Genomic DNA, 72,089 nt, shown 5'->3' with positions numbered 1-72,089 from the left:
GGAGCCACTACGGGATTGGGCGATGTTCGAGCTACCGAGGAGAGTCACCCACCTCATAGAATTGAGAAGGTTGGCTCTTCAGAGGCCGACTCTAGGGCAAGGCATTCAATCCTAGACCCTATGACAGCCTTGGAGATGAGTAAGGGCGCCATCATTTTGGAAGATGTGGAGCACGCGACATTGAGGCCTGCCTAGGTCGGCGATAAACTACATTGTCACCTGATGGCAGTATGAATCTACTTCTTTCCTTTTCTTCTGATCCTTTTAGGGTTTTCTTTGTAGGCAAACTCTGTTGCACACGTCCTGATGGCCTCTATGAACGGGCCTAACCAAGAACTTGGAGAACGAAGCCCTAACCAAGAACTTGGAGGAGTCCCATGGCCTCTATGAACGGGCCTCCAAGCTTGTTCGGGAAATGAAGGACGACCTAGGGATGGAGAAGGCAAGGGTGGTCGAGCTAGCAAATAAGGTGGATGAGCAAGTTGTTAAGATTGAGCAGAAGGAGATCAAGCTCTCTGAACAAAGGTCCAAATTCACCAAGGAGATCCGTGCTACCAAGGTCAAGTGAGCTGCTAAGTATTAAGGTTCTCGGGAGTTTAAAAAGGAGGGGGATGAGTTCGGTGTTGACACCTTCCGTCAAGGCTTCAAGCTTTTCTGCATGCTTGTGTCATCTCTAAGCATGAAGCACGACCAAGGGAAATTGAAGACCTCGACATGCACTACCAAGATGATGGAACGAGTTGATCAAGAGCCTGTATATATGATGTACCCCAAGCCTCCAAGCTCAGTTTTCCTTTTGTTGTTATTATTTTTTGTTTTCTTGAAGTATTGATGTACTTTTTCTCTTTGTTAAAAACGTTCACCAAGGTGCTTTACGCCAACATGCCTATGAATGGTCGACTTTTGAGTTAACGAGCTGAGGTGCTTAGAGCATGTCAGTATTCATTTCTAATAAGCCAAGGTGCTTTAAGCGAGTCAGTCAAACCTAATCACTTGAGTGGGCGGTCGCATAGAGCATAGCTCGGCATTATTGAGCCAAGTTGTTACCTTCAACACTAAGCAAAACTTGGCAACTTTCCTCCACCTAGGAGCTCGAGACCTCGGGGTAAGTGCAACTCAAAACTTAGACATAGTAGTACTTCAACGAGTTGTTAACTTTCCACGTACAGGGGACCCGCCTCCCTTCAAAGGTTTTGAGCTCGTATGTTCTCGGTCCCAACAATTTGATTACCCTATAAGTGCCTTTGCAATTAGGACCGAGCTTTCCTAGAGCTCGACTCAAGCACCATGACTTTCCTTAGTACGAGGTCACCAGTCCGGAAGTAGCGATTTTTATCCTACGGAAGTACGAGGTCACCAATTATGACCGAGTTCACATGTTCCCGATCTCAACACTTTGACTACCCTATATTAGGACCGAGCTTCCTAGAGCCCGGCTCAGGCACCATGAGTTTCCTTCGTACAAGGTTTCCAACACAAAAGTAATGCCTTTTTACTCGATGTTATGGTATCGGGCTACCCTTTGCTAGTAAGTGGCAGTTCGGATAAAGGCCTGGTTGCAAAATTCTACCAAATACAAGTTGGTTCACAACTTGTTGCCTTGGGTCTCTTCATCATACGCCTTAGCCCACAAGGTTGGCACCTCGATTTCGATTGGGATGATGGCCTTGGTCTTATATGTTAGGATGAACAGAGTCTCGCTAATCATCGTTCTAGTTGTAGTCTAGTATGCCCACAATACGCTAGGTAGCTCATCGACCCACAATCCCTTAGCTCGGCTAAGTTAGACTTTTAGACCTCGTAATATGGTCCTATTCGTCACCTCAGCTTGGCCGTTCACCTGGGGATGTGCTACCAATGTGAAGTTCTATTGGATCCCCATCTTAACACACTAGTCTTCGAACTTTATCTCTTCAAATTACTTGCCATTGTCTGAGATCAGCACGCGAGGTAACTCGAAGCAATAGATAGTATTCCTCCAAAAGAAATTTCGTACATTGCCGACTGTGATGGTCACTAACGGCTCGGCCTTAACCCACTTCATAAAATAATCTACAGTCATGACCAATGACCTTCTTTGCTAGGTTGCCGATAGGAAGGGACCGAGTATATCTATCCCCCATTGCGCAAAAGGCCATGAGCTAGTCAAGTATTGCAATTGGCGGCTGGCTATCGAGGTATGTTGGCATGGCGTTAGCACTTAACATCATTTTATGAGTTGAATGGCATCCGCCTTCATTGTCGACCAATAATAGATGGTGCGCCCTGGATGCATCGTCAAACACCCAAGACACTAGCTTAATAATTTATATTTTTCCAATCCTCAAAACTAAATAAAGAACGTACTTTAGTGGTCAAATCCTCAGGGAAGCAAAGTTAAAAATTATTATTTTATTCCAAACAAATAAAAGGAAAATAGATCTGGGATTTGCAGAAAATAAGAAAATAAAATTTATTAAAGCTGAAATTAAATATTCAGACTTGAAAAAGATAAGAAATTAAATTCAGAAATTAAATAAAACTGAAATTAACAAGAAAATAAATAAAAATATGTTGAAATTCGGATCTAGTGGTGGTAGCTTTCCGGGAAGACAAATTGCAAGTCGTTCCTCCTCCGTTAAGCCCTCAAACCCCTCAAGACACCTTATAGCATTGAACTAGGCGAATTCAGATTTGCAAAAGACAAATAAAAATAGAAATTAAATCAAACCAAAATAAAAAATTGCAGAAATTAAATTTCTACAAAAACTGAATAACAAAAAGACAGAAATTAAAACAAAATAAAAATGGTGGATCAGCTCTAGTGGCGGCAGTTGTAGGTTGAACGAACTGCTTGCAGGAACCCCTCCTGACAAGAACTGGGCATCCTCCTTCTTGTAACCCTTGAACCCCTCAAGAAGCCTTCGCCTTGTGAACTGGGCTACAGAGGGGCGAATAGTGGGATTATGTAGAAAATGGGTGCCCTTAAGGTTTAGGAATGGAGGGTTAGGATTAAACTAGAGGGATCCTATGGCTAGAATGAAAAGGAGAGAGCACCTATAAGTATGGAGGACTGGGATTTAAGCTCCTAGGATTGAATGGTGGAGATTTCGGAGCACCTAGGGCTGAAAGGTGGAGATTAAAAGGAGTGGGTGGCACCCTAGGGTGAGTGGTTGAGATAGAAAGTGAAATAGAGGGCTGAGATCTAGTGGTTAAAGGCTGAATGGTGGGGATTAGGAGTTAGGTGGCACCCTAGGGTTATAATGCTAAAGAGATGGCGCCCTAGAATGGAGGGTGGAGATTGCAAGGTGAAGATCTAAGGGTATGAGAGGTTGCTAAGGCTTGGATGGTTGAGATTAGATGTTAGGGAGGAGTGGAAGGTGAAAATTTAGAAGTTAGGGGCAGCTAGGGTTTGTTAAAGGTGAAAAGAATGAGTGGAGAGGCACCCTAGGGTTTGCTAAGGAGAGGGGAGTATGCTAATACAGTGGGAGGGGCACCTTTCTGGGTTTAGCAGATAGGAGGTGCCCTCCTGTGCTCCATTTTTCACAGAAACACCCCCTCTCTCAATTGGAATTCTCATCAGCTTCCCAAAATCTGCAAAAAGCTCTACAAATTTCCCAACTTTTACCCAGAATTTGCATAGGGACCCTCAATGGTCACAACATTGAATTTAACCGAAAAAAGGGTACACATTAGTCAGTCTAAGGTATAGAATACCCCTAAAATGATTCTCTTAAGGCATCAAAATACAAAGTTATCAATAGACTTGTCGCATGGCTTTTTGGCCTAGTGCCATGCCCCCCCAAGTGCGTAGAGACCTTCGTGAATCTCTCGGAGCATATAGTCCACCTCGGTAGGTCGAAGACAACGCAAGTAGGGGAGTGTAAATGTGGTACAGTTGCTCGCTTATGATAACATAGCGAGCTGACTGCCGCTTGACCCTCCGAATTGTGTTCCAGTCTGTTGGTAAGGTCCTATGGCGCAAGTATTCGACGAGCAAATCCATCCATCTCGGCCCAACTGCCATAATGAGAACAACCCCCTCTCCTACCACCCTATCTAGGTCATAGTAGGTCTTCAATGTATACGGTCCTCCTCATATTGTCCATGGTGCCGGCCAGCTTGGAAAGCATGTTGGCTTTGCTGTTCCTGGGCCTCAGTATCTACTGGATATAGAATGAGCTGAATTGTCAAAGTAGCTCTTGTACCTTCGCCAAGTAAGCTATCATCGTAGGTTCCCGAGCCTCATAGTGTCCATTCACTTGGTTTACCACGAGTTGAGAGTCGTTACATGCAACACGTGTCTTGTGCCAACCTCCTTAGCCAACCACAGTCCGACAATAAGGGTCTCATTCCCAACGTTGTTAGGCCCTGATCTATTATGGTTTTCAAATCTGACTAGATCTTTTTCCGACAGGTATGTCGAGCACGATTCTATTTTAGCTATAGTGAGGAAGGCTCCTAGGAAGAAGAGGAGGGCGGTCAAATCTACACACACTTCAGAGACAGAGCAAGAAGTAGTGGAGAGGAGGCCGCTAGCTAGGGAGCCCAACATGATGGATATCGACGATGATAACGCCAGTCCAACCTCTATCTATCCCACCGACCATGCTAGACCAGTTTGCTCTGCCCGGGACATACATGTACCCTGATGTCATCCCTAAAGGGTCTAATTTGCATGGCCCAATCTACCTCTCGAACTAGAATATCATTGCTACAGGCCGGATACCCTCGCATTGCCTACGAAATGAGTGGTGACATCCTTCTCAGGGATGCGAGAGACTTCGGTCAATAGGGTATCACCGACCTCGGTGCGATGATGATCTAGGACGCGTTGTTGATAAGTGTTGCCACCCTTTGTTAGTCCATTCATATATACATCCTTTACTAACTACTTTCTTGTAGGCAAACTGCATGAGCCGAGCTCTGTATGACCCACATCCTAGTGTTGGGGCGAAGAGTAGCATCACTAGCTTGACCGCCGAGGTGGGGGAACAAGCTCAACAGCTCGAGGAAAGGCGAAACCAAATACGTCGAGGACATCCAACGAGCAAAGCAGGTCGGTGTTGAAGAATTCCAAAGTTCACTAGAGTTTGAGCGCGCAAAGTAAGAAGCCGTTGTACCAGCCCTTTGGAAGGGATTCTGATTGTGTCATTGTTACCTCCGACCCCTATATCCAAATTTCAACTTTGGCCACATTTTGATTACGCCGATTCCAGACGAAGTGAGTGACCAAATGGATGCTGAGCCGAACACTTCAAACATGGTGGAGGACGGTGAGGCCGAGGCCGAGGATGGCATTGGAAAGTGTGGTGTCGAAGACGAGATGTGAACTGCCTCTTTTCTTGGACTCTCCCTTAATATACATTGTGCATCGATCCATTGAGCTTAGTTTTCTGCTATAATCTCTCTTTATTTTTAAGTAGTGAGGTACTTTTTTCTAGATTCAATGAAGTTGTTCTTTTATATTCCAAGGTTATGGTACCTATGCCCTCCTTTGTACCTTTTATTTTCCAATTTAGGAAATGGATTAAGTATAAAATGTGAGTTGAGGTGACGAGGTGCAAAAAGCGAATTGGCCTATTAAGATTTTGGCTAAGTCAAAACGCTGTCGAATTGTTGGCCTTTTATTATCGACATCTCCCAAAGTCAGCTTAGGTACCATAACCTTAGAATAACTTTTCAGTCGAAGTGCTTATAGCGTAGATCGGCTTAACCATGTCACCGTAGTGAGCGATCAGTGCTTTCGTACTTGGTATAATTCCAAACTCTAGCAGACGTAGGTTGAAATTATAAATACTTCATAGGTAATACTTCTTTAGGTTGTCGACGTTCCATGCATGGGGTACTTGCCTCCCTTCCAAGGTTTTGAGCTAATACATTCCTTCATCGATCACTCTAGATATTCTATAGGGGCCCTCCCAATTTGGACTTAGCTTTTTAGAGTCATGCTCAAGCACCATAACCTTCCTGAGTACCAGGTCGCTAACTTGGAATTGACATCTCCTAATTTGGGCATTATAATACTAAGGTACTTGTTGTTGGTATGTTTCAGTCTGCAACTCGTCTTCGTCCGTCTCATCCTCGTACGCCTCAGACCGCAAGATCAGCACTTTGATCTCTGTTAGGATGATGGCCTCGGTCCCATACATAAGTTTGAAGGGAGTCTCGCCCATTGCCATCTTGAATGTGTCGTTCAATAGGTCCATAGGACACTAGGCAACTTGTCCACCCATAAACCCTTAGCCTAGGAGAGTCAAGCTTTGAGATCGCGTAGTATTGCCTTGTTAGGGAGTCCGAACTACTTCATATTGTCTGATAACAACACCTTAGGGAGTCCGAAGCAACACACAATATTCCTCCAGAAGAAGTTTTGGACGTTGTGAGTTGTGATGGATACCAACAACTCAGCTTCTTCCCACCTAGTGAAATAATCCACCGTGACCACTAAGAACCTTCTCTACCTGATTGCAGGGGGGAAGGGACCGAGTATGTTTATCTCGCACTATACATATGGCTATGGGATGGTGGGGTATGTTAGCATATCACCGACACCTACTGAAAGGAGGGAGAGATCCATCGTATGGACGCCAAGAATGCAGCGGAATAGGGTGGGCGAATTTCAAAAATTTCTCTCCTCCCTTCCAATTAGGAATCATATTCCCTGATTTTAGAATACAATATTCAAGGATCTAATCGAACTAAAACCGAACCAGATCTGAACCAAAGAGAAAGGGAAGGGTTATACCTAATACGGAGAGCCGTTATCTCCCAATGTCGATGTTCACGCCCAAGGAATGCTCCCAAGATCTACTCCCACTGAAGATGACGCAGTGATGCTGGAGTAGAACTAGCAATGTTCGTCCTACGAACCAAATTCTTCGCAAGAATTCGATGGAAGCGAAGAGCACCGTACACAATCAGCCTTTCAGCAAAGACTGATATCAAGAACACCTTCTTGATCTTTCCCTCTCAGAGAGATCGAACTAGGCAGTGAATGGCGGCGGCGGCTGGAGGAGAACTCTGAGATCCTATCTCAAATCACAGGAGAATTTTCTACTCTAAAACCCTTGGTTCGAATTCTGGTAATTCAAGACTAGGGTTTCTCCTCCTTCTTAGTGACTAAGAAACCTCCTAATCCTATTAGGAGTGATCCCAATCCAAATCTGTATTTGGATATGGAATTATCTTAATCCTATCTGCAGGTTAGGTCAGCCCACTCCTGATCTTATCAGGAGGTTACCAGATTCAAATCTTTATTTGAATTTGGTCTCCAAGAGTGGATAGGGTCAAGACCCAATCCTTTGGTTTGCCCTAATCTCAGATCCGCCCCTTTAAGTGGGTAACTAAACCAGCCAGTTCGAAATGGGCTTTAGGCCCAATAAGTATTAAGTGCTCAATAGGCTTCTAAACTGTTGCCCAGTTGGGCTTCTTTGTATGGCGTGGGACCCAAGCATTGATCTACACATCAGCCACATGGGTTCGGCCCAGTCTTTGTTACAAGGCCTAACCGAATTCACTAGAGAGCCCAGTGAACCCCTTGAGCCCATCTCATTGACTCTATGAGCCCAACATTTACACTAAGTGGTCCCTGGGCCAAACCATCTTACAAAAACCCAGGGACTGTGGGCAGATGCAAGACTAGCCCATCAGGTGTAACCCTAAATGGCCTTACACTTAACCTCTCAACACATAATGATCAAACACTGCCCGACAAGAGAGGACCTCTCCCTCGGCTACAAGGAACAGTGTTGCACTCTCTACTCACATAGATCTCGGGAATTAAAACCATTTGCAAACATTTTGAAACCATACATATCAATATATCTTATATATAAATTTTGCAAAACAAAATTCCAACGATTGAAATCAACTGTCACTATGATCACCCACTCAGATGAATTCTCAGACTGTCCCAACATACCCAGGTTTTGACCCCTGCTAAGGATCCCACTGATTGGCATATCAAAGACAGCCCAATCCACATAGTGCAGTATCATAATCAAGTCTAGGGGTCAAGTGTAACTTTCCAATTTTGCCCATCAATCTCCAAGGTCCATGGCAATACTGAAAATATGGTCCGGCTCAAAGATTCAAGTAATCCTACACTACATGTGCTTTGGGTCTCTCCCTGGCAGCTGAGACAGGCCACCCCAACACTTGGCAGCACACCAGTGTCAGCCTTGGCAGGATAAATCTCCTCAGACTTATCCAATGGCTATGAACATTTTAAACAAACACGAGTCTCATTAAGTGTCTAGTTTAAGGGTCTTACACAGAAACATACCACACAACATGAATCAAACATGCACTTTATTCATTTACACTAAATGTCTAAAGTACATCAAAACTGATTTGAACAAAGGGCATACAAAATTGTCTAACAACTCCCACTTGCACTTAAGTCCAATCTGGTACAAACCGGAGTCCCATACTTTTCACGTGTTTCTCAAACACTTTTTGTGTGAGTGGCTTATTCAATGGGTCTGCCACATTATCCGCTGATGCTACCTTCTGAATTAGGACGTCCCCTCTACCAACAATCTCCCGTAGTATGTGGTACTTCCTTTCGATGTGCTTTGACTTCAAGTGGGCTCGAGGCTCCTTAACTTGAGCGATCGCTCCATTGTTGTCACATAACAACGGGATGGGTGATGTGCTGGACGGAACCACTCCTAATTCGTGAATGAAGTTTTTCATCCACACCGCTTCCTTGGCAGCTTCACTTGCGGCAATGTAATCGGCCTCGGTCGTGGAATCTGTTGTGGACCCCTGTTTGCTACTTTTCCAGCAAACAACTTACGAACCTTTTGTACAACATACCCAGATGTAGACTTTCTATCATCTAGATCCGACTGGAAATCGACATCAGTATACCCTACAATTTGTAGTGAGCTACCACCGGATACTAGACAAAACTCTTTTGTCCTTCGAAGATATTTGAGTTTGTTCTCCACAGCAGTCCAATGCTCCTGCCCTGGGTTGGCCTGGAACCTGCTTACGACACATCGCCTGAGCAATGTCAAGGCGAGTGCACAGCATGGTATACACGATGCTCCCTACGGCTGAGGTAGAGGGAACGTCTTTCATGCCCTCAATCTCCTCGGAAGTCTTAGGAGACATCTTCTTGGAGAGAGACTCCGTGCCTGAAAGGAACGTTTCCTTTCTTGGAGTTCTCCATGCTGTACCTTTTGACAATTTGGTCAACGTAAGCAGCCTAGGATAATCCAATTATCCGCTTCGATCTATCTCTATAAGGTTGAAGACCCAGTATACAGGAAGCTTCTCCAAGATCCTTCATGGAGAATTGCTGCGAAAGCCACACCTTGACCGAAATCAACATTCCTACATCATTCCCAATGAGTAGGATATCAACCACATACAACACCAAGAAAGTGACCTTATCCCCACTGGATTTCCTGTAAACACAGGGCTTATCCGGATTCTGCTCAAAGTCAAACGATTTGACTGCAGAGTCAAAACGGATGTTCCAACTCCTAGAAACTTGCTTAAGTCCATATATGGATCTATTAAGCTTACATACCATGTGTTCCTGACCAGCAGTAATAAAGCCTTATGGCTGCTGCATGTAGATATCTTCACTAAGATTTTCATTCAAGAATGCGATTTTGACATCCATCTGCCAAATCTCGTAATCATGGTATGTTGCTACAGTTAGCAGGATCCTAATAGATTTAAGCATAGCCATGAGCGAAAAAGTTTCCTCATGGTCGATGCCTTCTTTCTGAGTATACCCTTTCGCCACCAAACGAGCTTTGAAAGTCTCAACCTTGCCATCAGGGCCCTTTTTCCTCTTATAGATCCATTTGCAACCGATTGCTTTTACCCCGGAGGGTGGATCTACTAGAGTCCAGACTCCATTGGCCTCCATTTAGTCCATCTCGACTTTCATGGCCTCCACCCACTTCTGCGAATCTATGTCCAACATATCTTTCGCGTAAGTCACAGGATCCTCCTCACTAGTCAAGGCTTCCACCAGGTAACTATCATAGTCATAACCATAACGGACTGGTGGCCTGGATACCCGGGTGGATCTTCTAGGTTGGTCACTACTTGAAACTTGTGGGACATCTCTCACTGCTCCTGAGCTCTCCTCATCAAAAACTATTTCCTGACGATAGGTGTTCAACTGCAGAACACTTTCTGCTCACTTGGGTCATAGAATAGATAACCCATTGAATCCTTTGGGTAGCCTACAAATAGGCAACAACTGATCTTGGATTTCAACTTGTCCACACTCGTTCTTTTAATGTGCGCAAGACAACCCCAGATCTTCAAGTGTTTGACACTTGGTTTCTTTTCAGTCCAAAGTTCGTATGGAGTTTTCGGAACCAATTTGGTTGGAACCCGATTCAGCACGTAGATTGCAGTCTGTAATGCATACCCCCAAAAGGATGTAGGTAATTCCAAGCGTGTGAGAAGTGACCGGACCATGTCTAACAATGTCCTTTTCCTCCTCTCTGAAACACCGTTAAGCTGTGATGTTGCAGGATGAGCTAACTGTGATATTATCCCGTTGGCCTTCAAGTAGTCTTTTGAATTCGTCAGAGAGATACTCGTCGCCTCGATCTGATCGAAGGGCCTTAATTTCTCTCCCTAATTATTTCTCAACTTCTTGTTTGAACTCCTTGAACTTTTCAAAGGATTCGAAATTTTGTCTCATTAGTTACACGTAACCATATCGTGAGTAATCATCGGTGAAGGTGATAAAATACACATGTTGGTTACGAGTCCTAACACTCAGGGGACCACATACATCAGTATGTCAATGCTCACAATTGGGAAGATCTTCTACGATTAGAAAATCCAAAAGACTATCCTTTACCAGCCTTGTGATTCGGTCAACACCGATATGCCCAAGTCGGTAATGTCACAGGCACGTGGGACTAACTATATCATGAGTCCTTTTCTTGGGGATTTCGACCGACGTAGTTTCGGTTAAGTTAGTTTCTAGAGAATGATGTAGAAAATAGAGACCGTTCTCTAGTTCCCCACATGCAATGAATTTATTGTTCCTTTTAATAGTACTTATACTACTAAAACAGACAGTATATCCATGTTGGACAGTTTTGTATGCCCTTTGCTTCAATCAGAATGATGTACATTATGAGTTTATTGTAAATGAATAAAAGTACATATTTGATTCATGTTCCCTTTGTATGTTTCTGTGTAATACCCTTAAACTGGACACTTAATGAGACTCGTGTTAGTTTAGATTGTTCACAGCCAGTGGGTCGGTCTGGGGAAACCTATCCGGATAAGGCTGACACTGTTGTGCCACCAAGTCGGTTGGGGTGGCCTGTCTCAGCTGTCAGGGTGAGAACCTAGGCACATACAGTGTATGATTAATTGAATCTTTGAACTAGACCATATTTCCAGCATTGCCCTGGACTTTGGAGATTAATGAGCAAAATTGGAAAGTTACACCCGACCCCTAGACTCGATTATGATACTGCACTAGGTGTCGGATTGGGTTGTCTTTGATGTACCAATCAATGAAATCCTTAGCGGGGGTCAAAACCTGGGTATGTTGGGACAGTCTGAGAATTCATCTGAGTGGGTGATCATAGTGACAGGATCAGCCCCTTTGTCGGACAAAGGTAATGATCGGGGATGCACTCTCACTGATGGAAACCAAGACTTCCAGCAGCCGATTTCAATTGTTGAGATTTGTTTTGCAAAGTATTTTTTATATGAGATATAAAAGTATATATATTATGGTTTCTAAAATGTTTGCAAAAGGTTTTAATTCCCCGGATCCATAGAAGCACAGAGTGCAACACTGTTCCTTGTAGCCAAGGGAGAGGTCCTCCCTTGTCGGGCAGTGTTTGATCATTATGGGCTAAGAGGTTGAGTGTAAGACCATTGAGGGCAATACCTGATGGGCTAATCTTGCATCTACCCATAGTCCCTAGGTGTTACAAGGTGGCTTGGCCCAGGGACCACTTAGGGTAAGTGTTGGGCCCATAGAGCCCATTTGATAGGTTTCAGGGGGTGCACTGTCCATAGCAGTATATCCGGCCAGGCCTTGTAACAAAGGCTGAGCCGAACCCATGTGGCTGATGTGTAGATCAATGTTTGGGTCCCACGCCATACAAGGAAGCCTAACTGGGCAGCAGTTTGGAAGGCTAAGTGAGCACACAACCTTAATGAGCTTAAAACCCATTTCAAATTAGGCTGATTTGATCATTTTAAATGAGGGGCGGATCTAGGATTAAATCAGTTGATAGGATTGGGCCTTGACCCTATCCACTCAGAGAGTCTAAGATCTAGAAGCCTCCTAATAGGATTAGGAGAGGACTGATCTAATCTACAAATAAGATAAGGGGGTTCTTCCTTATCACTTAAAGGGACTTCTAATCCAAATATGATTTGGATCAGCAACTCCTAATGGGATTAGAAGCTGATCCCTTTAAGCTTATAAAAGGAGGAGGGGGCAGCAGCCTTTAGACACACAATAGACCACACAAGAGAGAAAAATGTCTCTAGTCTTCTGAGGTGACAGAAGAAAGATTTCTGCAATCTCTGCAAAACTCTTTCTTGCCGCCTCCTTCCTACCGCCGCTAGACCTCCAGTTCGATCTCCAACTTAGTCGGAGATATCAAGATTTGATCTTGATATCAACCCTTTGTGAAAGGACTGATTGGAAGCAGTGCTCACGTGCCATACAACTATTCTTACGAAGGATCAGGTTCTTGGTAAACGTTGTTGATTCTGCTCCATCCTGCACTGCGCCATCTTTAGTGGAAGCAGTCATTGGATCCTTCCTTGGGCGTGAACACCTCCATTGAGAGATAATATTTCTCTGTATCAGGTATAGCTCTCTCCTACTTCTTTTGGTTCAGATCTGGTTCAGTTCATGGTTCAAAATTGGTCCTTGAAAATATGATTTTCTAAATAGGGAATGCGATTCCCAGTTGAAGGGAGAGAAAAATTTTTGAAATTCGCCCCCTTCATTACGCAAATTTTGGGCGTCCATACGATGGATCTCTCATCCCTTCACTTATTGTACGCTCAGAATTACCCACATCCTTTTGGGGTTACGCATTAGAGACTATGATTTACGTGTTGAATCGGGTTCCAACCAAATCGGTTCCAAACACTCCATATGAACGTTGGACCGGAAAGAAACCAAGTGTCAGACACTTGAAGATTTGGGGTTGTCCAGCACATGTTAAAAGAACAAGCGCATACCCAAAAGGCTCTATAGGTTACCTATTCTATGACCCAAGTGAGCAGAAGGTGTTCTGCAGCCGAAATGCACAATTCTTGGAAACCGATTATATCCTGGACACCCATCGTCAGGAAGTAGTTCTTGATGAGGAAAGCTCAGGAGCAGTGGGAGATGTCCCACAAGTTCCGAGTAATGACCAACCTAGAAGATCCATTCGGGTATCCAGGCCACCAGTCCGTTATGGTTATGACCAGGATAGTTACCTGGTGGAAACCTTGACTACTGAGGAGGATCCTGTTACGCGAAAACTATATTGGACATAGATTCCCTTAAGTGGGTGGAGGCCATAAGAGCAGAGATGGACTCAATGGAGACCAATGGAGTCTGGACTCTGGTAGATCCGCCCTCCAGGGTAAAAGCAATCGGTTGCAAATGGATTTACAAGAAGAAAAAGGGCCCTGATGGTAGGGTTGAGACCTTCAAAGCTCGCCTGGTGGCGAAAGGGTACACTCAGAAAGAGGGCATCGATTATGAGGAAACCTTTTCGCCTATGGCCATGCTTAAATCCATTAGGATCCTGCTAGTTGTAACAGCATACCATGATTATGAGATTTGGCAGAAGGATGTCAAAACTGCATTCCTGAATGGAGATCTTACTGAACATATCTATATGCAACAACCGCAAGGCTTCATTGCCGCAGGTCAGGAAAACATGGTATGTAAACTTAATAAATCCATTTATGGACTTGAGCAAGCTTCTAGAAGTTGGAACATCCGTTTTAACTCTACTGTCAAATCATTTGACTTCAAACAGAATCCAAATGAACCCTGTGTCTACAAGAAGTACAGTGGAGATAAGGTTACCTTCTTGGTTCTGTATGTAGATGACATTCTACTCATTGGAAATGATGTAGGAATGTTAGCTACGGTGAAAGTATGGCTTTCACATCAATTCTCCATGAAAGATCATGGAGAAGCCTCCTATATACTAGGTCTTCGACTCTATAGAGATAGATTAAAGCGGATAATAGGATTATCCCAATCTGCTTACATTGACAAAATAGTTAAGAGATACAGCATGGAGAACTCCAAGAAAGGAAATGTTCCTTTTAGGTACGGAGTCACTCTCTCCAAGAAGATGTCTCCTAAGACCTCTAAGGAGATTGAGGGCATGAAAGACGTTGCCTATGCCTCTGCCATAGGGAGCATCATGTATGCCATGCTGTGCACTCGTCCTGACATTGCTCAGGCAGTGAGTGTGGTAAGCAGATTTGATGCCAACCCAATGTAGGAGCACTGGACAGCTGTGAAAAACATACTTAAGTACCTTCGAAGGACAAAAGAGTTTTGTCTACTATTCAATGGTACCACTAAAGATCCAAGGGTATACAGATGCCGATTTCCAGTCGGATCCAGATGATAGAAAATCTACATCTAGATATGTTTTCACGATAGGATCGTGTGTTGTTTGCTGGAAAAACAGCAAATAGGGGTCCACTACAGACTCCACGACCAAGGCCGAGTACATTGCCGCAAGTGAGGCTGCCAAAGAAGCCGTGTGGATGAAAAAGTTTGTTCACGAGTTGGGAGTAATTCCGTCCAGCACATCACCCATCCCGTTGTTGTATGACAACAATAGAGCCATTGCTCAGGCTAAGGAGCCACAAGCCCACTCGAAGTCAAAGCACATCGAGAGGAAGTACCACGTACTGCGGGAGATTGTTGGTAGAGGGGACGTCCTAATTCAGAAGGTAGCGTCAGCGAAAATGTAACAGACCCATTGACGAAGCCACTATCACAGAAATTGTTTGAGAAACACGTGGAAAGCATGAGACTACGACTTGTACCTGATTGGACCTAAGTGCAAGTGGGAGCTGTTGGACAGTTTTGTATGCCCTTAGTTTCAATCAGAATGATGTACATTATGAGTTTATTGTAAATGAATAAAAGTACATATTTGATTCATGTTCCCTTGGTATGTTTCTATGTGATACCCTTAAACTGGACACTTAATGAGACTCGTGTTAGTTTAGATTGTTCACAGCCAATGGGTCGCTCTGGGGAGACCTATCCTGATAAGCCTGACACTGTTGTGCCACCAAGTCGGTTAGGGTGGCCTGTCTCAGCTGCCAGGGTGAGACCCTAGGCACATACAGTGTAAGATTAATTGAATCTTTGAACTGGACCAGATTTTCAGCATTCCCTTGGACCTTAGAGATTAATGGGAAAAACTAAAAAGTTACACCCGACCCCTAGACTCGATTATGATACTGCACTAGGTGTCAGATTGGGTTGTCTTTGATGTACCAATCAGTGAGATCCTTAGCGGGAGTCAAAACCGGGGTATGTTGAGACAGTCTGAGAATTCATCTGAGTGGGTGATTATAGTGACAGGATCAGCCCCATTGTCGGACAAAGGTAATGATCGGGAATGCACTCTCACTGATGGAAACCAAGACTGCCGGCAGCCGATTTCAATCGTTGAGATTTCTTTTGCAAAGTATTTTTTATAAAAGTATATATATTATGGTTTCTAAAATGTTTGCAAAAGGTTTTAATTCCCCGGATCCATAGAAGCACAGAGTGCAACACTGTTCCTTGCAGCCAAGGGAGAGGTCCTCTCTTGTCGGGCAGCGTTTGATCATTATGGGCTGAGAGGTTGAGTGTAAGACCATTAAGGGCAATACCTGATGGGCTAATCTTGCATCTACCCACAGTCCCTAGGTGTTACAAGGTGGCTTGGCCTAGGGACCACTTAGTGTAAGTGTTGGGCCCATAGAGCCCATTTGATGGATTTCAGGGGGTGCACTGTCCATAGCAGTGTATTCGGCCAGGCCTTGTAACAAAGGCTGAGCCAAACCCATGTGGCTGATGTGTAGATCAATGTTTGGGTCCCACGCCATACAATGAAGCCTAACTGGGCAGCAATTTGGAAGGCTAAGTGAGCACACAACCTTAATGGGCTTAAAGCTCATTTCAAATTAGGCTGATTTGATCAGTTTAAATGAGGGGCGGATCTGGGATTAAATCAGTTGATAGGATTGGGCTTTGACCCTATCCACTCAGAGAGTCCAACATCTAGAAGCCTCCTAATAGGATTAGGAGGGGACTGATCTAATCTACAGATAAGATAAGGGTTTTTCCTTATCACTTAAAGGGACTTCTAATCCAAATATGATTTGGATCAGCAACTCCTAATGGGATTAGAAGTTGATCCCTTTAAGCTTATAAAAGGAGGAGGGGGCGGCAACCTTTAGACACACAACAGACAACACAAGAGAGAAAAAGGTCTCTAGTCTTTAGAGCTGACAGAAGAAAGATTTCTGCAATCTCTGCAAAACTCTTTCTTGCCGCCTCCTTCCTGCCGCCGCCAGACCTCCAGTTCGATCTCCAACTTTGTGGGAGAGATCAAGATTTTATCTTGATATCAGCCCTTTGTGAAAGGACTGATTGGAAGCAGTAGTCACGTGCCATCCAGCTATTCTTACGAAGGATCAGGTTCTTGGAGAACGTTGTTGATTCTGCTTCATCCTGCACTGCGCCATTTTCAGTGGGAGTAGTTTTTGGATCCTTCCTTGGGCGTGAACACCTCCATTGAGAGATAATATTTCTCTGTATCAGGTATACCTCTCTCCTACTTCTTTTGGTTCAGATCTGGTTCAGTTCATGGTTCAAGATTGGTCCTTGAAAATATGATTTTCTAAATAGGGAATGCGATTCCCAGTTGAAGGGAGAGAAAAATTTTTGAAATTCACCCCCTTCATTCCGCAAATTTTGGGTGTCCATACAATGGATCTCTCATCCCTTCAATCCATCAGCACACAGTTTAGAAACAAAAATCAGATTTTTTCTCATGTTTTGTACATAAAGACAATCCTTAAATACAAGTATTCTTTCTCTAAAGACTAATTCTACGGTTCCTATCGCCGTAGCTACAACACTTGTAGAAATCCCCAAGTAAAGTATCACTTCTCCTTCACTCAGCCTTCTGCTTACTTTGAACCCCTACAGTGAATTACATGCATGAGTTGAAGATTCGGAGTCAACACACCTGGACACAAGAGCAACTAACAGATTAGTTTCCATGACACAAGTTTCGAAAATACCTTTCTTAGATTCCAGGTAGGCAAGACAATTCATCTTCAAGTGGCCGGCCTGCTTGCAGAAGTGACAGGCATCGGATGCCTTGTCTTTCTTTTGTTTCTTAGATTTAGTGGCCTTTTTCTGGGGTTTCCTCTTTGCCCTCCACTTCTTGCCAGATTTGCTAGCTTCAACAAGCATGGCTATCGGCTCATCCTTCCTAATCAGTTTCTCAGCTCGTTGCAACATATTGTTGAGCTCTTGAACGCTGACATTAAGCTTGTTCATATTATAGTTCATAATGAACAGATTGAAGGACAGAGGCAAGGAGTTAAGATTGACATCTATCTGTGTGACCAGATCTAGCCCGGACCCAAGGGCCTCCAGTTCGTGTATGTAACCCATCATCCGAAGACAATGGTCATGAACTTGCTGCCCCTTGGTCATCTGCACGGTCATGAACTGCTTCAGGACCTTTTGGCAAATAGAACGATTCTGCTCTTCGTACATAGTTTTCAGACTATCCAATATGTCTTTGGCGAGTTCGATTTGATCGAACTGCCTCTGTATCGGATTATCTAAAGAGGCTATGATATAGCAGCGGGTTAGGGAGTGTTTCTCCTCCCATTCTTGGTATTCCCTCTTGCAGGCTTCTGAAACCCTGTCACCCATCATATTCAGGTTATGCCAAGGTACCGTGAGAGAGTTCCCATTTTCTGGTGAAGCCCCTCCCACATCGGTCTATGATGCTCCTATCATCTTATGAAACACTCCGACAGATGCAGCAGCAAATGGATAGCCCAATTTTATGGTGTTTCCTCATTACTGAATGACCCATCATCGTGCTATTGACGGAATGCCTTTGGAGAGTTCATCACATGAATCTCCTTATCACATGCACTCATATTTGTTGGAGGGAACAAAAATTTACGACCTAATTAATTTAGGTCAAACCAAAGTGACTCCCACTGACTTTCATAAAGTTAGATTTTTGGTGGCCCAATTCGGCTAGGGTTTCCGCATGCGACCCCTTTAGGGATGTGGGGCCCACCACAAAGGGAAGGGGTCATCCAATGAACGTAAGAGACACCATGACAACGATGTGCATTCAGCCATGGTGTGCATAAGAGCCACTATCGTATCATCACGGGCCAAATGCTTATAGCCCATGGTCGCAGCACATCAAACATCCACACATCACATGCAATGGAAGAATTGATCCAATCAATTACTTGTTGTAAAGCCCATTAAGCCCATTTATAATCCATATAATATTAACAATTAACATTATCTAGGTATATGGGCTGAATAGCAGTTAACAGCTCGGCCCATATAGCTTTTACACAAAAGTGGGCTTTTATAGTTTTAACTCTTCAAAACTGGGCTTTACAGGTTGGGCCGAATTGATTCTTCCAATTAAAAATTAGTTTTAGACCTGAAAGTGGGAGAAATCAGGAATGAGAACAGCCCCGTTCGAACCCTAGATTCGGTCCAAACAAATTTGGTCCAACCTGGTCCAAAATGGTCCAAAACCAATTTTTAATTCAAGAAACGATTCAAGAATGATTTGAAATTAATATTTCTGATTTTAGACAATCACAAATCAGATATGGACTATTCGTGCCACCTGCAAAACAGAGGTTAGTGATGGAGAGTGATTTGACCCGACCCCTTGGGATGGTGACACGTAGACATGACTCAGCACAAGTAACAGTTCAGCACAACAGCCTCACCACGACTAAGTAACGAGCCCGCATGACAGCTCGCTACGTCACAACTCACCATAGGGTGAACTCGCTACAGTACGAGCTCGAGGACCCCCGATGTACTGAAAGGGAATACTCCAAGACAAGTCTATCCCAGCTCGCGAGCTAGGATAAACTGCCTCAAGGGCCACTTCAAGAGGAATCACCTCGAAGTACCCTCAGGAGCTCGCTGCAAGGTAGCTCGCAATAGGGTAGCTCGCTACAAGGCAACTCGCTAATAAGCGACACGACATTTTCAGGAAGCTTCTATTTGACAAAACCGTACCCGTCAGACTACACCACGTCTCCTGACAAGCGGCACAGTCCCTGCCAGCCCGATAGACTACACCCACGTTTCTCGATAGATGGTGGCGTGTCTGTCCTTCCGGGACGTGTCACTCATCCGATTGGGTAGTACTCTGCAACGGTCACTTGCACAGCCCTGACAGATAACAGTTGCAACAGAGGACCAGTGGCGGTTACGCCCGATTTGGCAAGAACACTCATATTAAGAGCCCAGGGTCGAAGGAGAAAAGGTATCTTGAACATATCTTAACTTTATCTCGAGCTTATCTCGAATATTTAGTGATCTAACGCGACTTGCACTCTTAGCCTTCTTTACAGTCTTTATTGCTTTCTCCAGTGTTCTAACTTAAGCATCGGAGTATTCCCACCGGGCAAATCCCTCGGGAATTCTTCATCGTCTTCTTCTCAAGTACCGTCTGTCGCCAGTTAGGAGCTAGTCAACTACCAGCTAGGAGTGCCCGGATTGCGCAGCATCATTTGGTGTCGTCTGTGGGATACGCTTCGAAAAAGCCTTCCTCTAAGTTTCTACATTTTCCTTTTGAGAACTTAACATTCATGGCCTCCTCCAGCAATGTCGGACGTGATGCCAACCAGAACGCTTCTGGGGAGCAACCCCAGCTTCCCACTGTCTGTATCGGACAGTTCACCGTTCCCCTCTCTGTGGACGGGATCCCCAGCCTGAACGTGCCTCTCACAGTGGCACTTGTGAATTCCACTCCCTTCCACGGTTGGAGCGACCTTTGCTAAACCTTCGATTGTGCCCCCAATGACCAACCAAAACCAGTTGGAAGACCTAGTGCAGTGCATGCAAGCCATACAAGCTCAAATGCAACAGTTCCAGCAGTTCCAATTCTACCAGCACCAAATGCTGCACCAAGTCTCCCAGTACCAGTATCAGAAGTAGTTCCCTTCCTTGCCTCAGGCCCAGCAGTCGCTTCCCCCTAGGCACCCGGCCACGAAGCAAGTCAAGCCCTCCCGTTGGAGCGAACGGCCCCGCTGGGGAGAAGCCTCTCAGGCCCAGAATCCTTCTAGAAGCCAGGCCTCGTCCCATGGCAGAAAGGAGTGGTCGGCCACCCCCGCCTCGCAGCCTGTGGGCAGGTCGGGAGCCTCCCAACCGGTCAAGCCCGCATCGCCCCAGCACTCTCAGTTCGAGCTCCCGCTCGCAGAAAACCCGTTTGAGGTCCTAGCCGTAGATTACGGGCAGGGCCCCTCGGTTCAGAGCTACCACTAGCAGTCCGAGCTCATCGAGCTCGGTAATACCGAAGCAAGTAGCACCAACGCTGAGCCGACCAAGCAGCAACGGAGGCGCCGACGAACTCGCCAAACTGCTACTCGCATTTTGCCCGAGCTCAGAGGTAAGGAAGAGGTCTCATATGAAGTAAAAGCTACTCCTCTCCTTTTAGTTCCTTCCCCTCTATCACCAGAAGTCCTTGTTGTCCCCATGCCCAGGGACTTCAAGCTCCCTCCCCTGAATAAGTATGATGGATCCTTCGATCCGAATGATCATGTGGATGCTTTTCAGTCCCAGATGCACCTGGCAAGAGCCAGTGAATCCTATATATGTGTGGCTTTCTCCACCACCATCAAAGGGGTAGCCTGCACATGGTACCGAAACCTCACGCCCGGATCGATAAGAAGTTGGGCATAGTTCATACAAGTCTTCACCTCCCACTTTGTCACCAGCAAAAGGTGTCCAAGAACTCAAGAAAGCCTCCTCGGCATAGTTCAAAAGGAAGGGGAGTCCATTCGGAATTACATCAAGCGGTTTAATGATGCTTGTTTACAAATACCCGACCTAGACCCTGCAGTTCATCTCACCGCGGTCAAGCAAGGTATTACTCATAAAGAATTCAAGTGGCACGTGGTTGTCAACCAGCCTAAGACCGTGACCGAGTTCCTCAAGCTCGCGGATCAGTTTATAGGGACGGATGAAGAGATCAACCAGAAGGGCGAGTAGGCCCTCGATAAAAGGAAAAGGGAACCAAAGCCCCCAACTCAAGGCGACAGCAAGAAGAAGAAGGACCAAGCTCGGGGAGCAAAGCCAAATCAACTTTTCTGAGCTCCCGCAACAGAAAGGGACTACACGCCCCTCAACACGAAGCGGGCTGAGATCCTCATGGCGATCAAGGACGCCCCGTATGTGAAGTGGCCACCTCGGCTGAAGGCATACCCTAATGTAAGAAATAAAAATTTGTATTGTAGTTTTCATAAAGACCATGGTCACAACACCGATAATTATAAAAACCTCCACGACGAGATAGAGGAGCTCATCCGTCGCGGGTATCTGAGAAATTTTGTACAAAATAATAATAATAATAAAGCAGATCGGCAGGGGGATACTCCCAAATCTAGTAGGCAGGCAGAACAACTGCAGAAGCAACCCCCTGAAGAGAGACCAGTTCAGGGGACCATCCACGTGATTGTTGGAGGTTCGGTTGTGGCGGGCTGCACCTCAACTGCAACTCGGACATCAGCTCGTGATGCTGCCAGGGAAGAACATAACCCCCCAAAGTAGCCAAGGATGGAAGACCCAATCTTCTTCATAGAAGATGACGCACACGGGGTCCACTGCCCCCATGATGACGCGCTCGTCCTAAAGATGAAGATCACTGACTTTGAAGTTAGGCATGTCCTCGTCGACTCAGGCAACTCAGCAGGCATCCCCTTCAAAGCAGCCTTCGACCAACTTCAGCTCTAAGAGAGCGACTTGAAGCCCGCGAACACTCCCCTGGTGGGCTTTAGCGGAGAGGAAGTCAAGCCCTTGGGAAGGATTACAGTACTTGTGGAAGTCGGCTTGGCCTAGCATAGTGAGGCTCAATGACGATTTCTTAGTGGTCGCAAACCCCTCCCCGTATAATGCCATAGTAGGTCGGCCGATCACCCATGCCTTACGATCTGCGGTCTCTACTTACTACTTGGCCATGAAGTTCCCCACAGACTTCGGAATCGGGGTAGTGCGAGGTGACCAGCTTGAGTCTCGAAAATGCTACGTCGCCGCCCTCAAAGGGAAAGCCAAGGTGGCCGACGACCTCGAGCTGGAGCGACCTACGGAGCAATGCGAGGAGCGAGTTGCGCCCATGGAAGAGACCGTCTCCATCCCAACATCGATAGAGGACCCAACCCAGACTATTCAGATCAACGCTTCCATTGAGGAGCCTCTGCGATCTAAACCGGTACGCTTCTTACTTGAAAACTTAGATATTTTTGCATCTTCTGGCTCGTGAGACAGAAGAAACGCAACCTAGCCCTAGAGCGATGGAGGGCAATCAACGAGGAGGTCGGGAAGCTCCTTGCAGTCGATTTTATCAGGGTGGTCCATTACCCGAGCTGGGTGGCCAACCCCGTTCTAGTGAAGAAGGCTAACGGTAAATGGCGCATGTGCATCGACTACACCGACCTGAACCGAGCTTGCCCAAAGGACTGCTTCCCACTTCCCAGGATCAACCATCTGGTGGGCGCGACCTCGGGGCATGAGTTGTTAAGTTTCCTATATGCCTATTCGAGCTACAACCAAATCAGGATGGACCCGGCTGATGAAAAAAAGACTGCCTTCATAACCGAGCTTGGCCTCTACTGTTACAAGGTCATGCCCTTTGAGCTAAAAAATGCCGGTGAGACCTTTCAATAACTTGTAAATAAGTTGTTTGAGCCATTGATTTGCCGAAAAGTAGAATGTTATGTAGACGACATGGTCGTCAAAACCCAATTTTCGCATGAATTAATACAAGACTTGCACTCAGTTTTTGAAATTCTGCGTAGATTTAACATGAAGTTGAACCCAAATAACTGTGCCTTTGGTGTCACCTCGGGTAAGTTCATGGGATACATCGTTAACCGGCACGGCATTGAGGCTAACTCAGATAAAATAAAGGCTATCCTAGACATGAGACCACCACGAATGGTAAAGGAGGTTCAAAGGCTGAATGGCCGAATAGCTACTCTGAGCCGCTTCATGTCCAAATCGGTAGATCGCTGCCTACCTTTCTTTAAAGCAATTAAAAGCAAAGGGTTTGAATGAACCCAAGATTGCCAGCTCGAGTTCGACAAGCTCAAAAAATACCTTGCTAGCATACCGGTCTTAACCCGAGGAGTCCTTGAAGTCCAAGGACTCCTGGGAGTCCAGGAGTCCTTGAAGTCCCACACCGCCTTAGCCCGCTCGGCCTCCACCATGGTGTCGAAGTTCCGAGTTTGGTCCTGAAGCGTGGACTCCAAGTCTCGAACCTGCTGGCAGAGAAGCTCCCTCTCCACTGCCACCCTCGAAGACTCTTCCCGATAGCGAGCACTCTCCTCAGATAATCAAGTGATCTGCGCCTCCTGGTCCCGGACGAGCAGTTCCTGGGCCTCGCTCCCCTTTCGAGCTTGAAGGATGTCACCTCAGGCCCAGTCGAGCTCGCCCAGGAGCTTCTACACGGTTGACCTCTGAGCACGAGCGTCGCCGGAGTGAATGTTGGTCTGGAGGGCCATGGCGTGGATGGCGGAGTTCACCTGCCAACAAGAGAATAAGGTCGGAAAAGAGAAAAGGAGAGAAAAGAATGAGAAGGAAGAGAAAGGACACTTACCACCATGTAGTGAGCAGAGGCTAGCCTGGCGAGCTCTTTGGGGTCCATCTCTCCCCAGCGGGCGACCTCCTCATGGCCGACCGCCCTTCGGCTCTTTCGCGCAGTCACGATGAAATCATTAACACCCTCCCAAACTGTTGCCCAGTTGGGCTTCTTTGTATGGCGTGGGACCCAAGCATTGATCTACACATCAACCACATGGGTTCGGCCCAACCTTTGTTACAAGGCCTAGCCGAATTCACTGGAGATGCAAGATTAGCCCATCACATGGACTATATGGGCCCAACACTTAAACTAAGTGGTCCCTGGGCCAAGCCATCTTATAAAAACCTAGGGACTATGGGCAGATGCAAGATTAGCTCATCAGGTGTAACCCTAAATGGCCTTACACTTAACCTCTCAGCCCATAATGATCAAACACTACCCGACAAGAGAGGACCTCTCCCTCGGCTACAAGAAACAGTGTTGCACTCTCTGCTCACATGGATCCCGGGAATTAAAACCATTTGCAAACATTTTGAAACCATACATATCTATATATCTTATATATAATATTTGCAAAACAAAATTTCAACGATTGAAATCAACTGCCGGAAGTTTGGTTTCCATCAGAGAGTGCATCCCCGATCATTACCTTTGTCTGACAAAGGGGCTGATCCTATCACTATAATCACCCACTCAGATGAATTCTCAGACTATCCCAACATACCCAGGTTTTGACCCCTGCTAAGGATCTCACTAATTGGCATATCAAAGACAGTCCAATCTGACACATAGTGCAGTATCATAATCGAGTCTAGGGGTCAAGTGTAACTTTTTAGTTTTGCTCATCAATCTCTAAGGTCCAGGGCAATACTGAAAATCTGGTCTGGTTCAAAGATTCAAGTAATCCTACACTACATGTGCTTTAGATCTCACCCTAGCAGTTGAGACAGGCTACCCCAACACTTGGCAGCACACCGGTGTCAGCCTTGGTAGGATAAATCTCCTCAGATTTATCCAACGGCTGTGAACATTCTAAACTAACACGAGTCTCATTAAGTGTTCAGTTTAAGGGTCTTAGACAGATACCACACAAAATGAATCAAACATGCACTTTATTCATTTACACTAAATGTCAAAAGTACATCAAAATTGATTGGAGCTAAGGACATACAAAACTGTCTAACACCAACCACACTTCCGAACTAACTCAACTGTGTCTGATTTCATTGTGGGCTAGTAATACCCTTATCATATGGCCTTTTGAGCTAGCGCTCAGCTCCTCAAGTGTCTTCCGTAGAGAACTTTGTGGATCTTACGTAGCACTTGGTCAGCTTCTATTGACGTAAGCAGTACAGGTAGGGGAGCGTGAATGACCTGCGATATAGCCAATCGTCAATGATTACAAATAGCAAGCGGACTTCTGCGTTGCATTATGATCTACAGGTAGGGTCCTATGGCAAAGATAATCAATGAGTTGACCTATCTAGCTCGGTTCTACGACCATAACAGGAGCGACTTCTTCTGCCATTCTTTCTATGCTTGTGGCAAGTCTTCAATGTACACAGTCCTCTTTGTGTTGTTCGTCGCACCGACCAACTTGGAGAGCGCATCGACCTCGTTGTTCTCAGACCTCAGGACTTGCTAGATGTACCAAGAGCGGAAGTACGAAAGGATCTCTTGACCTTGGCTAGGTAAGCCAACATGGTCGGCTCCCGATGCTCATATTGCCCATTCACTTGGTTGACAATCAGCTGCGAGTCATTACAAATGACGAGGTGCTTCGCGTCAACCTCCTTTCCCAATGGTAGCCCAGCTATAAACACCTTGTACTCAACTTTGTTGTTTGATGCCCGAAACATGAATCGGAGGGCATACTCTTACTTGACCTCACTTGGTTCATTAAAGATCAGTTCGGCTTTGCTTCCTCTCTGATTGGATGAGCCATCCACGTGAAGGATCCAGGGCTCTTCATCCTAGGTCGAGATGAGTGCCGCGCTAGTTGAACCCTCCAAAGTGTTGACAAGTTCATCCTCAGGGGTTGGAATGCTAAATTTGCACTTGGCGACAAAGTCAACTAAGACATGGGCCTTTATTATATGACGTGGCTCAATCCAAATATTATATTCGCCAAGTTCGATTGCCCACTTCGTTAGTGTCCCTGACACCTTGGGCTTTTTGCAAGGCTTGCTTCAGAGGCCTATCGGTGAGCACAACATGGGCTTGAATGTAGGGGCACATTCGCGAGTTGCTAACACCAGTGAGAAGGCCAACTTCTCGATGTTGGGGTATCTGGTCTCGAAGGCGTGCATGACCTTGCTTACGTAGTAAACATGTAGTTGCACTCTGTCCACCTCTCGAATTAAGACCGAGCTAACTACCTTGTCACTCATGGAGAGATAGAGTTTTAGCTCATCTTCAAATTTCGGCCTGATTAGCAAAGGTTAGGAACTTAAAGAATGGAAAACATATTGTCCAACTGACTTAGACAAAAATCGTTTCAAGGCGACTATTCGACCAATATTGTATCTAGGTTGGCTTTGATGCCTTATCGACTCACTATATAATCAAAAAACTTGCCCGACGTAACACCGAAGACAAACTTGTTCGGGTTGAGCTTTATGTTGTATTTTCTTAGTACATTAAAAACGTTGTTTAGGTCAACGATTAAAGTTTTTGAAAATTGAGTTTTTACTACCATGTCATCAATATAAATTTCAATTTTATTTCCAATGAGTTCAAAAAAGATTTTGTTTACAAGGTGTTGGTAGGTCACCACAACGTTTTTCAAGTCAACGAGCATAAATTTATAACAGTACAAGCCCGTTTCAGTTACAAAGGCAGTCTTCTCCTGGTCAACTGCATACATTTGAATCCAATTGTAACATAAATAGGCATCCATGAAGCTCAACAGCTCAAACCCTGATGTTGCATCTACCAGGTAATCTATCCTAAGGAGCAGGAATAGGCTCTATTGAGATCGGTGTAGTCAACTCACATGCGCCACTTGCCGTTGGCTTTCTTTACGAGAATTGTATTTGCAATCCAACTCGAATATTGAACCTCTCTCATGAAGTCTACTACGAAGAACTTCTCGACAGCCTCATCTACTATCCTCCACCACTCCTGGATGAGATTGTTTTTCCTCTATCGGATTGGCCTATGAGTTATGACAAAGGGATCTATGTCGGGCATATCGACAACTGACTAAGCAAAAATATCTAGATTACTAATTAAAAAACTTACCAATTTGAAGCACAGTGGTTCCTGGAGAAATGTACCGATTTGCATTGTCTTTAGGGGCACGGTATTTGAGACTGACACTAGGATAATGCCTTCCATTGGGCAAGCTCTTTCCTCGTTGTTCTCTAGGGGTCGCTCCAGGTCAACATCGACGTCACGCTTTCATTTCCCCTTCAGTACCGCTACATAGCAATTTCACGATTCCAACTGGTCGCTGCGCACTACGCCTACTCCATAGTCCATCAAGAACTTCATCGCCAAATAGTAGGTCGATAGCACGGCTCTGAGGGTGTGCAGGATAGGTCATCCCAAAATGGCATTGTACGATGAGGTTGTAGCCACCACTAGGAAGTCGTGATTGAAGCGGACTTTGTTTGGTGCAGAGCCCACTATCACTAGCAGATTAATTTGGCCTAGGAAGTCGATAGCACGGCTCTGAGGGTTGCACCACTTCTCCATTGAAACCGACTATAGGGACATCGGCCAGAAGCATATCCTTCCTCTCTAGTTCCATCTACTCGAGTGCCTCCAAAAATAGTACGTCTTTCGAGCTACCAGAATCAACCAAAATCCGTTTTAGATTCCACGTGTGTCATCCTCGATGAAGTAGATCACCTCTTCAACACGAGGGTGCTTTGGCAGGTTCTCTTTGTGCATGAGCTCCCAGACTGAGTTTTTGCCAGCCAAGGTACTTCAACTTGCAACTATTAACCTACCCGTGATCATGTTTATGATGCCATGAAGGGGTCAGTCTTCTAGTGATGGGTCCATGGCAGCTTATCTCTCCTTGGCAGTGGATCGTTTCTTGGTTTGTCGGTCGCATCCTCTTGCTTGATGAATTTCTTAAGGTAACCTCTTCTGATCAACTCCTCAATCTCGTCTTTGAGGTTACGACAATTCTCGGTGATGTGCCCCATGTCCCTACGGAAGTGGCATTACTTGTTGGGGTTGCGGTTGGTCGGATCTCCCCTCATCTGCGGTGGCCATCTAGCATACTCAACCGACTTAATCTGCATCAGGATCTCTCCTCTCTTTGCGTTCAAGGCAATGTAGTTCTTGTTTTGCACAAGAGGAGCCCAAGAGCGCTGACCTGACGACTTGTTGCTCCTATAGAGAGAGCTGCTTTAGCAATGCAATGATTTGCTACATTAGCTATGAGGCGACCTATTGCGTCTTGGAGACTTGCTCTTCTTCCTCTGCTTATTGCTTCCTTGGTCGTCCTCTGACCTCTTCCACTTTCCACTCAACTCTAACCGGGACCCAAGCGCTTCCTCGGCCTTTGTAAACTTGGCGGGCTGGTCGAGGAACTCCTCCTTGGTGCTTGGAGGCTTCAACTCAACCTCCCAACACAAGTCAAGGTACTAGACATCGTTAACTACCACGATGAGCTAGACAACGGGGTTGAGGTTAGGGATCTGTAGCCGTTCCAAGTTGAACTATTTGATGTAGTCCCGAAGCGTCTCATCATGGCATTGGACTACGTTGAGGAGGTTGGTTGCTGACTTCAGACACTGCTTGCTCATCACAAAGTGGGTGGTGAAGACATCAGCGAACTGCCTCAAATTCTTGATTGAACCCACAGCCAATCCCGAGTAGAACATCCGAGCTATGCCTCAGAAAGTGGTCAGGAAGACCATGCATAGGCTCACATCGGTGGCCCCGTAATGTTGCATCAATGCATGGAATCTGCCGAGGTGTTCAACCAAGTCGGTATTGCCATCATAGGACTCCAAGTTGGGGGCCTTGAAGTCCTTGGGCCGTGGGGCCATGAGGATTCGGCTGCCAGCAGAGACGTGCGGGATACGTGTTGTGTAGACGAATTCTACTTTCTCAAATTAGAACTACTCCCATCTAGACCCCATCTTGGAGAGGACATTAGGATTTAATCATTGATGGCCGGTTCCCCCATGATGGGTTGGGCTTCCCTTTTTCTTATGAGAAGGTTCACAAGTCAATTTCAAGGAACTCACACACTAGCTTTTTTTGAAGCTGTAAGGCACTAATGGATAACCAACTTGGGGAAACTTTACTAACAAAGAAAACAAATTGGAAAGTATCATTTGTTATTTTTATATTATTATTTTTGGAAAAAAAAGTGATGAAGATATTTCTTAAGTTATTACCTGGTGGATACTAAAGGATCATAACACGACCCCATGACTGAACTATGTCTAAGCTTCGATTTGAGTATAGGGAGGTTGTAAGGCGTGCAAAGGAAGACCGAAAGAGTTTAAAAAATAGGGTTTGGAGGATAAGATGGTCGAAGGATGACTGGACTGTTCAAATATTATAGGACCAGATGACTCTAAGGGATTTAGACTAAAATTGAACTGTTCAACAGGTCCTATAGTAGAACTTCGAGTAGGACGACCAAAGGATAACTTAGACATGTTTCGTGAACACTAGGTTTCAGTTTGATGTCTTAACGGACTTTTACGAAATTAGGTTTGGATTGAACCGGTGAATGAGTCAAAGCACTAATTGGGCCTATCATGGGTTGAGACGAACCAATTACTTGGATATCCAATCTTGTGTTATAAATAATCAAGCCAAAATGACATAAGGTTATAAGACGAAACAACTACATGGGCCTATCATGGGCTACGGGTTAAACAAAATGATAATTAAACAAATCTCCAAGATGGGGAGTACTGGAAAACGATTAGATGGACATAAATACTACCGAATGGTCATCTTAATGGGTCAATGATCGAGGATGGAATAAAATAGGAACGAATAGGTTGGAAAATTATGGGCTAAGGGTCAAACTAAGGGGTCTTTGAGTTGTAGTTATGACTAGGGTACAAATTCAAGATGGGCCCATCATGCGCTACGTGTCATAGATGACAGAACGATTAGATGGCATTATAATAGGCTATGGGATCATACCAAAAGGACTTGGTATGATAAGGATGTGGATGAAATCCTGTGGAAATCCCATTAAACGAGGTAGAACATGAGGAGTCTCTAGGGGGACATTTCAATCCAATTCCTTCATGGCACCAAAACCCATCTTATGCACCTACAAATCACAAGGCCAAGCTTTCTTCTACTAAACCACTATAAAAGCCCAACTGTTGAAATGTATATTCAATTTTGATGATGTAACTATGATCATTGGATATCATAGTCATACTCAAACTATCACGAAGATTGAAGAAAAAAGACATAATACATGCAGCATAGAGATACAAATATGCTGATAAAAACAAAGAACTCATTACAACATAGTTGATTAAAATTGAATATGGATACGGATACGGATAATTTGGATATGAATACGGATACGGATACGGATACAAATATGTTTTGGAAATGCATGGATACACTAAAGATATATATACAAATTCCACAAACATATTTGTAACACTAAATTTAAGACTAAAATAGTCATTAATAGTTTTTAAATACATAAAAACGTATATTCTAATGGTTATATAAAGAAAAATATTACAATTAGCATACCAAGATGCTTAGATATTATATAATTTTATTTATAATGCATCAATCAAGTCCAAGACACTAAACAAATGCACCTATTATATTTTAATTATTGTATCAATTATTTTTTTATTTTACCATTTTATTTATTTTTGATCATTACCATTTTAATTTTTTTTAACATTAACAAAAAATCAAAAGAATGTTAAATTCTCAAGTGCAAATTAAAATATCAATTAATAATTTATAAAAATATAATAAAATTATAATCTTAACTTAAAGTATATCAAATTTGTTAAAATTTCTGATATATCATATACAAATTCATGATTTTTACTTACTAAAATAATTCTTCTATTATTAATATTTTTATTTATACGTCATATGAAACAAAAAAAAATCATTTTTTGAAATAAATGTAGATTAATGGATTTGATAGATTCTATTTAATATTATTTTTTTCAATATTTTTGTAAACAATATTTTTGTTTTTTGTAAATAATAAATATATTGTTATTACTTATTAATGTAAATTAAAATATTAATTAATAATTTATAAAAATGTATAAAAATTTTAAGATATGCAAATTTATAAATTTTAAAGATTTAAAATATTTTATTTGTGTAAATTTCTTGATATTAAAAATCATCATTTTATTAAATTTGGATTTGATAGATTATTTGATATTAATATATAAAGTACTATTTTTGAATATTATTGCTTTGAATAGTTAAGAGTTAAATATAAACATGTGTTCTTTTAAATTGCATGTAGATAAAATGTTATAAAATGTATTTTATATCACTAATTACCACAAGACGAAGTGTGGTGGTTTAAAATTGCGACGAAGTGACCTGAGTTCGAGTCATTGTATTCCACTTTTTACTGACAATAGAGATCCAGAGTACATGTATCGATCCGTATTGGTGTGTATCAACCGATACACATCCATATCAGTTCAATACAAACAACATATGGGATACATTTCTTTTCGTAGTGTATCCCATACCGCTACTGACCGATACCGATACAATACGCCCCATATCGGGCATATCATGTCGATATTTAAATCCTTGGTTACAGCCAGGGTTGTTTACAAACATTTATCTTAAAAATGGTATAGCATAAAATAACCAAATATAAGCTTACAACAGGACGATCATGCATACCCAAAAGATGAAGGAACTCAAGCCAATCCACTAAAAGGACACCAATGAACTCCAAATAGCTGCAAAGAGAGACTCATAAACCAAGGATATAAGAAAGGTGGTAAATGATAGAAATTATGCATACAGTTATGCATAAAATGTTCTAATAAATAACTGCAGGAAAACAAATCCAAATTGCAAGAGGATATTTAATAGATTCAGCACTGAAAAGAAAAGAAATGAACTAGTAACATTTTTTTGAACAGCAAGAAAAAGGTTAACATTTCACCCAAAATTACAGAAGCCATAAAACAATTCCCAATAACAAAAATACTATAAAGCCCCAAAAAAAACAAGTTAACGTTTCATTCCATGTAATCTTTTCAGAGTATATTTGTAGTCAAAAGAATGGGAGAAAGAAAACAAGCATACTACAGCTTAAAGAAAAAAGAAAAAGGAGGAAAAAGTACAAGGAATATAGGAACCTAAAACTACTACTCACAACAAGAGCAAGTCAGCAACCTTAATTTTCCCGATTAACACACAACCTAACAGAAAGCAAGTAGAAAATCAAGAAGACAGATAACAATACAATTAATATGGATCTGGTTTCTTTCTTAGTGTATGATTTTCCACACCAAATGAATTGGCATAATTAACATGGTCAAGCTAATTGTCGTGAAAAAGGCCATTACCCAATGTTAGTCTCAGTTATCTGGGTAATGATCAAAGGTTCAAAATTTCTTCCATTATTACAAATGTACCATATCTATGGTACAGAAAAAGATTGGAAAAGATAATTATCCTTACAGAAAGGAAAACATCTGTTCATGTGCAAGAGAGAGGAATCTGTACATGACATATCCACAAGAAACAAAAAGGAAAACATCTGTTCAAGTGGCACCACGGGTCCATGTCATCATAAGCCCCAATGTAGCAGATGGATGCAAAAAAATGTGTCAGTATCACTCCCCTGCGATCCTTGTAAAAGGGCTGAGATCTCTATTGTCAATGAATCTGTTGCTCCAATTAGACCAGAATAAAGTGTCAGTATCACACTCCCCTACGATCTCTGAAAATTCCCCCTATACCCAAGGAGCAGGGTTCCCACAGGAGATTCCATCAAAGTTTTTTTTTTTTTTTTTTTGAAAAAGGTTAAGCTAAAATTTTATTAAAAGAAGCCAATAGTACAACAGATAGGCAGATAGGCAGGGCAACATACTAACAAAAGCCCACTCCAGGGACATCAAACATTCCACAACACTAAACCATTACAAATATGGGGCAATGGCAAATCAGCAAAATCTCTAGATACTGATTCCCAGGAACCAATTCTTCCAATCACTTCATTGATCGACTCGTCCACACATCTCAATCTTTGGGGAAGACTATTGTTTCTGTAAGCCCAAATAAATTGTCTAAATGATGGCTGCAGGTATAAGCTGCCAGAAGATCTTCCCCTTGGCAGAACAACCAGTGTGCCAAGCCCTTACAAGATCCAACAGGGTACGAGGCAAAACCCATGGCAGATTTGCAGCACCAAGAAAATAATGCCAGATTTTATCAGCTAACTAGTAATGCAGAACTAGGTGGTTAGCATGCTGTATGGCCTGGTTATATAGAGTTCACAGTTCTGGTCAGCTATCTGTACCCCTCTAGATTGCAGGAAGTCTTGTTGAGGCATTTCTCTAACATGGCTAACCATAGCAAGAGGGGAACAATGTATTGCGGGTACTGCTAAGAGATTTTACAAAAGACATAACAAAAAAGAGACCATCTTTTCCCATTTCCAGCACCACTCATCATCACAACCTGGTCTCAAAATCTGGTTCCATAGCCTCTAAAACAAGTCTTAACAGGTCAGCTAATTCCCAGCCATGCAGCTGTCTTCTCAATTTAGGGGAGCTTCCATCAAAGTTTAATTTAATTCTGTTGTGGCTAGGAAAACCACATAACTTGCACTGCCAACTCCAGTGTAGAAGAAGCTACTATTAATCCCCATCCTCTGATTAAATCGACCATAGAATAATCATTGAAGACTCCAACCATTATTAAAGGTGCAGACTCCTTCAAGCAGGTCACTGAGTACCAACTCTTTATAGGTCCTCTAGGTACTTACTTAATCAAAGTGGTCAAGGCATTGCTTAGGCAAATAGGCAAATAGACACCCTTGGTTGAGATCCTTGGCTAAACGCCTTGACTTTTCGCAACAAGGTAGCTGCACACTTGGGCAACCAAAATGACAAGCTGAGCACCTTATAATAATATCATTCATATTGCTACATCTTAGTAATATTTGTAGTAATGCATTCAATTATATGCTATATATCATTTATAGTTTGTTTTATAGTTTTACTACTTGATGATGCGCAATCCAGTCGGTCCTAGCTGTCAGTAACCTTGCCTCTAACGGAGCGGGAGATGCCTGAAACAGGGAGGAAACAAGAGATCCCCGGGGGAGGAACCCGGTGGGAATGCTCCGACACTCAAGTTAGCACTCTGAGAAGGCAAGGAAGATGAGAGATTCTCTTAGACCAGAAGGCACAAAGTATCACCTTTTTTTACTCTGGGGGAAGAGGGCCTTTTATAACCGCCTTGGTGCACTCACTCCCAAGCCTCTGCCAGATCAGGTATAACCGCCACTGTCTTCTCTGTCAGAGACGTCTCTGCAACGACTGAGATGGCAGTAGCAAGTGGCCGTTGGAGTGTGTGATTGTCATGTGTCAGATCCCTGATCAGTCAGGCACGCCGCCTCAGATTGTGGACTTCTTTGGTGTCAGGTACGGTCGTTCAGTCACACGCCCTGGAGCCGAGGTGCCGGAGTGGTGCATGAGGTGAAGTCTTGAGTTCGGACAGGAGTGTGGCCTGGACTTACCCGAGGTGGGTCAGTCCGGGCTTTGCCTTTCGTGGTGTTCCTTGTAGAGCTCAGGATTTCTAAGGAAAGCTCGGGTTCTACCTCCTAGGAAGCACGGGTTCTCTTTGGGGAGCTCGAGGCCTCTCCTTGGGGAGCTCGGGCCTCTTCTTGGGCTATGGCTATGTCGCTGTGCCGAGTTGACGCTCCTGCCATGTCATACCCGGTTGCCTCCACGTGTCACGCGGCCAAGGGGTCAGGCCAAATCCCCCTCCATCAATTGCCCCCCACTCCCCGTGCCCGGGGTCTTGACCCGGCGCGGGGAGTTCACGGGATGACAGGTGGATTTGCCTCCTGGCGCGCTTCGTCCATCTCGATGATCCTCCGGTCTGACCCGCCTATGCCTTTGGCTTGATCAGGGTTAGCTCGGCTCGACCAAGGGTCAAACCGGGTCGCGTACTGCTCACACGCGGACGTCAAATGATTATTAGATTTCGGACGTCAAAAATTTGCGCTAAACTGATTTCACCTCGGGGGTCGTGCAGCCGGTTTTCCTGAGAGCCGTTGGATGGCTTTGATCTTGGCTGTTGATGCACGGGTATAGCGGCTATAAATAGTGGGGGTCCTGGTCACTTTTCCCTCGCCATAGTCTTCAGCACTTGTTCTTTGAGCTCGCGTCCAAGGTCTTCAGCTCGTGTCACTTTTCCTAGTTCGGTAGCTTTTCCTTGGTGAGTCCCCTTAGCTTTTCTGATTCCTTTCCTTTCAATGTCTAGTTCAGGTAGCTTAGATAGTCTTCTAGGAGAGCCTGAGGTGGGGACCTCGGCTCGGGCTACTTCTTTCGACAGCCTTCTGGATGAGCCGGAGGTAGGGCCTTCAGTCCGGGTCACCTCTGGCAGCCTAGCATCCATTTCTCGTCGAGTTCGGATGCCAGATAAGTTCGGACCTTCCACTATGACGTCTGAGAGACTTCGGTCTCTTGTTCGTCAGTTCAATCTAACCGGGGAGTACACCTATAGTTTACCTACGGGCGACTTCCCTTGGGAGCACGGTCCGGATGAGATCGTGATTTTCCGGGAGCAGCTCGTCGCCGGGGTCTTGAATCACTTCGGCATCACCGTTGGTCAACTCCACCCGAACTCCATCCTCAACGTTGTTGGGACCATCTCCCTCTGTTGTGAATATGTCCTCCCGCTAGATTTAGAAATCTTCTCCGCCCTCCTCACGCTTAAGAAGCATGCGAGCTTCCTCCCCGAGCACAGGCGGGACTACTACTTGTCTCCCCGCCCGGAGTTTAAGCTTCTACACGAGCTTCCAAGTAAGGTCCCAACATGGAAGCGGGACTACTTTGTGGTCCGAAGAGCTATGGGGTGGCCGTTCCCCACCCAATTGGAGGGCAACTATTCACGACCCCGGTGCCATGTTAGACAAGGACATGGCAGAGACCTTCCAGTCTTGGGCCCAGCTCGGGCTCGAGTGCAAAGATTACCGAGCTCCTTTCGTTGGTGTCATGGAGGAGGAGAAGACTCGTGGCGACAACTTGCTTGACGGGATGAAGAGGAGAAAGCGGGTTACTAAGCGGGCTTGCGTCGAGTCTCCTTGGGCTGTGGAGCCCAAAGTCCCAAGCCATCCTCCAGTCATCAACCTGGAGTCTCCCAGGGAGCCCGAGGTGGCCGGGCCTACTCCGGAGGTTGCGGCGGAGCCCGAGGTTGCAAAGGCTCGGGACGTCGACACTACGAAAGCTTCACACACTCAGACGGTATTCTCCAGCTCGGGGAGCCAGGAGGGGGTCGCTAGTGTGCTGACGTCGAGCTGTGCTCTCCGCAAGAGCAAAAAGGCTGTCTACCCTAGGGAGGTTTCGGAATGGGCCGACATTCCTCCAGGTCACATTGGCGCACGCGCTGCGTCTCACGCCATGGTGGTAAGTCGAAGTGGTTTCCCTTGGTGTTTTTCCTGTGCTTTATTTTTCTCTTCTTGCCGAACTGACTTGTTCTTGCTTGGCAAGTAAACTCCTCCATCCACGCCCTAACTATTCAATCGAAGAGGAACCTGAAGCGAGCACAAGCTGCCGAAGGGGCTTCCCGTGCAGCGCATACCGAGCTAAGGATAGCTCGGGAGCGGATCTATGGTCTTGAGGGTGATACTTCAGCTCAGAAGAATGCCATCGAGACCTTGACGTTGGAGAAGGTTGCAATGGATCGCGAGTTGGAGAGGCTTCGGAGGGAGAACGGGGCCTTGAGGCTTGTTGTAAAGCATCTCGCGAACTCAAAAGGGGTCTTGGAGCACGAGGTGGAATACCTTAAGGCTAATATCAAGGAGAAGTCCAAGATCTTCTTCCAAGCCATCGAGGACACTAAAGTGAAGGCCGTCGAAGATTACATCGCGTCGGAGCGCTTTGACGACCTGATTGTGGGCTCGTATCGGAGGGGTTTCAAGTTGAGCCGGTGGATGATAAGGCATACATACCCCGGACTCGACACCCGTGCCATAACCACCTCGCGTATTACTCCGGAGATGGCTCTCCAGGCTGACGGCAACCCGAACTCCGACGATGAAACAGACGCCCCGAGTGCCGCCGAAGTTCCTTCTGATGTCTTGGTCGAGGGAGGTGTGCCTCTGAAGTGATATGTACCTGTAGAGAACACTGATGTGGACCCCACTGCAGTGGTCCCCACTGTGTTCGTAGGACAGTAGTGTAGTTATTTGTTTCAGTTATAGTAGTGTCAGTTTGAGTTAGTTTGTTAATTCAGTTGTTATTTATTTCAGCTTTTATTTACTTTATTTATTATGTAAGTACTAAGGGCAGATGTGTCCTTTCCATTATGTACTAAACATAACCTATAAATATTAAGAGAGTGGCGGCGGCAGATTAGTTTAGAATCTGTCCCTCCTTTCAACAACTTGTGTTCTCTCATTTCTCTTCTATTCTCTCTCCTTTCTCTCACTTTTCTTCTGTTTTGCAAACCTAAAACCTATTAGGATTCAAGACTGATTACAGTCTTGATCTTCTACTTGGTATCAGAGCCTATCTAGGGCTTCTCATGTGTGTCTAGTCCAACCAACCACATGAGGACTAGCTAGGGCTAGAAGCTTTGAAGAAGTTTTCGGTGGCTGAATCTTGGAGATTACCAGAAGAGGTTCGCAGCAATTGAAGACTTGCCGCGGCTTGCAGAGAGTTGGTAATCAGGAAGAGGCAGCGAAGGTTAGGGTTCAGGTAACCCTAGAAGACAGTAAACCGAAGTACATAAGTTTTTTTATTGAATTTCAGAGACTGCAATCAGTCGAGATAGGTTGGACCTATCTAGAAAGAGGGGCCGAACTGTGTTCAAGTTTGTTTCTAGGGTTTGGCTTGCCGAACTGTGTTTAAGTTTGTTTCTAGGGTTTCATTGTTGGGCCGAACCCCCCTCTTTAAAGGTGATTAGTTTTTAAGGTTTCATATTGCCCTACGACAAGTCCCACTTGTGCGGACTGCTTGGAGAGTGCAGCTGAGCACTTACTTCAGACCTACAGTTGAAACCCTAAATTTGCTCTCGCAGCAGTGGGCCCCACAGTAGTGATTTCAGAAAATAGCATCTCAGATTGATAGGCTGCCTGGTACTGTGCATGCCGATTGATTTCAGACCAGATTTGAGTTGATTTCTTGCATATACTGTGATAGGCGATTGATTTCAGATCAGATTTGGGTTGGTTTCAGATCGGATCAGATCAGATTTCAGATCAGATCAGATTTGTGTTGGTTTCGGATCCGATTCTAGAGTTGCTTGTTTGACTCTGTTTTCTGGTATAGTGGCTCTAACAGTTTGTAGCCATTGAATCTTGATCAAAGATGGAGTTTAAGGGTCAGGGAGAAAGTAGTTTTGGAAACCACAGTTATGGTAGTGTATCTGAAATCGGGTTTCAAATTACAACTATGAGATTTGATGGGTCAAATTATTTGGAGTGGGCTCAATCAGCCATGATGACTATTGAAGGAAGGGGAAAACTGGGTTACCTCTTGGGAGATGTGAAAGAACCTTCCAAGGAGGACCCAACATACACCAAGTGGGTTCAAGAGAACTATTTGGTTATGGCATGGCTATGTAATTCTATGCAGTCACATATCAGCCGAAATTACTTGTGGGCAAAGACAGCCAAAGAGATATGGGATGTTGTGAAAGAAACCTATTCCCAACCCCTTAATGTTGCCAGAGCCTATGAACTGAAGTGTGAGGTGAACAGCCTTAAACAAGGAGAGAAGCCAGTTTTTGTCTACTTCTCTACCTTGAAATCCTTGTGGCATGAGATTGACCATCTAGAGACCCTTGAGTGGGAGAGTCCCAAAGATGCACAGACTCACAGAAAGCAAGTCGAGACGAATAGGGTATTTGAGTTTCTGGCTGGTTTGAATTCAGAATACGACATTGTGCGACAACAGATATTGACAAGAGATAGTGTGACCCTTTCTCAAGCATACTCCCTGGTGCATAGTGAAGAGACCAGGAGGAAAGTCATGATGCAGCCTCAGCCCTCTTTCCTAGCCTTGACAGCTATTAAACCTAAGCCAGGGGGTGACTCAGAAAGGGACCGGAAGAAGGAAGATAAACGGGATCTGGTATGTGAACATTGCAAGAAACCCAAGCACACAAAAGATACTTGTTGGAAGCTACATCCTCACTTGGTCCCAACAAAACTAAGAAATAAGAAGGGTAATGCTCATATGGCAGTGAACACTGATTCAACATCCTCATCAGGCACATCCCTAGAGACTTTAGCTGCTATTCTGGCTGCCCTCATACAGTTGGAAAAGGAAGTTGGGAGTTCAGCTCAGCCATCTCAGTCACCATCAGCTCCTGCCACATCTGCATTTGCACATTCAGGTACTCGAGCCTCAGCTTACCATGCTTCAGCTCCAGGTAATACTGATCACTGCTGGGTAATAGATTCAGGTGCATCTGACCATATGACTAGCTTGCCATCTTTGTTCACTTCTTATCACTTGTCCTCTGGCCGAGATAGAGTATCCATTGCTGATGGCTCTCTTGTTCCCATTTCGGGCAAGGGGGACATCAAGCTATCGGATACTATCTCTTTATCTTCTGTCTTGTATGTTCCTAAGCTTGATACTAACCTGCTTTCAGTTAGTAGTATTACCAAACACATGAACTGTTCAGTAACATTTTTCCCTGACCGATGTGTTTTTCAGGATTTGGAGACGAGGAAGGTGATTGGGACTGGCCGTGAGACGAACGGGATCTATCTGCTTGGAGAGAGTTCTCGTCGGGAGGAGTCAGTGGATAAGAAGTCTTTTGTTTCCCAGTCTGTGAGTTCGGTTATGCTTTGGCATAACCGATTAGGTCATTTGTCTTTTAAGTCTTTGAAGAGTCTGTTTCCTGCTTTATTTGAGTCTGTTGAGTTATCAAAGTTGAGGTGTGAGAGTTGTGAGTTTGCCAAACATTGTAGAACCTCTTATTCTTTAAGTAATAAAAGGAGTAATTCCTCTTTTGATATTGTGCATACTGATGTTTGGGGGCCATATCATATCTCCTCTATGGGTGGGTACAGATATTTTCTACTGTTTGTTGATGACCATACCCGTTTTTCTTGGGTCTATCTTATGCGTTCTCGGGATGAGGTTCCTGCTCTGACCAAAAACTTCCATCAGATGGTTCTCACTCAGTTTGGGACCAAAATCAAAGTCCTTAGATCTGATAATGCAAATGAATACTTTGCTCATCCATTGACCTCCTACCTTCTTAGCCATGTAGTTATTCACCAGAGCACTTGCCCTTATACACCACAGCAGAACGGCGTTGCCGAAAGGAAGAATAGGCATATCTTGGAGGTGGCTAGAAGCTATTCGCTTCTGGGGTGATGCTATCCTCACGACAGTTTATCTCATTAATCGAGTTCCTTCCCGGGTCCTTGATATGAGAACCCCCTTTTCCCTTCTATACCCAGACGAGGAGTTGTTCATTGTTACCCTTAAAACCTTTGGTTGTACCTGTTTCGTTCAGCTTCTCGGGCCTCATCATTCCAAGTTTGAACCTAAGGCCTCCAAATGCATTTTCCTTGGTTATGCACAAACTCAAAAGGGTTATTGCTGCTATGATCCAGTTTCAGGGAAACGTTTTGCCTCCATGGATGTCACCTTCTTTGAGGAGACACCCTATTATCCTAGGGTTTCTCCTCAGGGGGAGAGCAGTGAGAGTGGGGCTGTTTTGAGTTTCTTTCCTCCGGGGGAGAGCAGTGAGAATGCAAGTGGGGCTGTTCCTTTACCTATTCCACTGGGTAATGAAGGTTGTAGTGGTGAGGGTGGTCAGAGGGAGCCGGAGTTGAGAGTTTATCACAGGCGATGCAGGCAGGTTAATCCTAGTCTTCGACAGTCCCGGCCAGCTCCAGTTCCTTCTATGGCTCCAGATCCAGAGCCTACTGAAATACCTCTCACTATTGCCACTTCCCCTCCTGTGGATGACCTTGATCTCCCTATTGCCATTCGCAAAGGGGAACGACATTGCACCACTTCTACAGCTCACAGCATCTCACAGTTCTTATCCTATGATCGTCTGTCACCATCTTACCGGTCCTATCTCACCTCCATTGCCGATGTCCCTATTCCAAGAACAGTGCAAGAAGCCTTATCAGTTCCAGAATGGAAAGATGCAATGCAAGTCGAAATGGATGCCCTGTTGAAGAATAATACTTGGGCACTGGTTGACCCACCAAAAGGAAAGAAACCGGTGGAATGCAGATGGGTGTTCACTGTGAAGCATAATGTTGATGGCTCTATTGAAAGGTACAAAGCCCGGCTGGTTGCAAAGGGGTTCACTCAGACTTATGGTATAGACTACTTGGAGACCTTTGCCCCAGTAGCCAAGATGACCACCATCCGAGTTCTGTTATCCCTTGCAGCAAATCATTCTTGGCCCCTGTTTCAGATGGATGTTAAAAATGCCTTTCTGAATGGAGACTTACAAGAAGAGGTTTACAAGCAGTTGCCTCTTGGATTCTATGATACAGAGACAGGTAAGAAGGTTTGCCGACTGAACAAGGCATTGTATGGTTTGAAGCAATCACCTAGAGCTTGGTTTGATAGGTTCAGATTAGCCCTTGGAAAGTTTGGTTATGTACAGGCCCAGTCAGATCATACACTATTCATCAAGAGGGTGGAGTCCTCTCTGACACTACTAGCAGTATATGTTGATGATATTGTGGTGACAGGAAATGACAGTCATGAGATTGAGTCCCTCAAACAGCTCCTTCATCAAGAGTTTGAGGTGAAAGACCTTGATGCACTACGGTACTTTTTGGGTATTGAGGTTGCTAGATCCAAGTAGGGGATTTTTATCTCTCAGAGAAAATATGTTCTAGATCTGTTGGCGGAAACTGGAAAGTTGGGTGTTAAGCCAGCTGATACACCCATCGAACAAAATCACAAGATTAGGCAGAGGGTGGGGAGCCTCTTGAAGACAAAGCTATGTTCCAACGATGCCTCACTCGGCCGGATATCAGCTATGCAGTTAGTGTTGTTAGCCAGTACATGCACTCCCCTAGAACTTCTCATCTTCTTGCGGCAGAGAAAATATTAGCATACTTGAAGAGATGCCCGGGTAGAGGTATATTGCTCAAGAACAATAATCACATGAGGGTGGAAGTTTATACAGATGCCAATTGGGCTGGAAGTGTTGATGACAGAAGGTCTAAGGCAAAGTGTGGGAGGTAACCTTGTCTCTTGTGGGAGGTAACCTTGTCTCTTGGAGGTAACCTTGTCTCTTGGAGGAGTAAGAAGCAGAGTGTTGTTTCCCGCTCCAGTGCTGAAGCGGAATACAAGTCAATGGCTAATGGAGTGGCTGAAATCTTATGGCTGAGGTCACTACTTGAAGAGTTGGGTATTGACTATGAAAAGCCCTTAATGTTGTATTGTGATAATCAGGCAGCTATTAATATAGCCCACAACCCAGTGCAACATGACAAAACTAAACATATCGAAGTTGATCGACATTTTGTGCGAGAAAGGGTCACATCACAAGAAGTGTGTCTTCCGTACATCACATCTAATATGCAGCTCGCGGATATCCTCACCAAGGTTGTACCAAGGAAGAAGTTAGAGACAGACCTATCCAAGTTGGGAATGATAGATATCTACTCCCAACTTGAGGGGGAGTGTAGAGAACACTGATGTGGGCCCCACTGCAATGGTCCCCACTGTGTTCGTAGGACAGTAATGTAGTTATTTGTTTCAGTTATAGTAGTGTCAGTTTGAGTTAGTTTGTTAATTCAGTTGTTATTTATTTCAGCTTTTATTTACTTTATTTATTATGTAAGTACTAAGGGCAGATGTGTCCTTTCCATTATGTACTAAACATAACCTATAAATATTAAGAGAGTGGCAGCGCCATATTAGTTTAGAATCTGTCCCTCCTTTCAACAACTTGTGTTCTCTTGTTTCTCTTCTATTCTCTCTCCTTTCTCTCACTTTTCTTCTGTTTTGCAAACCTAAAACCTATTAGGATTCAAGACTGATTACAGTCTTGATCTTCTACTGTACCGAGCCTACGAGCACGTTTTTCTTTTGTCTTTGTATTGAATCGATTGTAAATGAAATATTGGTAATGAAATACCTTTTTTTGGTTAAGTGTTGTGCACTGTCGTTCTTTCTTTTTGCCGAAGTGACTATATTGCCGAACTATTAGAATTAGGTCCCCAAAGCGGAGGGGTTACTCAAGGCAAGTTAACATAGTAAGGCTATACGTCTGATCTGTTTTCCGCCTGGGTCAAAGTTAGAATTAAGTCCCCCGTGTTGCCTACTCTTTTGGCACTAACACTTGGTCGATGAGGTGTCGAGGTCATCATTAGCACGGCGCTTTAGCCCTTGGGCTAGAATACTCTCCTGGGGTTTGCCCACGCCGAAGAGGCAACTGGGTCTTACGGTGCCGAGGTCCTTGTTAGCTCGGCATTTTGGCCCTTAGGCTCTTGGAGCGACTTATAGTCCACTTAGTTCGGCAATTTATAGGTAATATCGCCTTAACTTGACGATATTCCATGCCCGAGGTATTTGTTTTTCCTCTAGGGATTCGAGCTCGTACGCTCCTCCGAACGCTCTCTTTACTCAGTAGGGTCCTTCCCAGTTAGGTCCGAGTTTGCCAACGCCGGGCTCAGGTACCATGACCTTGCGGAAAACCAAGTCGTCGACGCGGAAGTTTCACTTCTTGACTCTGGCATTGTAGTACCGAGCTACCCTTTGTTGGTACGCTGCGATCCTGATGTAGGCGAGGTCCCTCACCTCGTCGAGTAGGTCAAGGTTGGTACGTAGCTCGTCTTCATTGGTCTTGTCGCCGTACGCTTCCAGTCATAATGAGGGGATTTCGATTTCGGCTGGGATGACTACCTCTGTGCCATAGGTGAGGTTGAAGGGAGTTTCTCCGGTGGCGGTTTCCTCTTTAGTTTGGTAGGCCCATAGGACGCTGGGTAGCTCGTCCGCCCATAGTCCTATAGCTCGGTCTAGCCTGGCCTTCAGTCCGCAAAAGATAGCTCTGTTCGTGACTTCTGCTTGACCGTTTGCTTGCGGGTGTGCAACTCATGTGAAGTTCTGCCAAATTCCCATGTCATGGCCCCATTCCTGGAATTTGATATCCTCGAACTGCTTGTCGTTGTTGGAAATCAATACTCGAGGTAATCCGAAACGGCACACAATGTTCTTCCAAAAGAAGTTCTGAACGTTTCAGGCCGTGATTGTTACGAGAGGTTCAGCTTCTACCCACTTTGTGAAGTAATCTACCGCCACTACTAGGAACTTCCTCCCACCTGCTGTTGGCGGGAATGGTCCAAGTATGTCAATGCCCCATTGCGCGAAGGGCCATGGACTGGTGAGATACTTGGGATCGGCGGTGGGCTGATGGTGGATATTGGCATGCTTCTGGCACTTATCACATTTTCTGACTAACTCAACAGCGTCTACTTTCCTTGTTAGCCAATAGTACCCTTGCCGTAGTGCTTTTTGAGCAAGGGCCCTGCCCACCAGGTGTCCGCCGCACAGGCCCTCATGAATGTCGTGGAGCACAAGCTCGGCTTCGGGAGGCCGCAAGCAGCGCAGGTAGGGGAGCGTGTAGGATCTTCGGTACAACCGCCCCACAAGCCCTCCTGGTGGCATTGCGGTCTGCGGGAAGGGTCCCATGTAGCAGGAAGCTCACAAGTGGATCGATCCAGCTCGGCTCTACTTGGACAATAGGAGTTACCTCCTCGGCTCTGCTTGGATCTCATACACACTCCAGAGAGAAGAGAAGCAATTCAGCCATTTTCGTCCCAAGAGTTCTCCTCCAGCCGCTGCCATTCTTTCTGGCAAGATTCGATCTTTGAAGAAGAAAGAAATCAAGAAATCAATTCTTGGCATCAGTCTTACAGAAAAGACTGAAAAAGATTTGGTGCTCAGAGTTTCCAGAGGATTCTTGAGAATGATCCAATGTGTAGGACGCACTCTGTTGGTTCCGTTCCACATACAGCTGTGTCATCTTTGGGCGTGAACACCAACTTTGGGAGATATTGCTTCTCTGGATCAGGTATAATTCCTCCCTTCCCTTTTGGTTCAGATCTGGTTCGATTATGATTCAAGTAGGATCCTTGAATATTGTATTCTAAATTTAGGAAATACGATTCCCAGTTGGGAGAAGGTAGGAAAATTTTTGAAATTCACCCACCCATTCCGCAATCTTTATGGCGTCCATTAGATGGATCCTACCATTCTTTCAGTGGTATCAGAGCCACAGGTTCGAATCTTGAACCAAAAGAAAATTAGATCTGAACCTGCACAGATGGACAGAAGATGTTGTGCCAAGATATGCGCAAATAGGTTTCTTTTTTTTCAAGAAACTGTTTCTTGTTAAGGGCGCACCCTTTTTCCTTTTTATTTATTTATTTTATTCAATTCGATCTGTAAATATTATTTTTTTTATTTTCTAGACTGAATGTATAGGATTTGATCAAGAATGTAATTAATTAATAGAAATAGGATTTCTAATTCTTTTATTTTCTTGATTAAAGAAGAAGGAAGAAGGCGGCGCTAGAAATTTGCAGATGGAGAAATCGCTTTCTGCGATTTGCAGTTTGTGAAACTGCAACCCTAGTGATTAACCTCTGTTTTGCAGGTGGTGCGAACAATCCATATTTGATTTGTGATTGTTTAAACTCAAAATTAATTAATTTCAGATCTTTCATGGATCAACTCTTGAATTGAAAATCAGTTTCGGACAATTTCGTACTAGATTGGACCAAAACTGTTTGGACCAAATCTAGGCTTCGAAGGGGACTGTTTTCAGACCATTTTTCTCACACTTTCTGTTCCAAATCAGATGTTCAATTACAGGGATTAATTCGGCCCACCCGTAAAGCCCAGTTTTAAATGGTTAAAACTGCAAAAAGCCCACTCTTGTGAGGTAAGTTGTATGGGCCGAACTGCTAACTGCGATTCAGCCCATATACCTAGTCGACATTAATTGTTAATGTTATGGATTTTTAAATGGGCTATTCAATGGGCTTTACAGCAGTTAATTGATTGGATCAATTCTTCCTTTACATGTGATGTTTGGATGTTTGATGTGCTACGACCATGGGCCATAAGCACTTGGCCCATGATGACTCGTTAGTGGCTCTTTCGCACACCATGGCTGAATGCACATCATTGGATGACCCCTCCTAACTTAGTGGGCCCCACAACCCTGAAAAGGGATGCGTACGGAAACCCTAGCCACTTAAGACCCACCAGAAATCTGACTTTATGAAAGTCAATGGGAGCCACTCTGGTTTGACCTAAAATTAGAACTAGGGCGTAATTTTGTTCCCTCCGGCAAATATGAGTGCATGTGATAGGGAGATCCATATGATGGACTCTCTAAAGGCCTTCCGTCATTAGCACAATGATGGGTCTTTCAGTAATGAGGAAACGCACCATAAAATTGAGCTATCCAATTGTTGTTGGATCTGTCAGAGTGTTTCATAAGATGATAGAGGCGTCATAGACCAAAGTGGGAGGGGCTTCACCAGAAAATGGGAACTCTCTCACAGTACCTTGGCATAACCTGAATATGATGGGTGAGCACTCACTGGACAAAAAGGTTTACCTGAAAACGGCTCTGAACCTTGTTTGACAGAGGCCAAAGGGAAACTCATTCGATGAGTGGATATGATCCATCACAGAAAGGTGGTGGGGTTATGCAGCTGAAACAGTTGGCTTCACGCACCCCATGTGATTTCCCACATTTCCAGAGACATTTCGTCGTCTCCGTGAATGAGAAAGGAGGGAAATCTCAGAGATGAACAAATGGGAATGGAACATAGATTAAAAACCATATCTATGTAGGTAATATGAATCAAACTAAGGTTGTGGACTAACGTCTTTGTTGTTTTATCGGAAAATGGCAAACGGTCAATTCGCAAAACTTCTAGACGATATCAAGCTTAAGGGCCCAAACTATGCCGACTGGTATAGAAATTTTATGCTGGTCCTAACTTCCGAAAAGTTAGATAAGGTGGTGAAAAATCCTACCCCGGAGCGTCTTGGTGATAGGGCTTCTGAGGCCTGTAGGAGAGACTACCAAGATTGGGAGGATAAGAACTCCCTAGCCCGCTGCTTTGTCATTGCCTCACTGGACAACTCAATACAGAGGCAGTTCGATCAGATCGAACTAGCCAAGGACATATTGGACAGTCTAAAGACAATGTATGAAGAGCAGAACCGTTCTACTCGACAAAAGGTCCTGAAACTGTTCATGACCACGCAGACGTCCAAAGGGCAGAAAGTTCATTACCATTGTCTTTGGATGATGGGCTACATTAACGAACTCGAAGCCCTTGGATCCGGGCTAGATCTTGGCATGCAAGTGGATGCCATCTGAATTCTTTGCCCTCTTCCTTCAATGCGTTCACAATGAACTACAACATGAATAAGCTGAATGTCAGCGTCCAGGAACTCAGCAATATGTTGCAGAGGGTCGAGGATCTACTCAAGAAGGATGAGCCTGTGGTTCTGCTTGCAAATCGGGCAAAAAAAGAGAGGCAAAGAAGCCCCAGAAAGCTGCCAAGCCTAAGAAGCAGAAGAAGAACAAGGCATCTGATGTCTGTCACTTCTGCAAGCAGACAGGCCACTGGAAGAGGAACTGTCCTGCCTACCTGGAATCTAAGAAAGGGGTTCAAAGTTAATAGAAGATTGAGTGAAGGCAAAGTGAGTATTCTTGGGAACGACTGCAAGTGTTGCAGCTGTGGCAATAGGAACCGTAGAATTAGTCTTTAGAGGAGTGCTTGTACTTAAAGTTTGTCTTTATGTACAGAACTTAAGAAGAAATTTAATTTTTGTTTCTAAACTGTGTGCTGACGGATATACTGTTTATTTTAGTAATATAATTACTGTTAAACGGAATAACAAATTCATCGCATGCGGGGAACTGGAGAACGGTCTCTATGTTCTACATCCTTCTCTGGAAACTAACTTAACCGAAACTACGTCGGTCGAAAATCCCAAGAAAAGGACTCGTGATACAGTAAATCCCACGTGCCTCTGGCATTACCGACTTGGCCATATCGGTGTTGACCGAATCACAAGGCTAGTAAGGATGGTCCTTTGGATTTTCTAACCGTAGAAGATCTTCCCACTTGTGAACCTTGCCTCCAAGGTAAGATGACTAAGCGCCCATTTGACGGTAAACCTGAAAGATCTGCAGGCACACTTGACCTGATACATACTGATGTATGTGGTCCCCTGAGTGTTAGGACACGGAATCAACATGTGTATTTCATCACCTTTACAGATGATTTTTCACGATATGGTTATGTGTACCTAATGAGACACAAGTCTGAGTCTTTTGAAAAGTTCAAAGAGTTCAAACAGAAAGTCGAGAAACAGTTAGGGAGAGAAATTAAGGCCCTTCGATCGGATCGAAGTGGCGAGTATCTCTGACGAATTTAGGGACTACTTAAAGGTCAACAGGATAGTGTCAGAATTAGCTCCTCCTACTACACCTCAACTCAACGGTGTTTCAGAGAGGAGGAATAGGACCTTGTTGGACATGGTTCGGTCACTTCTCGTACGCTCAAAATTACCCACATCCTTTTGGGGATACGCATTAGAGACTGCTATCCCATATGAACTATGGACCGGAAGAAAGCCAAGTGTAAGACACTTGAAAATTTGGGGTTGTCCTGCACACGTTAAAAGAAAAGTGCGGACAAGTTGGAGTCCAAAACCAGCCGTTGCCTATTTATAGGCTACTCGAAAGATTCGGTGGGTTATCTATTCTATGACCCAAGTGAGCAGAAAGTGTTCTGCAGTCGAAATGCCTAATTCTTAGAAACTGAATTCATCCTGGACACCCATCGTCAGGAAATAGTTCTTAATGAGGAGAGCTCAGGAGCAATGGGAGATGTCCCACAAGTTCCAGGTAGTGACCAACCTAGAAGATCCACTCGGGTATCCAGGCCACCAGTCTGATATGGTTATGACCAGGTGGAAGCCTTGACTAGTGAGGAGGATCCCGTAACTTACACGGAAGCTATGTTAGACATAGATTCCCAGAAGTGGGTGGAGGCCATGAGAGCTGAGATGGACTCGATGGAAACCAATGGAGTCTGGACTCTGGTAGATCTGCCCTCAGGGGTAAAAGCAGTTGGTTGCAAGTGGATCTACAAGAGGAAGAAGGGCCCCGATGGCAGGATTGAGACCTACAAAGCTCGATTAGTGGCGAAAGGATATACTCAGAAAGAAGGCATCGATTATGAGGAAACCTTTTCGCCCGTGGTCATGCTTAAATCCATTAGGATCCTGCTAGCTGTAGCAGCATACCATGACTACGAGATTTGGCAGATGGATGTCAAAACCGCATTCCTGAATGGAGATCTTAGTGAAGATATCTACATGCAGCAGCTGCATGGCTTCATTGCTGCTGGTTAGGAGCACATGGTATGTAAACTTAATAGATCCATATATGGACTTAAGCAGGCTTCTAGGAGTTGGAACATCCGTTTTGATTCTGCAGTCAAAACGTTTGACTGAGCAGAATCTGGATGAACCCTGTGTTTACAGGAAGTCCAGTGGGGATAAGATCACCTTTTTGGTGTTGTACGTGGACGATATCCTACTCATTGGGAATGATGTAGGAATGTTGACTTCGGTTAAGGTATGGCTATCACAGCAGTTCTCCATGAAAGATCTTGGAAAAGCTTCATACATACTGGGTCTTCGACTCTATAGAGATAGATCGAAGCGGATAATTGGATTATCCCAGGCTGCTTACATTGACAAAATTGTCAAAAGATACGGCATGGAGAACTCCAAGAAAGGAAACGTTCCTTTCAGGCACGGAATCACTCTCTCCAAGAAGATGTCTCCAAAGACTTCTGAGGAGATTGAGGGCATGAGAGACATTCCCTATGCCTCAGCCGTAGGGAGCATCATGTATGCCATGTTGAGCATTCGCCCGGACATTGCTCAGGCGGTGAGTGTGGTAAGCAGATTCCAAGCCAACCCAGGGCAGGAGCATTAGACTGTTGTGAAGAACATACTCAAATACCTTCGAAGAACAAAAGAGTTTTGTCTGGTATTCGATGGTAGTTCACTACAAGTTCTAGGGTATACTGATGTCGATTTCTAGTCGGATCCAGATGATAGAAAGTCTACATCTGGGTATGTTTTCACGATAGGATCGTGTGCTGTTTGCTGGAAAAGCAGCAAACAGGGGTCCACTGCAGATTCCACAACCGAGGCCGAGTACATTGCCGCAAGTGAAGCTGCCAAGGAAGCCGTGTGGATGAAGAAATTCATACACGAATTGGGAGTGATTCGTCCAGCACATCACCCATCCCGTTGTTGTGTGACAACAATGGAGCGATCGTCCAGGCTAAAGAGCCTCGGGCCCACTCGAAGTCAAAGCACATCGAGAGGAAGTACCACGTACTACGGGAGATCGTTGGTAAAGGGGACGTCCTAATTCAGAAGGTAGCATCAGCGGATAATGTGGCAGACCCATTGACTAAGCCACTGACACAGAAGGTGTTTAAGAAACACATGGAAAGTATGGGAGTCCGGCTTGTACCAGATTGGACCTAAGTGCAAGTGAGAGCTGTTAGACAGTTTTGTATGCCCTTAGCTTCAATCCGATTTGATGTACTTTTGATATTTAGTGTAAATAAATAAAGTGCATGTTTAATTCATGTTGTTTGGTATAATTCTGTGTAAGACCCTAAAACTGGACACTTATAGAGACTCGTGTTAGTTTTAAATGTTCACAGCCATTGGATAAGTCTGGGGAGATTTATTCTGCCAAGGCTAATACTGGTGTGCCACCAAATTGTTGGGATGGCCTGTCTCGACCACCAGGGTAAGACCCAAGGCACATGCAGTATGGGATTATTCGAATCCTTGAACCGGACCAGATTTCCAATATTGCCCTGGACCTTGGAGACAGATGGGCAAAACTGAAAAGTTACACCTGACCCCTAGACTCGATAATGACACTTCCCTATGTGTCGGATCGGGCTGTCTTTGATATGCCAATCAGTGAGATCCTTAGCGGGGATCAAAACCTAAGTATGTTGGGACAGTCTGAAAATTCATCTGAGTGGGTGATCATAGTAACAGGATCAGCCCCTTCGTCGGACAAAGGTAATGATCGGAAAGGCACTCTCTCTGATGGAAACCAAACTGACGGCAGTTGATTTCAATCGTTGGAATTTTGTTTTGCAAAATTAATATACATATATATATTTGTACGGTTTCAAAATGTTTGCAAATGGTTTTAATTCCCGGGATCCATGTGAGTGGAGAGTGCGGCACTGTTCCTTGCAGCCAAGGGAGAGGTCCTCTCTTGTCGGGCAGTGCATGATCATTAAGGGCTGAGAGGTTAAGTGTAAGACCATTTAGGATAGTACCTGATGGGTTAATCTTGCACCTGCCAACAGTCCCTGGGTTTTTATAAGATGGTTTGGCCCAGGGACCACTTAATGTAAGTGTTGGGCCCATAGGGTCCATGTGATGGGCTCAGGGGTTTACTAAGCTTTTCAGGGAATTCGGCTGGGCCTTGTAATAAAGGCTGGGCCGAACCCATGTGGCTGGTGTGTAGATCAATGCTTGCGTCCCACGCCATACAAAGAAGCCCAACTGGGCAGCAGATTGGAAACTAGTTAAGAACTTAACACTTAATGGGCCAAAAGCCCATTTTGAGTTGGGCTGATATGATCACCCATCTATGGGGCGAATCTAGGATTAAAGTTAGCAAAAGGATTGGGCCTTTAACCTTATCCACTCTGGGAGACCAAATTCAAATCAGATTTGAATCTGGTAACCTCCTGATAAGATCAGGAGTAAGCTAACTTAATCTACAGATAGGATTAAGATCATCCCCTATCCAAATACTGATTTGGATTGGGAGAACTCCTAATTAGGAGGTTTCTTAATCAAGAAGAAAAGAGGAGAAACCCTAAGAGATCATAATCAGATTTCGAACCTAAGGGTTGTGTGCAAGAATCATCCTGCGAACTGAGATTGGATCTCATACACACTCCAGAGAGAAGAGAAGCAATTCAGCCATCTTCGTCCCAAGAGTTCTCCTCCAGCCGCTGCCATTCTTTCTAGCAAGATTCGATCTTTGAAGAAGAAAGAAATCAAGAAATCAATTCTTGACATCAGTCTTGCTGAAAAGACTGAAAAAGATTTGGTGCTCAGAGTTTCCAGAGGATTCTTGAGAAGGATCCAGTGTGTAGGACGCACTCTGCTGGTTCCGTTCCACATACAGTTGTGTCATCTTCAGCAGGAGCGGATCTTGGTGTCCTCTTTGGGCATGAACAACAACTTTGGGAGATACTGCTTCTCTGGATCAGGTATAATTCCTCCCTTCCCTTTTGGTTCAGATCTAGTTCGATTATGGTTCAAGTAGGATCCTTGAATATTGTATTCTAAATTTAGGGAATATACGATTCCCAGTTGGGAGAAGGTAGGAAAATTTTTGAAAATCGCCCACCCATTCCGCAACGGTCTCCTCCGTGGGCGTAGCTCGCTCATCGTTCTGTTCCACGGGTTGCTCCAGCTCGAGGTCGCTGGCCACCTTGGCTTTTCCCTTTAGGGCGGCGACGTAGCATTTGCGGGACTCAAGCTCGCCCCGCACTACCCCGATGCCGAAGTCCATGGGGAACTTCATGGCCAAATAGTAGGTGGACACCACAGCCCTTAAAGCATGGGTGATCGGCCGAGAAGTAGTGTTTGAGCCTCACTGTGCTAGGCCACGTGCCGACTTCCACAGGTACTGTAACCCTTCCCCAGGGGCCTGACTCCCTCTTCGCTGAAGCCGACCAGTGGGGTATTCGCGGGCATCAAGTCACTCTCTTGGAACTGGAGTTTGTCGAAAGCCGCTTTGAAAAGGATGTCTGCCGAACTGCCTGAGTCAACAAGGACGCGCTTGACTTCAAAATCATTGATCTTTACCTTTATGACGAGCGCGTCATTGTGGGGGTAGTGAACTCCGTGCGCGTCGTCCTCGGTGAAGAGTATGGGGTCTTCTATCCTTCGCCACTTCGAAGGATTCTGCTCTTCTCTGGCGGCCTCACAGGTTGATGCCCGATCTGCGGCCGAGGTGCAACCCGCTACAATCGACCTCCAATGATCACATGGATCGTTCCCCGAACTGGTCTCTCCTCCGGGGGTTGCTTCTGTCACTGCTCTGCTGGCCTGTTGCTGGACTCGGGAGCATCCCTACTGTGCTCCCCTACCGACCTGCCTTATTATTATTATTATTATTATTATTATTATTACCATTATTCTATCTCGTCGCGGAGATTCTTACAGTTCTCAGTACTATGACCGTGGTCTCTGTGAAAGCTGCAATATAAATTTTTATTCCTTTCATTCGGGATCCCTCTCAGATGGGGTGGCTACTTTATGTACGGGGCGTCTTTGATCGCCATAAGGATCTCGGCCCGCTTCCCTTTCAAGGGTGTATAGTCTGCCCGATCTGCCACGGGAGCTCGGAACGGCTGATGCCTGCCCCCCCACAGAGGTGGTTATACCTGATCTGGCAGAGGCTTGGGAGTGAGTGCACCAAGGCAGTTATAAAAGGCCCTCTTCCCCCAGAGTAAAAAAAGGTGATACTTTGCACCTTGTGGTCTAAGAGAATCACTCATCTTCCTTGCCTTCTCAAAGTGCTAACTTGAGCGACGGAGAATTCCCGCCGGGTTCCTCCCCCGGGGATCTCTTGTTTCCTCCCTGTTTCAGGCATCTCCCGCTCCGTCAAAGGCAAGGTTACCGGCAACTAGGGCCGACCGGATCACGCATCATCATTTCGCGTCGTCTGTGGGAATCGCTTCAAAAAGCCTCCCCCAACCTCTAGCTCTTTCCTAAGAAAAAAAAAGAAAGGAAACTTAGCATTCATGGCTTCCTCCGGCAGTGATAGACATAACGCCGACCTGAATGCCGTCGGGGAACACCCTCAGCCCCCCACTGTCCGCATCGGGCAGTTCGCCATCCCTCTCGGTGGACGGAGTCCCTAGCCTGAATGTGCCACGGACAGTGGCGCCTGTGAATGTTCCCCTTCGCCCCTCAGTTGAGACAACCTTCGCTGAACCAACCGTTGCCCCTCTGGCGACCAGCCAGAACCAACTCGATGATTTGATGAAGTGCATGCGAGGCATGCAAGCCTAAATGCAGCAGCTTCAGCAACACCAACTCTATCAGCAGCAGGTGCTACATCACGTCTCTCAGTACCACTACCAAAAGCAGTTCCCCCAACTGCCTCAGAGCCAGCGGCAGCTCCCACCTCGGCACCCCGCTACCAAGCAAGTCAAGCCCTCTCCTCAAGGCGGGCGTCCTCACCGGGGAGAAACTTCCCAGGCTCAAAACCCCTCCAGGAGCCATGCCTCATCCCTTGGCAGGAGGGAGAGACTAACTACCCCCGCTTCACATACGCCGGCGGATCGGGGACCTCCCGGCCTATCAAGTCAGCATCTCCTCGGCGCTCTCAGTTCGGGCTTCCACTCGCGGAAAACCAGATCGGCGCCTTAGCCGCGGACTACCACCAGCAGTCCGGGCCCATTGAGCTCGACAACACCGAAGCATGCAACGCCAACACCGGACCTTCCAAGCAGCAGCGGAGGCGCCGACGAGCCATCCGAACTACCACCCGCGTCTTACCCTAGCTCAGAGGTAAAGAGGAAGCGAGCTCGGACGAGGTAAAGGTTACTCCTATCCTTTCAATCCCTTCCCCCCTGTCATCGGAACTCCTCGCTGTCCCCATGCCCAAGGATTTCAAACTCCCCCCGCTAGACAAATACGATGGTTCCTTTGACCCGAGAGACCATGTTAATGCTTTTCAGTCCCAGATGCACTTGGTGAGGGCCAGCGAGTCCTGCATGTGTATGGCCTTCACTACCACCTTCAGAGGAGTGGCCCGCACCTGGTATAGGAACCTGGCCCACGGATCGATAAGAAGTTGGGCCCAGTTCGTGCAGGTCTTCACCGCGCACTTCGTCACCAGCAAGCGGTGCCCCCGAACTGAGGAGAGCCTCCTAGGTATAGTCCAGAAGGAAGGGGAGTCCATCTAGAGCTATATAAAGTGATTCAACGACGTGTGCTTACAGATACCATGCTTAGACCCCACAGTATAGCTCGCGGCAGCCAAGAGGGGAGTGACGCACAAGGAATTCAAATGGCACATGGTGGTCAACCAGCCCACAACCATAGCTGAGTTCCTCAAGCTCGCGGATAGGTTCATAAGAACGGAGGAGGAGATCAATCAAAGAGATGATGGCGGGTTTGAAAAAAGGAAAAGGGAAAGCGAACCCTCCAACCAAGAGGACAGGAGGAAGAAAGACTCAGCTCGGGGGGCAAAGCCAAGTCAGTCGTTCCGAGCTCCCATGGCAGATCGGGCAGACTATACACCCTTGAATGCGAAGCGGGCCGAGATCCTGATGGCGATCAAAGACGCCCCGTAAATGAAGTGGCCACCCCGTCTGAGAGGGAACCCGAATGAAAGAAATAAAAATTTATATTGCAACTTTCATAGAGACCACGGTCATAGTACCGAGAACTGTAATAATCTCCGCGACGAGATAGAGGAACTCATTCATCGCAGATACCTAAGGAATTTTGTACAGAATAATGGTAATAATAATAATAATAGTAAGGCAGGTCGGTAGGGGGAGCACAATAGGGATGCTCCCGAGTCCAGCAACAAGCCAGCAAAGCAGTCACAGAAGCAACCCCCGGAGGAGAGACCAGTTCGGGGAATGATCCATGTGATCGTCGGAGGGTTGATTGTAGCGGGTTGCACCTTGGCCGCAGCTCGGGCATCAACCCGTGAGGCTGCCAGAGAAGAGCAGAATCCCCCGAAGCGGCGAAGGACAGAAGACCCCATACTCTTCACCGAGGACGACGTGCACGGAGTTCACTACCTCCACGATGACGCGCTCGTCATAAAGGTAAAGATTAATGATTTTGAAGTCAAGCGCGTTCTCGTTGATTCAGGCAGTTCGGCAGACATCCTTTTCAAAGCGGCTTTCGACCAACTCCAGTTCCAAGAGAGTGACTTGAAGCCCGCGAACAGCCCACTGGTCGGCTTCAGCGGAGAGGAAGTCAGGCCCCTGGGTAGGGTTACAGTATTGTGGAAGTCAGCATGTGGCCTAGAACAGTGAGGCTCAAACACGACTTCTTGGTGGTTGCGACCCCCTCCCCATATAATGCCATAGTAGGTCGGCCGATCACCCATGCTTTAAGGGCTGTGGTGTCCACCTACTATTTAGCCATGAAGTTCCTCACAGACTTCGGCATCGGGGTAGTGCGGGGCGACCAGCTTGAGTCCCGCAAATGCTACGTCGCCGCCCTCAAGGGAAAAGCCAAGGTGGCCAGCGACCTCGAGTTGGAGCAACCCGTGGAACAGAACGAGGAGCGAGCTGTGCCCACGGAGGAGACCGTTCTCATCCCTGTCTCGGCAGAGGACCCAGCCCGAGCCCTTCAGATCAGCGCTTCCCTGGAGGAGCCCTTGTGATCCGAACTAGTACGCTTCTTACTCAGTAACTTAGATGTTTTTGCTTGATCCGCGGCAGAAATGCCCGACATAGACCCTAACCTCATAACTCACAAACTCAATACTGACCCTATAGTTAGGCCCATTAGACAGAAGAAACGCAACCTAGCCCCAGAGCGATGGAAGGCAGTCGACGAGGAGGTCGAGAAGCTCCTCGCAGCAGACTTCATAAGGGAAGTTCATTACCCGAGCTGGGTGGCCAACCCCGTTCTGGTGAAAAAGGCTAACGGCAAGTGGCACATGTGCGTCGACTATACCAACCTGAACCGAGCTTGCCCGAAAGATTGCTTCCCCCTCCCCAGGATCGACCGCCTAGTGGATGCGACCTCGGGGCACGAGTTGCTAAGCTTCCTGGATGCCTACTCAGGTTACAATCAGATAAGGATGGACCCGGCCGACAAGGAAAAGACCGCTTTCATAACCGAGTTTGGCCTGTACTGCTACAAGGTCATGCCCTTCGGGTAAAAAATGCGGGAGCGACCTTTCAAAGGTTTGTGAATAAGCTGTTTGATCCCTTTATTAACTACGCTAGAATGTAGACAACATGGTCGTCAAAACCCAATTTTCACATGAGTTAATACAAGATTTGCATTTTGTCTTTCAAATTCTGCGCCAATTTAACATGAAGCTAAACCCAAACAAGTGTGTCTTCGGTGCCACCTCGGGTAAATTCCTATGGTACATCGTCAACCGGCGCAGCATTGAGGCCAATCCGAACAAAATAAGGGCCATCTCAAATAGAAGACCGCCTCGAAAAGTAAAAGAGATTTAGGGGCTGAACGGCAGAATAGCCACTCTGAGTCATTTTATGTCCAAGCCAGCAAACCGCTGCCTGCCTTTCTTTAACGCAATGAAAAGCAAAGGGTTCGAATGGACCCCAGGTTGCCAGCTCGCATTTGACTAGCTCAAAAGATACCTCGCCAATATCCCAGTTTGGACCCGGCCCGAAGAGGGCGATGTCCTAGAGTTGTACCTCTCAGCAAGTGACGAAGTGTTCAGCTCGGTAGTAATAAAGGTAGTAGATCGGGTCCAACGACCCATCTACTATGTTAGTAAAGTGTTGCAGGGAGCGGAGACGAGATATCCGAAGATAGAAAAACTGGCCTACGCATAGGTCATTGCAGCCCGCAAGCTCCGCCCGTACTTCCAAGCCCATACCATTATCGTCCTCACCAACAAACCCCTAAGGCAAGTGTTACTCAGGCCCGAGGTCTCTGGTCGACTGACGAAGTGGGCCATCGAGCTCAGTGAGTACGACCTCCAGTACAAGCCGCGAACTGCTATCAAGGCCCAACCCTTGGCGGATTTTGTTGCGGAGTGCACATTCAGCTCCGAAGTTCCTAGACCGATTGAGCACGAAGCCCCCATTTCGAACGAGCTCGGTGCTCCCAGGCCGGTTGAGTCCAAGCACCGTGAGGTCGCACCCAATTCGGTATCTCTCCTGGTTAGGCCAAGCGCGAACTGGGATGAAGAGCCCTGGATCCTTCACGTAGATGGCTCCTTGAATCAGTAGGGCAGCGGAGCCGGATTAGTTCTGCACGATCCGAGTGGCACAAAATTGGAGTACACACTACGCTTCGAGTTCGCGGCATCCAACAACGAGGCGGAGTACGAAGCGTTGATAGCCGGGCTAGCCCAGGCCCAAGAAGTCCGCGAACCGACTATGATCGCCTACTTGCCAAAGTAAAGGAGGCTCTACTTAACTTCCAGTCACACTTCATCAGGCAAATCCCGAGGTCAGAGAATGCCGAGGCCGATGCCCGGTCCCGGTTATTCAGCACCAGTGATAACACCAGGAGGACCGTGTACATAGAAGACTTACCTCGACCTAGCATTCTCGGGGGGACAGAGGAGGTAGCTCCTGTCGTCCAAGCAGAGCCGACCTGGATCGATCCACTTGTGAGCTTCCTGCTACATGGGACCCATCCCACAAACCGCAATGCCAGCAGGAGGGTGGAGCGCCAGGCAGCCAAATACGTCATGATTGACGGGCGGTTGTACCGAAGATCCTACACGCTCCCCTACCTGCGCTGCTTGCGGCCTCCCGAAGCCGAGCTTGTGCTCCACGACATTCATGAGGGCCTATGCGGCGGACACCTAGTGGGCAGGGCCCTCGCTCAAAAAGCACTACGGCAAGGGTAATATTGGCCAACAATGAAAGTAGACGCTGTTGAGTTAGTCAGAAAATGCGATAAGTGCCAGAAGCATGCCAATATCCACCATCAGCCCGCCGCCGATCTCAAGTATCACCATAGTCCATGGCCCTTCGCGCAATGGGGCATCGACATACTTGGGCCATTCCTGCCAGCAACAGGTGGGAGGAAGTTCCTAGTAGTGGTGGTAGATTACTTCACAAAGTGGGTAGAAGTTGAACCTCTCGTAACAATCACGGCCCGAAACGTTCAAAACTTCTTTTGGAAGAACATTGTGTGCCGCTTCGGATTACCTCGGGTACTGATTTCCGACAACGGCAAGCAATTCAAGGATATCAAGTTCCAGGAATGGTGCCAAGACATGGGAATTCGGCAGAACTTCACGTCAGTTGCACACCCACAAGCAAATGGTCAAGCAGAAGTCACGAACAGAGCTATCCTCCGCGGACTGAAGGCTAGGCTAGACCGAGCTAAAGGACTATGGACGGACGAGCTACCCAGCGTCCTATGGGCCTACCGAACTAAAGAGAAGACCGCCACCGGAGAAACTCCCTTCAACCTCACCTATGGCACGGAGGTAGTCATTCCAGCCGAAATCGAAATCCCCTCATTACGACTGGAAGCATACGGCGACAAGACCAATGAAGACGAGCTACGTACCAACCTCGACCTACTCGACGAGGTGAGGAACCTCGCCTACATCAAGATCGCAGCGTACCAACAAAGGGTAGCTCGGTACTACAATGCCAGAGTCAAGAAGCGAAACTTCCGCGTCGGCGACCTGGTTCTCCGCAAGATCATGGTACCTGAGCCCGGCGTTGGCAAACTCGGACCAAACTAGGAAGGACCCTACCGAGTAAAGAGAGCGCTCGGAGGAGCGTACGAGCTCGAAACCCTGGAGGGAAAAAAAATACCCCGGGCATGGAATATCGTCAACTTAAGGCGATATTACCTATAAATTGCCAAACTGAGTGAACTATAAGTCGCTCCCAGAGCATAAGAGCCAAAATATCGAGCTAACAAGGACCTCGGCACCGTAAGACCCAATCGCCACTTCAGTGTGGGCAAACCCTAGGAGAGTATTCTAGCCAAGGGCTAAAGCGACGAGCTAATGATGACCTTGGCACCTCATCGACCAAGTGTTAGTGCCAAAAGAGCAGGCAGCACAGGGGACTTAATTCTAACTTTGACCCAAGCGGAAAACAGATCGGGCGTATAGCCTTACTATGTTAACTCTCCTCGAGAAATCCCCCCGCTTTGGGGACCTAATTCTAACAGTTCGGCAATATAGTCACTTCGGCAAAAAGAAAGAACGGCAGTGCACAACACTTAACCAGAAAAAGGTATTCCATTACCAACATTTCATTTACAATCGATTCAATACAAAGACAAAATAAAAACGAGCTCGCAGGCTCGGTACATATCACTTCGGAGGCACACCTCCCTCGATCAAGACATCAGAAGGAACTTCGACGGCACTTGAGGCGCCTGCTTCATTGTCGGAGTCCGGGTCCTCGTCAACCTGGAGAGCCATGTCGGGAGTAATGCGCGAGGTGGTTATGGCACGAGTGTCGAGTCCGGGGTACGTATGCCTTATCATCCACCATCTCAACTTGAAACCCCTCCGATACGAGCCCACCATCAGGTCGTCAAAGCGCTCTGACGCGATGGCTTGGAAGAAGATCTCGGACTTCTCCTTGATATCGGCCTTAAGGTATTCCACCTCGTGCTCCAAGACCCCTTTTGAGTTCGCGAGATGCTTTACAACAAGCCTCAAGGCCGCGTTCTCCCTCCGAAACCTCTCCAACTCGCGATCCATTGCAACCTTCTCCGACGTCAAGGTCCCGATGGCATTCTTCTGAGCCGAAGTATCACCCTCAAGACGATAGATCCACTCCCGAGCTATCCTTAGCTCGGTATGCGTTGCACGGGATGCCTCTTCGGCAGCTTGTGCCCGCTTCGGGTTCCTCTCCGATTAAATAGTTAAGGCGTGGATGGAGGAGTTTACCTGCCAAGCAAGAACAAGTCAGTCCAGCAAGAAGAGAATAATAAAGCATAGGTAAAACACCAAGGGAAACCACTTCGACTTACCACCATGGCATGAGACGCAGCGCGGGCACCGATGTGACCTGGAGGAAGTTCAGCCCATTCCAAAACCTCCCCAGGGTAGACAGCCTTTTTGCTCTTACAGAGAGCACAGCTTGGCGTCAACACACTACCGACCCCCTCCTGGCTCCCCGAGCTGGAGAATACCGTCTGAGTGTGGGAAGCTTCCGTAGTGTCGACGTCCCGAGCCTCTACAACCTCGGATTCCGCCGCAACCTCCGGAGCAGGCCCTGCCACCTCGGGCTCCCTGGGAGACTCCAGGTTGATGACTGGAGGATGGCTTGGAACTTCGGGCTCCACAGCCCGAGGAGACTCAACGCGAGCCTGCTTAGTAACCCGCCTTCTCCTCTTCATCCCGTCGAGCAGGTTGTCGCCACAGGTCTTCTCCTCCTCCATGACAACTGCGAAAGGAGCTCAGTATCAGTATAAAAAATAAATAAAAAAAAAAAAAAACATCCGAGTAAGAAACCTACCCGGACTCAGACCGGCTAAGCTTAGCCTCCGTAAGGTAATCTTTGCACTCGAGCCCGAGCTGGGCCCAAGACTGGAAGGTCTCCGCCATGTTCTTGTCTAACATGGCACCGAGGTCGTGAATAGCCGCCCTCCAATGGGTGGGGAACGGCCACCCCGTAGCACTTCGGACCACAAAGTAGTACCGCTTCCATGCTGGAACCTTACTTGGAAGCTCGTGTAGAAGCTTAAACCCCGTGCGGGGAGACAAGTAGTAGGCCCGCCTGTGCTCGGGAAGGAAGCTTGCATGCTTCTTAAGCGTGAGGGCGGAGAAGATTTCTAAATCTAGCGGGAGGACATATTCACAATAGAGGGAGATGGTCCCAACAACGTTGCGGATGGAGTTCGAGTGGAGTTGACCAACAGTGACGCCGAAGTGATTCAAGACCTCGACGATAAGGGAATTAAGGGGAAGGCGCAGCCCGGCGACGAACTGCTCCCGGAAAATCACGATCTCATCCGAACCATGCTCCCAAGGGAAGTCGCCCGTAGGTAAACTATAGGTGTACTCCCCGGTTAGATTGAACTGACGAACAAGAGACCGAAGTCTCTCAGACGTCATAGTGGAAGGTCCGAACTTATCTAGCATCCGAACTCGACGAGAAGTAGATGCCAGGCTGCTAGAGGTGACCCAGACTGAAGGCCCTACCTCCGGCTCATCCAGAAGGTTGTCGAAAGAAGCAGCACGAGCCGAGGTCCCCACCTCAGGCTCTCCTAGAAGACTATCTAAGCTTTCCGAACTAGACATTGAAAGGAAAGAAATTGAAAGAAAAGCTAAGGGGACTCATCACCAAGGAAAAGCTACCGGACTAGGAAAAGTGACGCAAGCTGAAGACCTTGAACGCGAGCTCAAAGAACAAGTGCTGAAGACTATAGCGAGGGAAACGTGACCAGGACCCCCGAGGTGAAATCAGTTTAGCGCAAATTTTTTACGTCCGAAATCTAATAATCGTTTGATGTCCGCGCGTGAGCTGTACGCGACCCGGGTTGACCCTTGGTCAAGCGGAACTAACCCTGATCGAGCCAAAGGCATAGGCGGGTCAGACCGGAGGATCACCAAGCTGGACGAAGCACGCCACGAGGCAAATCCACCTGTCATCCCGTGAACTCCCCGCACCGGGTCAAGACCCCGGGCACGGGGAGTGGGGGGCAATTGATGGAGGGGGATTTGGCCCAACCCCTTGGCCGCGCGACACGTGGAGGCAACCGGGTATAACCTGGCAGGAGCATCAGCTCGGCACAGCGACATAGCCATAGCCCAAGAAGAGGCTTGAGCCCCCCAAGGAGAGGCGCCCCGAGCTCCCCAAAGAGAACCCGTGCTTCCTAGGAGGTAGAACCCGAGCTTTCCTTAGAAATCCGGAGCTCTACAAGGAACACCACGAAAGGCAAAGCCCGGACTGACCCACCTCGGGTAAGTCCGGGCCACGCTCCTGTCCGAACTCAAGACTTCACCTCATGCACCACTCCGGCACCTCGGCTCCAGGCCGCATGACTGAACGACCGTACCTGACACCAAAGAAGTCCGCAATCTGAGGCGGCGCGCCTGACTGATCAGGGATCTGACACATGATAGCCGCACTCCAACGGCCACCTGCTACCGCCATCTCAGTCGTTGTAGAGACGGCTCCGACAGAGAAGACAGTGGCGGTTATGTCTGGCCCCCCGCAGAGGCGGTTATACCTGATTTGGCCGAGGCTTGGGAGTGAGTGCACCAAGGCGGTTATAAAAGGCCCTCTTCCCCCAGAGTAAAAATAGGTGATATTTTGCACCTTCTGGTCTAAGAGAATCTCTCATCTTCCTTGCCTTCTCAGAGTGCTAACTTGAGCGTCGGAGCATTCCCGCCGGGTTCCTCCACTGGTCTAAGAGAATCTCTCATCTTCCTTGCCTTCTCAGAGTGCTAACTTGAGCGTCGGAGCATTCCCACCGGGTTCCTCCACTGGGGATCTCTTGTTTCCTCCCTGTTTCAGGTATCTCCCGCTCCATCCGAGGCAAGGTTACCGGCAGCTAGGACCAACCGGATCGCGCATCATCATTTAAAAGATCAAAGGGTTTGAGAAGAGAAAGAGAAAGAATAGAAGTACAAAGACATTTCCTTTTTTTTTGTTTTTTCCTGTTCTCTCTCACTAAATAAAACAGTAGATTTATCCTTGCTCTCTTTTATTTTCTATCTTAAATTTTTATCATATAAAATTATAGCCTTTGTTATTTGCTAATTGATGTGAAATTGCCTATTAAATAATTATTATATTAGTATTATTTTTGGAAACATTGAAATTAATTTATTTAAAAAATATTCTTATATATCTTTTTCATATGAAAATTTGCCATGTTTTTAAAGGAAATTAATGTTCTTAATAAAGATAACTTAATTGCTATTATGTCAATTAATATACATGATATATAAAAACTAGGAAAATAGACAAAATTTAGTTCTTTATTTTATAAAATTGTAATCGCCTAGGCACCCCAAGTGTCACCCAAAACTATGGTGCTTATTCCTAGAGAGGATTAAATAAACTGAACATTGAAATTTATCTATTTAGATTCAGTTTACCATTGTCCCTGTACATCAGACCTAAGTAAGAATTTCTAGTGAAAGAAGGCAACGGATTAGGCCCTACTTTGAAGAGCATGAGATTTTGGTGCAAGAGAAGATTAAATAAACTGAACAAAAGCTTTAAAAATTCCAGACAATAACATAGACAATGCTTTTAAGCTGAGGCACAAGAGAATTGCTAGTAAAAGATGTTGAATAGAAGCTTCAAAATTCCTGACAAGAACACATATGATGCCTTTGAGTTGAGGCACATGCCAAGGCACACACCTGAGAAAGGCGCAGTCCATGAAAAACCGAAAAACCGAGAAACCGAACTGAACTGAGAAAACCGAACCGCAAAATGCAGTTAACCAAACCGATCGGTTTAGTTTCGGTTCGAGATTTTTGAAAAACTGAAGGACCGCTTCGGTTTTCAGTTAACTTACAAAAAATTGACGGTTAACCAAACCGACCGGTATATATATTTTTATGTGTATTTTATATATATTTAATATATATGTCATATTTTCTATGTATTATATATATAAAAATATATACTTATATTATATTTATAATGATCTATTTATAAATATATTATATATTTTTCAAATATTTATAATATATTATGTATCATTTATTATTTATAATATAATATTATATATATATATATATTTGTATAATATTTTATAAATATAAAAAACCAAAAAACCGAAGAACCGAAATCGGTGGTACTGGTTCGGTTTCGGTTTGGAGAATTGGAAAAACCAGTACCACCGGTTCGGTTAAGGTTCGGTTAACCGAACCATGGGCACCCCTAGGCACAGGCCTTGAAATGCACCTCATCAGTGCTCCTATGTGTGGTGCCACATATCACATTGTGCATAAAACATAAAAATAAGCCCAAAAAAGTTAATTCCTAGATAACCCTTGTTTGACTAATACGCCAGCCAAACCAATTGATCTGTTGACCCATTCAAACCCTTGCTCTCAAAAATTGCAAAGTCCCTTCTTTGTTATTTTTCTACTTTGGCTTTTGAGTTTTGTTAGGAATATATTTACTTTCTTCAAAGGAGCACAACTCTTTGGAAGTTCTAAATCAGTTTTAAAAGTTTAAAAAGATAAGATGCTATTTTAGATTTGGAGCTAAATGAAGCTCAGTCATTGGTCGGTGAATACAAATAATATTCTAAATTTTGGAATGGAGTGAATGAAATACAAATTTATGAGCAGTGTTTGCTGCCTTGTTCGGTGTAGACAGTAGACATTCTTGAAGGTAAACTGGTACACACTCCTTGAAGCTACTAGATGATGACTCCTAGTAGGCCCTCTAGGTGTTGACCACTAGAGAAGCCTAAATTCTAACTCATAAGTTATTCTATCATATCAATATTGTCAGATGCAAATCATATCTGATGATCAAAACTATGAAATGGTTGCCAAAAAAAACTATGAAATGGTTGAGCTTTCCAGGTCTCAGATTCTTTGACAATTTTTACAAGTTGATTGATACAGGTTACATATGGCATGCTTTCAAAACATTAACTCTGATTGGTGATTCTGAGAATCAGTTTTGAGTTTGGATGTATGAAAGTTGCTGGTACTAAACCCTTTTTTGGCTCAAATCTCATTCCAAGAAATGATTCTCTGAAGCTAAACAACATAGCTTCAAAAGAGAATCATTCTTTAACTCAAAATTCCTTCTTCAAATAGTGATGTAACTAGCATCAGTTTTGAGTATATTCCTTCTTCAAGGAATATTAGTATATGCAATTTATTGATTATTGCATTTGGGATAAATCACAGCAGACAACAAAAAATGCAGATGTGACTGCATAACTTTTTCAACCATCGTAAATAGATAACCAGAAGAAAAGTAAACCAATCAATAACAGGCTGTTATTTTACCACTTCAGAATAACTTAAATCTTAGACATCCTCATCATGGGCTCATTTGCACAACGCCATTGACCTTTCTCAATTTTTCTGCAATTAGGGCACTGCATCATTCCCCTTGCATTGGATGCAGAACCAATGCAATCGGAAGCAAATCATAAAACATAAAAGTAAGAAACATGATAAAGAGCATCCAAGAAGTGTCATACAAAATATTCATTTCCCAAAATAAGATTAAGCATGCAACATAAGTCAGTGAATCGCAGTGACACCATGATTGCAAGGCAATCCACCAAAAAATGGTAGGTTATGTTTTTTTTTTTTTGGTCAATAAAATGGTAGGTTATGTTCAATGTGAGTCAACTTCCCAAGGTTGAACAAAATCAAGGACTGACTACTTGATGAGATATCATGGCCTATAGCTAGGCAAAGCCATTTTATTGGAAATTATTTATACATGAACTAACATGGGCAACAATCTACAACCTTCTCGGGTTGGAGCAACTCCATGTGGTAAAAGAGTTCTCTGGCCCCAGATTGCCAAGATGGCACCAATGAGGATATTGTCCAAAGCAAGTGTTCCTTTTATTACTAAGACAAGGTTGATAAAACATCCATCGTTGTCCCATAACTGCACCAACCCTTCCATCTACTTGGTAAATACCCCAGCACCAAGTTAAATTTTCTAAGAATGAGGATTCAACCAAGATTATTCCGCCTCCACACAAGATGCCACTAATTTATAGAGAATTCTCAATCAACTCAAGTCAATCTTAAAATCTCAAATATTTTTTGACCCAGGATAGAGTTTGAGAATCTGGACAAGGATAAAGTATCAGATGCAGTAACCTTAACAAACTGATTGCCAAGATGGCACCAATGAGGATATTGTCCAAAGCAAGTGTTCCTTTTATTACTAAGACAAGGTTGATAAAACATCCATCGTTGTCCCATAACTGCACCAACCCTTCCATCTACTTGGTAAATACCCCAGCACCAAGTTAAATTTTCTAAGAATGAGGATTCAACCAAGATTATTCCGCCTCCACACAAGATGCCACTAATTTATAGAGAATTCTCAATCAACTCAAGTCAATCTTAAAATCTCAAATATTTTTTGACCCAGGATAGAGTTTGAGAATCTGGACAAGGATAAAGTATCAGATGCAGTAACCTTAACAAACTGACTGGCTCTACCTGATATTGCCATGACAATTTATTGTGGCATATATTCATTTTCATGCCCTAATATCTATGATGCTACACTAAGTAGAGATGTAAAGTTTGAACTTCAGACTAGAATGGTTTGCAATTGTTAAACCCTTCAATTTCAAATAGTTCCCATCCCAGTCTCCAATATATGTTACATAAGCACTTCATCGTCAAAATAGCTTCAAAATTTTTGTACTTCTTAATTTTTTTTTTTTTTTTGAAGGTGAAGTATTTGAAACAGGTTAGGACCAAAGAGCAAGAGGTAATAGCGTTGGAGAAAATTTACGGAGCAAAATCCAGACAACCAATATGTGGATTGAGGAAAAATTTAGCTCTCTAGTCTCAATCGGCATCACAATAAAATCTAAAACGCATTTTCGCTTTAACATGCATGCTAAACTCGTATATGTACCTCAACAGCTCATCAGTCGCAATGAAAATAATAATTCTCAAAATAATTCAATATTTTCTTACATACCGTGATAAAATTCATGCCCGCATTGCAGCTTCGCCCCTCGATCTATCCCCGCTGTCCGTTACCGCCTCGAGGCAAATCGAGCATGAAACCGACGATGCACCACCAGTGAGAGCCCTCCACCGCCTCCGTCATCCTAAAGATCGGCATCTTCCGAGCCCATATCTTCAATCAAAACCCTAAATTGTGGGCGAAAACATTTCAAAAAATCTCTGCCAAGTTACCCACACAAACACGAAAATCCAGTAATCGTTTCCTCCGCATTAACAATTACGGAAATTATCGAGAGCAAGAACCCTAAAAGCCCTGGAAAACGAGCGAATCCTTCGCAAAATCCAAGATAAAATAAGAACAGAGATCGTTTACAAAAAGGGGGAAAATCTGAAACCCTCTCTCACCCCCTCCCGCATCGCTCTTCTCCGAAGCGAGAATAACTCTTCTTACCCTTGCCCCGAACTATATAGTGAGAGGGGAAAACACCAACTCTGATATAGAAATATTACTCAATGAGAAAATGATCTTTTCAGACCGTTGCAAAAATCAATTACATGCGAGGGTGAGCGTCTCAAGGTTGCAGAATAACTACCACTATTCTTACAACGGTCATGTGGTGGTGGCCTTAAAACAGGAATTGTGCGGCGCAGATGTAAAATCATCGGGGAACGGACAAATAGTTGGGTTTGGTGACGTTATGTTGTCACCTGAACGTTAAGAACACTAGGCGCCGCCCCACCGGCGCAGTTTTATTTAGACAAGTTGGGACTTTCAAATTTGAATTCATGTATGCTATTTTTCACGTTTCACCCATCTCAATATGGGCGAGCCTATCTCGAGCCCGAACGAGCTCAGTCCGAAATTTTATACGGGCTGGAGTAGGATTTTCGGTCTTTTGGTTGGGCTCGGGCCCAAAAAGTAGTGTGTTTTTTTCTTTCAGGTCAGGCTTGGGTCTATCACTTAGGCAGTCCAAACTCGTCCGAGCTTGGTCCAATTATGCATATATATAAGTTTAAATTTTAGGATCAGGCCCGGATTGATCATAAATCCGGCCCGACTTGCACCCCTATCTTGGATTTATAATCATAGATACTTAAACCTCCTCTCTTTACGAAATGGACTAAAACCTCCCTTGTTAGTTCATGCCATTGAACAAAAGACATTAGCAATTTGTTAAGTTTTGCTTACCTATGATATTAAAATTTTTCTAAAACCTATTTTTGCCCTTTTCAAGGTGAAGCAAGAAAAAATATCAAAACAAATCTGATGACCTTATTTTCCAATATTTCCAATATTTTCAATGGATGTGGAAACTGTTATAAGATTTGATGGTGCAAACAAGATTCAATCTGTACAAATGAATCGTTAAACTTGTAATGATTAACTTACAAAATCTAAGGGTTTTGATGGTGCGCAATCCGGCCGGTCCTAGCTGTCAACGACCTTGCCTCTGACTAGAGCAACAGGGGGCCTGAAACGGAGAAGAAAGTGGGGAATCTCCGGGGAGGAACCCGGTGAGATTGCTTCGAAGCTCAAGTTAGTATTCCCTCAAAGGCAAGATAAAACCAGATGGCGCAAAGTTCACATACCTTGTTCTTGGGGGGTAGAGATCCTTTTATAACCACTTCGCGCACTCACTCCTAAGCTTATGTCAGGTCGGGCATGATTACTTCTGTACTTCTACCAATTCGGGTGTCATCACCTCTGCTGGGGCAGAACCGCCACTGCTCTCTTTGTTGGAGCCGTCTCTGTAACTGGAGATGGCGGTGGCAGGTGGCCGTTGAAATGCGACTGTCAAGCGTCAGATCCCAAGTCAGTCAGGTGTGCCGGCCCTGGATACGGACCCCTTCGGTGTCAGGTACGGTGTGGTTTGTTTAGTTCGGCGTCCTGGAGGCGAAGTGCTAGAGTGGTGTGCGAGGTTAAGTCTTGAGTTCGGATAGAGGTATGGCCCGAACTGCCATGGATCGGGCCAGTTCGGGTTGTTTCGTAAGGCTCAGGGCCTAAGGGAGAGCCCAGGCTCCTTGCGGGGAGTTCGGGCTCTTTGTAGGGAGTTCGGGCTCCTTGTAGGAAGTTCGGGCTCCTTATAGGGAGTTTGGACCATTGGTTCCTCCCTTCAGAGCTCGCGCCCTGGGTGTGTTGTTATGCCGAATTGTTGCCTTCGCCACGTGTTGAGTAGTTACAAGGTCGGGCCAAATCTTCCTTCATCAATTGCCCCCCACTCCTTGCGCTAAGGGTCTTGCCCTGGCGCGGGGAGTTCGCGAGGTGGCGAGCGGATTTGTCCCGTACTTCAAATTGGTTGACTGATAACGCGAGGTGCGCGTCGTTAGGATTTTTTCGGGTTTCTCGAGCGCCAAAAAGACGGCAAACGCGCCAATCTGCCTATAAATGCTGACAGACATGACAGCGCGCGCTTTATTTCAAAATTCAAAAAGCGCGCCACTGGGAGACGTGACAGCGGGCGTCTTTTCAAATTTAAAAACGTGTCGCTGCCGCCTTTAATGCGAGGGGACGTGCGCTGGCGCTCTTTTCAGTTTCAAGAGATGTGTGGCCAGTCACGTCTTGGTCACAGGAGACGTGCGGTCAGCGCAACTGCAGGCCATTGGATTGGCTTTGATCTGAGCCGTTGATTCTCGGTTACTGTGGGTATAAATAGTGGGGGACCCCAGTCGCTGTCATTATCCTGCGTTTTGCTTCTTGAGCAGTCCAAGTTTCAGCTCGCATTCAAGCGTTTAGCTCGCGTTCACATTCCCGTAGTCCGTTTGCTTTTTTTCGGCTGAGTACTTTCCTAGAATCCTTCTTCTCCTTCCGATGTCGAGCTCGGATAGCTCAGACAGTTCTTCATGGGGGTTGGATGCAGGTTCTACGAACCGAGTTGCATCCCCTGACAGTCCTAGTGAACCTGAGGTAGAACTTGAGGAAGAGTTCGAACCCGTAGGCCGAGTCGCCTCGAGTAGTTTGGCGTCCTCCTCTCGTTGAGGTCCGACGTTAGACAAGTTTGGGCCCTCGACCATGACGCTTGAGGGGCTTCACTCCCTTATTACCCAGTTCAACTTGCCTAGGGAGTACACCTACTTCGTACCCTCGGGCAGTTTCCTTTGGGAACACGGTCCTAATGAGATCGTGATATTCCGGGAGCAGCTCGTTGCGGGGTTGCGCCTGCCTTTCCACCCCCTCATTGTCGAGGTTCTGAACCACTTTGGCGTTACTGTCGGCCAGCTTCACCCGAACTCCGTTCGTAACTTGGTGGGGACAATTTCCCTATTTTGCGAACAGATATTGCTTTTAGACCTGGAGATCTTCTCTTCCATTTTAATGCTTAAGAAGCAAGCGGGTCCCCTTCCCGGGCGTAGGCGGGCGTATTACTTGTCTCCTCGCCCGGGTTTTAAGCTTTTACACGAACTTCCCAACAAGGTCCCAGCGTGGAAACAGGACTACTTTGGGGTGCGAAGTGCATTGGGGTGGCCGTTCCAAACCGGGTGGGGGATGGCCGCCCCTGACACCGGTGTTACGCTTGCTACGGAGACGGCGAAGGGCCTCCGGCAATGAGCACGGCTTGGGTTAAAATGCCATCATTATCTATCGGAGGCCAAGCTCATTGAGGCCGGTCTGAGTTCGGGTAGGTTTCTTACTCAGAGGTTTGTCTTTTGTTTTGCTCTGTTCTTTCGTTTTTTTCTGATGCCGAGCTCATTTTGCAGGTGTGATGGACTTAGAGAGGACTCGTGGTGGGCACCTGTTTCACGGCATGAAGAGGAGGAAGCGAGTCACCAAATGAACTCGTGCTGAGCTGCCCCGAGATGCGGAGCCCGAGGTACCAGACTACCCGTCAGTGGATCCGCCCAGGGAGCCCGAGATAGCCCCTCCAGTACATGAAGCGGCAGGGGCCCTTTATGCCGAGGCTACTTACACGGGGGCTCCCACTTACTCTGAGTCTGCTTATACGCGAGCTGGGCCCTCAGGCTCAGGAGCCCAAGGCGAGTTCAGGAGCGTGTTGTCGCCGAACCACGCTCTTCAGAAGAGTAGGGAGGCCATCTATCCTGAGGAGGTCGCAGCATGGACCGAGCTTCCTTTGAACCAGGTAGCTTGTCGTGCTGCCACTCATGCCATAGTGGTAAGTCAGATTTCTTGTCGGGCTCTTTGCTTTTATCTTTCTTGCTGTCGTTCTTTTGATCATTTGTTCTTTCCTTTTGGTAGGTGAATTCTTCTATCCATGCCTTGGCGGCCCAAGTGGAAAGGAGCTCGAGGCAGGCGCGAGCTGCCGAAGAGGCTTTCCGTGCTGCCGAGGTGGCTTCCTAAGCTCCTGAGGCGGCTGCTCGCGTTGCACAGGCCAAGCAGGCGAGGTCTCAGAGAGATGTCGAGGCCATGGGAGTTGTGGTGAAGCATATGGCGGACCTGAGGCTGGATTTGCAGCATCAGGTTGAATACCTTCGAGAGGATATTAGGGAGAGGACACAGATCTTTTCTCAAGGCATTGAGGATGCCAAGAAGAAGGCCGTCGATGAATACATTGCCTCGTCGCGCTTTGATGACCTGATGGTGGACCCGTATAGAAGGGGCTTTAAACTAAGCCAGTGGATGATCCGGAATACGTACCCCGAGCTCAATATTAGTGTGATATCCACTTCGCGCATTACTTAGGAGATGGCCGACGCCGCTGA

The 72,089-nt window shown here is 45.7% G+C and overlaps 1 protein-coding gene and 1 long non-coding RNA gene across 3 annotated transcripts; one reads left to right on the top strand and one right to left on the bottom strand.

Moving 5' to 3' along the window:
- Positions 1 to 31,389: 31,389 nt before the first annotated feature.
- LOC104610243 (uncharacterized) lies at positions 31,390 to 68,029 on the bottom strand. 2 transcript variants are annotated; one of them, XR_737408.3, is made up of 3 exons: positions 67,444 to 67,900; positions 60,800 to 61,215; positions 60,038 to 60,716 (listed from the first exon to the last, which is right to left on the bottom strand). It is a non-coding gene; the product is annotated as an uncharacterized LOC104610243 (long non-coding RNA). The 2 variants fall into 2 exon arrangements; XR_737412.3 differs by lacking the exons at positions 60,038 to 60,716; positions 60,800 to 61,215 and adding an exon at positions 31,390 to 31,759 and having other exon boundaries at positions 67,444 to 68,029.
- LOC148801387 (uncharacterized) lies at positions 38,216 to 39,837 on the top strand. Its single transcript, XM_088900525.1, has 2 exons — positions 38,216 to 39,419; positions 39,710 to 39,837. The coding sequence occupies exons 1-2, from the start codon at positions 38,354 to 38,356 to the stop codon at positions 39,745 to 39,747; spliced, it is 1,104 nt and encodes a 367-aa protein (XP_088756651.1). The 5' UTR covers positions 38,216 to 38,353; the 3' UTR covers positions 39,748 to 39,837.
- Positions 68,030 to 72,089: the final 4,060 nt, after the last annotated feature.

The sequence above is a fragment of the Nelumbo nucifera genome, chromosome 3 (genome assembly GCF_055504915.1).
Source record: "Nelumbo nucifera cultivar China Antique chromosome 3, China Antique-T2T, whole genome shotgun sequence".
In the NCBI taxonomy this organism is placed as follows: Eukaryota; Viridiplantae; Streptophyta; class Magnoliopsida; order Proteales; family Nelumbonaceae; genus Nelumbo; species Nelumbo nucifera.
The sequence above is the reverse complement of the archived record's forward strand: the minus strand, read 5'-3'. Positions and strand labels throughout refer to the sequence as shown.

What these genes read in the sequence shown, in the direction of transcription:
- LOC148801387 (XM_088900525.1), top strand. Translation starts at nt 38,354, where the DNA reads ATGGAGTTTAAGGGTCAGGGAGAAAGTAGTTTTGGAAACCACAGTTAT. An exon ending in TTACCATGCTTCAGCTCCAG is followed by an intron (nt 39,420 to 39,709) that starts GTAATACTGATC and finishes TGTGTTTTTCAG; the next exon opens with GATTTGGAGACGAGGAAGGT.